Below are 72,089 nucleotides of genomic sequence, written 5' to 3'. Positions count from 1 at the left end.
CTACAATATGTCCAAAATCAAGAGTTTTCTTAAGTTAGCGGGATATTACCGTGGATTCATTAAGGGATTCGCCAAAATAGTGAAGCCCCTCACCTTATTATTTCAAAAAGGAAAAGAGTTCAAATGATACACCACATGCCATGATGTTTTGAAGAGCTAAAGAAGAGGTTAACTACTGCTCCGGTGCTAGTAACACCTAATATCCACAAAGAGTTATATGTCTACTATGATGCATTACATCTGAGTCTTGGATGTGTACTATGTAAGAAGGAAAAGTGGTAGCCTATGTTTCTAGACAGTTAAGAAAGCATTCGAAGAACTATCCCATGATTTGGAGTTAGCTGCCATTGTGCATGCATTGATAGTTTGGAGACACTATATGATCAGAAACAAGTGCCAAATATTCACTAACCATAAAAGTTTAAAGTATAGATTCACTCAAAAAGAATCTTAATCTAAGTCAACAAAAATGGCTAGAGTTGACCTAGGATTATGATTTGGATATTTGGTATCATCTGGACAAAGCCAACATTGTGGCAAACGCCCTTAGTCGAAAAGGTCAAGTCAATAATTATTTCTCATTTGATTCTGCAAGAGTTCCATTGGGAAATGAAACAACTCAACTTAGGAATTGGTGTCCATATAGAAGTAGTAGCAAATAGTTAAGTCTAGTCTATAACAAGAAATTAGGAAAGGACAAGAGCTAGATGCTAAGTTCAAAGAGATTAAAACCTTGATTGGTTTGCTAAAAGCCCCATATTTTACTAAAGATGATCAAGGACCTGTTTGGTTTAGAAAAAGGATTTGTGTACCTAACCTTGACCATCTCCGTGAGTTCATATTTAAGGAAGCACATGATTTAGCTTATTCTATTCATTCTAGAAGTACTAAGATGTACTAAGACTTGAAGTATTGGTGGTACGGATTGAAAAGAGATGTAGCCACTCATGTAACTCTATGTGATGTAAGCCAGAGAGTAATAGCTAAACACCAAAGGCCAACAGGTTTAAATTATACATTGAAAGTATCTAAGTGGAAATAGCAAGAGATCGGTATGCATTTCATTATAGGTTTATCTCACAAAGTGGCCCACTTCATACTAGTCAAAACCACCTATACTGGAGCTAATTTGGCAGAACTATATATGACAAGAATTGTATGTCTACAAGGTGTTCTAAAGAAGAAAGTGTCTGATCGAGGTACTCAATTCACATCATGTTTATAGCAAAAGATACACGAATGAATGGACACAAGACTCAATTTTAGTTTTGCTTGTCATCAACAAACAAACGGTCAAACAGAGAGGACTAATTAGATCCTAGAGGATACGGTAAGAGCTTGTGCCTTGAAACATGGAGGTAGTTCGGATAAAAGTTTGACGTATGCAAAATTCTCTTATAACAATAGTTACCAAGTCAGTCTTAAGATGTTCCCATTTGAAGCTCTATAGGGAGAAAATATAGAAGGGAACGTATCTAGTGCAAACCAACCCCTCCGTGCAACCGTGCAAACTTCTAATCTGAACCACATGATGTTGATCCAAGGAGACGTGTGGCGGAGTGGGAGGAGGATTTGAAAAAAGTGTGATTAGCAGCGGGCGGTTAAGTCTAAAATTATCCACGCCCATGCGTCCCATGGATCAACATCATGAGGTTCAGATTAGAAGTTTGCACGGTTGCACGGAGGAGTTGGTTTGCACCAGATACATTCCCAATATAGAACACCATCATACTAGAATCAGATAGGAGAAACTTAGGTGTTTGGATCAGAAACTCTTCAAGAATTTGAAAGGAAAGCCCAGATAATCCAAGACAATCTCAAAACTGCATAGTCAAGATTGAAAAGCTATACCAACAATCAGAGAAGGGAATTAATGTTTGAAGTTACAAACCATGTATATATCTCAAGGTATCACCTATCAGAGGTCTCCGAAGATTCAAAGTCAAAGGAAATTAATGTTGTCCCCACATCACATATATTGGTCCTTTTCAAATATTGGAAAGAATGGGTTAAGTGGCATATCAATTGGAGTTACTATCTGATTATCATATCTAGATGATGTGTTCCACATCTCTTAGTTAAAGAAGTGTACAAGGGTACCTGAAGAGCAATTACCTTTGTAAAAGCTCGATGTGAAAAATAATTTAACCTACTCAGAGTATCCAGTCAAAAATTTGGAAACAACTCGTAGAGTCACTCGGATGAAGGTACTTAAAATGTGCAAAGTGCAGTAGAGTAGTCACCACTTTGAGGACGAAGCAACATCGAAAAGGAAAGATGAGTTTATGGAAAAGTTTCCTTAGTTGTTCTCTTTATGGGGGAAGGTACTTAAAATATAATAAATGTTATTTGGTTTTATTTAAATTTATATTTTATTATGTTCAAAAATAAATAGAACAATAATAATAGTTTTTATAATTTATTTGGTTTTAAAAAATAATTACTATTTTCCTTATGAAGAAAAAGAAAAAAGTGAGGTGTTCCTCTTCCTCTAGCCATGCGAACAAGGAAGGGCAGTAGTGGCCGACTGTAGCCATACACACAGCCAGTTGGCCCACGACTCAAATAGCCAATGCAGGCCTGCGTGGATGTGACCCATGGTCAGGTGGTGACCGTTTCTGGCTGGCCATGGCGTGCGTTATGGCGGCTAGCAGTCGTAGTGGCACCGGTAGGAGCGGTTGGGTGGAAGCACTTGCGACTGATGGTGGGTGGTTGCAATCGACTTATCCCCTCCACCAACAATCTATGGGCTTGTTCATTAAAACTTTTTCTAAAAATCTTTTCTAAGAATCTGAATTTGTGGATAATCTAGCTATCAAGAGAATCTGAATACAGGGCTTATGTGCGGATGAAGATGAAGGGGTCCATAGGATTTAGGTTCTAGAAAGCAACACATTCCTCCCATCTTGCGACTCAACAGATTCTACATTCGCAGTTTGAGCGATGTTTACAGAAGTAATTCTCACAAAAGCGGACTAAGAAGCAAAGTGTTTGGCTGAAAATTTTGGATTCTGACAATCATCGATTTTAAGCTGGAACAAACACCCCCTATGGCGCCTACTCCCTTCCCCTCCCCATCATGGATGCAAAGATCGAGCACAACATGTTTGTTTCTCCCTCCCTATGTCTATAAAAGGGTAGACTCGTCTCTTCCTCCACACCAAGCCATTCTTTCTCTTGAAATTTGAGCTCGACTTTCTACCCAAATCGCAAACAAGGTAGCTAGAGGCGCTCCTCTCCCTTCCTGCTCGCTGCAGCATGCTCCGGCCAGCCATGGTCAAGGAAGGACAAGCTTTGGCTAGTTGTGGCAAGGCCACTACTGGCCGTAGACACAGTTGGTCATAGTCGTTGTCCGACTAGCCACTACCAATCATAAGCATTTTTAGAGCCAAACAACTTTCAATCATGTTTTCTATTATGTTTTTCGCTGAAGTACATATATTGTGTGAATGTTGATTGTTGTTTCCTCTTTATATGGTTGTGTGATCATGTAGAAGTCGACCCGTTAGTTAAAGCTCAATAGCAATAGTTCGAGGAGGAACCCTAACAATTTTGTGAATTCCTCCCCCCTATGCATATTCTTTTCCAACATGTAAAATAGCATAGTAATACACTTTACTTTATGATGCATTGCATAATATGATGGGTCCTACTAAGGTTTACCTAGTTGCACAATAATACCTTATCAACTTGAGTTTATGTTTTAAAATTGAGGAGATATGCTAGTTGTTGTAACTTAGTTCTTGGTGGGTAACAAACAATGGCAAACATGTTTTTGGTATGCCTTTGATAATCATAAGGTCATATATGTTAATTGGAACATGGAGAACTACCCGGGAAAATAGTGCAACCATTAGTGCCATGTGGCTCTGATTTTGGCTATTAACTTGATGAACTTAGTGCTCAACAATCTCACCTAAAAAGGAGAAGAGGGTGGCACTAATGCGGTATAGCTTGGTTCTCTTGGGTGGTACGCTTGGCTAAGGTATTGTACTCATTAGAGAGGGATATGCTCCACAGTGACATGAAACCTTAGCGGATTATTTTGTACCAAGTAATTCTTTGTGAAACGCTCAGTGAATTCCTAGTCATTCATCTCGACAATGTTTATAGGCTTTGCAAACCTAGACTAGAAGTGAGACATGACTTATGGTGAAAGTGTATAACCTCTACAAAGTGTAAGATATATATATCAAGTGTGCTTATGGTTAAGAGCGACTTGAACCCTCACATGATAATTGAACTTAAAGATGGAACTAAATTGTGTTTTCTTTGGTTTTGAGCTAATGTTGGTTAATTCCTTTATGCTTAAGTGGGTTGATATATAACTATATCTAGTAATTAGGTGCATGCTAATAAAATATGACCAACTAAAATGTCAACCGCAATAAACTTGCATTTTTTCCACTTGCCGAGTGCTAACCATAAGTGTACTTGCCCTTGCTTAATATGTTGTTCACATCTTTTAGTGGCGTGGAGTTCTTCGACGAGTTTCAAGAGTTCTAAGGCTTGTGTTCACCCGTGAAGTGCCTGTGGAAATTTTGACGCTAAGGTTTTCATTTAATTATGTTGAACGATTAAAGAAATTCAAGTCTATTTATCGAGGTGTAGTAAATATTATGTAACCTTTTGTTTATGTTTTGAATATTGTCTTTTGATATATATATATATATATATATATATATATATATATATATATATATATATATATGTGTGTGCACACACTAATGACGTCAACGTATACATGGAAACGGATCATCGTACATATATGCTATGAATTCGACTTTGTCCTTAAAATCGGTAACAGAAAGTAGGAAAATAGATGCATGTGGAAAATCGGTAACAAAAAGTACTTTATCCGTTCTTTTTTATTTATCATCATTTAATTCAAAAATAAACTATCAGGCGACAAATATTCAAGCACGTAGGTCGTAGTAATATTTTGATCCTCGTACAAATATTCAAGCACGTAGGTAGTAATAACACTGTGCACACATCTCCCGCACAGCACAAATAATAATGAAGAAACAAAGTGTGCTAGATGATCCTTGTCGTACCCAAAAATCTATTGATTCTCTCTACTCCCGAAATTTAAATCCGATTGGTAGTAGGGATGAAAACGGTCGGTAAACACAAAAACCATTACCGTTTTCATATTTTTATCAGAAACAAAATCGAAAACGGTAACTCCGGAAACGGAAACGATATCAGTATTTCGAAAACATCGGAAACAAAAGTTCGGTGCGGAAAATACACCGGTAACGGTCGAAATCTAAAATACGATCGGTAAACATATTAAACTTCACAATACAACAAAATTGACAAAATATCACAAAGACCACAAGTTCACAATTCATGATATAACAAGTTCACAATGATCACAAATTTATAATATAAAAAGTTTATAAAGATCACAAGTTCACAATATAACAAGTTTATAGTATAACGAGTTCATAAAGATCACAAGTTCACAGACTCAAAGTTCACAATTCACAATATTCACTCGATTTAGCTGACATAGCATGCTTACTAATAAAAAATTTTTCCTCACATAAAGAGTTTTTTCACAGCCTCACAGAAAAACCCTAAATTCTAGTGTGTGGAAAAGACATACTGTCGGCTCTCTATCATTATATATTATTAATACATAACATGTGCACAGAAAATAGTGGATTCGTTCGAGAGACCAAATCGTTAATCTCAACTGCCTTCCAACACCAACTATCCCCCAAAAAATCTTAAAACGTCCAAAAAATACAAAAATGAGTAATCCACGTATAGGCGATGCGAAAAAATCACATGCTGGAAAATTCCGAAAAAAATTCCGAGACATAATTCTGGAAAATTCCGAGACACAAATCCGATAATTTCCGACACCACGCCGATTCCGATTATCGATTCCGATAGAAAATTTCGAATACCGATTCCGTTTTCGAAAAAATCCGTTGCCGGTGAATCCGATCGAAAAATTTCGAAATCGGTTTCCGGAATTCCGAAAATTCCGAAATCGTTTTCATACCTAATTGGTAGTATCTCACCTGAACAGCCCTGCCACCGGATCAAAGGCCCTTTCGCAACCATAACGGAACAACGATGTGGGAGATAGATAGCGCAATCCATTGCGGCATGGCGCTGTGGACTTTTGGAACAACAGGGGATCATATTATTCCCCGGGCTTTTGGGCGTCGCCGGACACTCTCACTCACCGACGTGTCGGATCCTGGCGGTTGTCTTTACCTTGGCAGTTCAACCCCACTCCCTCGCAGCTCTACACGAATGTATCCGAGGAATCCCTTTCCACTGTTCCTTATCATCCCTGGACATGATATATAATATATTGCATGCAAGGAGCAGCAGTAAAAGTTTCAGTTCGTTTATCATCCTTATCCTCTGTTCCTTATCATCCCTGGACATGACATATTATTCATCCGTAGCTTTGCCTTTGCATCTATGTATATACACAATATATCTATGGCAACAGCCAGCCGAGTAGAACCACTGTGCGCCAAGGCGACAGATGATGGGTCGCTGCGAGATGGAGTAGGACCTGTTTATTTTGGCTTCGGATTTTGGCCTTTAGAATCGGATTTCTGACAGACAAAAGCTTCGTTTCAGTTCATCTACGTGAGAATCGTTTTTAACTTGGAAAACCCCCTCTAAAGCGAAAAGGGAAAAAACACGGGCGCCGGCCAGCAACAATATCACTATTTTTCGGACGGTTACAGATTGCAGGAGATTTACAATGAGGTGTCGATCTCCTGCGGATTACAAGTGTCACTACCGGAATCGAGCGCTTTGCCGAGTAGCCCAAGCCCCCGACGACGGGTCTCCGTTTCACTCGCCAACTTGACCGCTTTCTTCGGAATTTAGATCACAAACTCAACAAGCCGTGTAGAATTCTTCATCTTCCTCTACACATAAGTTTCTAGATACTAATGACAGCTAGATTATCCAAAAATCCATATACTCATAAAAGCCCTTTAAAAAAGTTGTACCAGCCATAGCTCCGTGCTTGAAATGAAATGAACATTTGAAAGACATGTTGTGATGCTGTACCCGGTCCATTGCATCTAGGAGTACTAGCTAGCAAAAGAACCACTGCAGGAAGGAACTCACAATAGCTCTAGCTATGTCGTCGACGGGTCTTCATCGTACCGTTACCGTACGGTGATCGCGACAAGCAAACCTGTTTGCCTGCATTGTCAAATTGCATGTCATCATCTTCTCCCATTTATTTATTGGCCTGTATATATACGGAGAGAGAGGTGCCAAGCAAACTTTTACCAAGAAACACTGCAGCCACGCGACCCCAACTTCAGCCGATCGTTGTACTTCCCAGTCAGGGTCTCCTCACTCATCAGCAGAAATTGATGACTATGACCACTCATGAGCTAGTAGAGATTCAATTCATGATTTATTTAATATTTGAAATTGACTTTTGTTATATATACAGTGAAAGAGCACTGCCGGTCTATTTTCTTTTGGTATAAGAAGATTGGTTCTGTAAAATGAAAACAGCATATTATTGAATAATTAAAAAAAATAAAATGAGCACATGTCCTGCCGGAGACATATTCTTTGCTGAGTACAAAATGTCGAGCACTCAGCAAAGATAAGGTTTGCTGAGTGCAGCCTTCAGCAAAACAAAACACTCGACAACGAGGTAATTTGCCGACATGCGAACACTCGTCATAGCCATACACTCGGCAAAAAATATTTTGTCAAGTGTCCAACCCTTGGATACGCAAAAAGCATGGGTACACGAATTAATGTATTTATTCTAACGCTCATTTATACATGATTTCTAGTCATCTTGTTTGTTTTCTCACGGTCGACGTCACATAGATTATTCACCCTGGTTTGTCCCAAGCCACTATGTGTCACTAGACCTTAGAGTACCCTATGGTCTGGTGGGCCTTGGGTCTCTTTGTGGCTCTTTACAAGACTTAGGGCCTGTTTGGTTCGTGGCTAACTATGTCACACTTTGACTAAGGTTAGTCGTTCGAATTGAAGAACTAACCTTAGGCAGAAAAGTTAGGCAAAGTGTGGTAAGTGAGGCTACGATCCAAACATGCCCTTAGTGCATAGCTTTATGTTCAAGGTGCCTTGATGTTAGGTTACCCAACATCAAGCACCTCCTCTAATTAGGGCCAGGAGATGTTCCTAGGGCAAAGGCAGGAGATGTTCCTAGGGCAAAGGACCATAGTGGTAGTGATCCTAGTAGGTGGGCCCGATAGTAGCTCTTATATTGGGATCTTTAAATGTGTCTTTGCGGCTGCCGGAGGTATGGCCTTTCCCAAGCGCTGATAGAGACCCCTCGGGTTCGCTACTGGAATGATCATGCAAGTGGTCCCATTTTAATTAATTGTTAGATGCCTAATGAAATAATTTCCTAGAATACCAAGCCGAGGACTTCACATCTCATTGTTCAGGAACCAGCAGGCTTCGTGACAACTAGGTGTATAGATTGACCATGGGGAGGATCTAAGGCTAGAGAAGGATGACCCATCATGGCAGAGTAAATTCATACCATGATTTAGCTGTTCCTTGGATTTCTTCTCCGGGCTTACAGACGTCGTGCCATGTGGGGCTATTTGTAGTCATCACCAACCTCAACTTGGAATCCAAAGCATTGGTAGCATCCATGCTTCGTGTCTGCACCCTTTTAACAAGATGTGGTAGTGCTTGGGCCTAGTACCCAATCATTAGACATATGAATTTAAACTACCATTGGTTTTTTGGTGGGGCAATTTATCTGATAATCCTCATAGATTTTGAGTGAGGTGCCAAGCAATCTTTTACCAAGAAACACTGCAGCCACGCGCGACCCCAACTTCAGCCGATCGTTGTACTTCCCAGTCAGGGTCTCCTCACTCATCAGCAGAAATTAATTGATGACTATGACCACTAATGAGCTAGCAGAGATTCAGTTCATGATTTATTTAATATTTGAAATTGACTTCTGTTATATATATAGAGAGAGAAAGAGCATACTGCCGGTCCATTTTCTTTTGCTACAAGAAGATTATAATTAAAAATCATGGTTCTGTAAAATGAAAGTAGCATATTATTCAATTGAATAAATAAATAAAAATGAGCTCATGTCAATGCCGGAGACTCGTTCTTTGCCGAGTGCTAAAACGTTTGCCGAGTGCAAAGTGTCAGGCACTCGGGGAAGATAAGGTCTGCCGAGTGCAGCCCTCGGCAAAACAAAACACTCGGCAATGACGTAATTTGCCGACATGCGAGCACTCGTCATAGCTATACACTCAGCACAAAATATTTTGTCAAGTTTCTAGCCAGAAGCATGGGTACACAAATTCATTTATTTATTCTATTTATTTATTCTAACGCTCAATTATGCATGATGTCTTATCATCTTGTTGGTTTTCTCGCAGTCGGCGTCACATGGTGGCTAGTCTTGCACCATCTTCGCAGCATATGCTATGTTCCATAAGGGCAAGGCGATGTCAGCTACAACTCGAAGGACAGGCTCGAGGCGTACAACAACGCATCCATAGCTACCTCAGTGAGTACACCTCAATGGCAAGGGAGGTCCATGAGCCAGAATACAATCTGAGGACTTTGACAGAGAAGTCCTCATGAGGATCGAAGCAGGCAAGAGGCATGAGCAGTACTAGATTGGTGACTCCGCAATCGACTCGTCCTCTACTCCTACTCTATCAAGTTCGATCAAGAAGCACGAGCGGGAGCCCGGCCATAAGACCTCGGCAGGACACGTCACATCAGTAACTCTAAGTTATTCTTTCTTTATTCATCATTTATTGATTATTATATACCTTTTCTTTGCATTATCGTAACATTGGGGTCGTAAATTACCGGCCCAGCTGTAAGAAGAGAGGAGGAAATGTATAGAGAATGAAACGAGTATGAGGGTCGAGCGGGAGGTCGAGCGATAGAGGATGGCAGATATTCTTCAGTGCATGTAGTCTCTTAGTGCCACAACGGGTGCAGCTCTGCCACTCTACCTCAGTTTTCTACACTTGTGAGTATGGAAGTTTTAGTCATGTATAATATATATTTATCTTGTCTCACACATGCAATCTCCTATCCTTTGTGCAGAATCAATCAGTGGCATCGGATGATCCTCATATTTCATCAAATCGGTCTAATTGGCCAGGTTACTGATGGTACTTGTGACTTTTGTGATGTTTCAGAACGTCGGTGAAATAATTTGATACATGTGACTTTTGTGAACCTACTTATGAGTTTTGTGAACTAATTTGTGAGATATGGGACTTTTGTGATGTTTGTGAACCTACTTGTGAGATGTGTGATGTTTGTGAAATATATGTGGTATTGGTGATATATGTGATGTTTGTGAGATCTCTGTGATGTATATGTGATGCTGGCGATATATGTGACTTTTGTTTGTTTGAATGGAATCCAAAAAACAAATTAAAAACATTGTTTCTCGTAACTTTGCCAAGTGTTGCACTCGGCAAAAGACCCTTTACCGAGTATCGTGACCAAAGCACATGGTAAAGAATTTGTCGAGTGGGCCACCTAGATGCCAGCTTTGCCGAGTGCTGGAGCCATAGCACTCGGCAAAGACGAATCTGTCGAGTGGATCACCTGGATGCCAGCTTTGCTGAGTGTCACAGCCATAGCACTCTGCAAAGCCGCCACCTTTGCCGAATGTCGCACGCAAGCACTCGGCAAAGACTTTGTCACCATGACATATGTCGTCACAGTCCCTTTTCTTTGCCGAGTGTGGATTCAGCACTTGGCAAAGAGTCCTATGTCGAAGATTTTTTTATCGAGAGCTCCATGTCGAGTGTAACACTCGACAAAGCGATTGTCGAATGCAAACAGTGCTCGACAAAGAGCACGTCTCTAGTAGTATTTTATTTTGCTACACTAATTATAAAAAACCATGGTCCCACAAATATGAAAATTGTATATCATTAAACAAATAAAAAATGAGCTCTTGCATCGTTGAGGTTTGAGCCACATGTGAGATATCACACATCTATGGCAAAATTAACGAGGGCATCTTCAATGCATGCTAGCTTATGAGAGATAAAAACTATATAGCTCTTAGTCTCATGCGCACATTATAAGATTACATGAGGATGTCATCTTGGTTATTTATAGTATTGGAAAAATGTTTTAGAGTAGTAACTAGCTCATATACTGTCGAGAGTACCCTGATATACTACATCCATCTTAAAATAAGTGTAAATGTAATATTTCAAGGAATCAATCAATCTCATATTTGACCAAATATATAAATACACACACCAATACACATTTATAATACTAACACTACCGGAATCCTGCTCTTTGCCGAGTGTTCGGCGCTTTGCCGAGTGCTTTTTGTCGGGCACTCGGCAAAGTCCTACTCTCGGTAACGACCATGTTTACCGAGAGCAGGACACTCGGCACTGGAAGACACTCGGCAAAGACCGCTTTGCCGAGTGCCAAACACACGGCGAACAGCGACGCTCCGCAAAGGGCCGTCAGCAGCCGTCTATAGCTGACGGTCGTTACCTTTACCGAGAACCGGGCTTTGGCACTCAGGAAAGAAGCTAGTTTGTCGGGTGTCTCAAGCCCGACACTCGGAAACTATGCTTTGCCGAGTGTCTATCTTGGACACAGACACTCGGCAAAGTATTTTTTTCCCAGCCAAACTTTTTGTCGTTTGTTCCTACACTATGTCGACTTACATGTTCCATTTTGGCACAATTATAAAAGTGTTTGCTATAACTATTAGATTTTGTTCGTTTAATTGAATTTTCTCGGATAATTCAGATTTGAACTGCAAGTCACTCGAAAAATATAAAACCGTGAATGTAAAAATGATATCCATGTAATTTAGCACAAGTTACGGTCGATTTAAGGAACAGACCGAAATTTTCGAGCACCCCTCACTAAACATGACCGTGAACTTTCCATCCAAATGTTCAAAAATTGTATAAAACACAAACAAAGTCAAAAAATCATGAAACTTGTCCAAATGCCATGATATCATATGTAGAGGCTGTGATAAAAATCTGAGAATGTTTCGAGAAAGTTATCACACATTATATGTAGAATCCTAGCCGGTCTACATTAAAACTCTATGATTTCATGTGTAGGACACTTAGGTTTCGTGGTCAATCCTGAAGGTGGTTTTGTGGGATATGGTGAGCAGCATATGTGGACACATAAGTCGAGCTTGACTCGGCTCCCCTATTATGACGACTTGCTCCTTCCACACAACATTGACGTGATGCACACTGAAAAGAATGTCACTGAGGCACTTTGGGCAACAATTATGGACATTTCTGATAAGTCAAAGGATAACGTAAAGGCAAGAGTGGATCTGGCAGCGTTATGTGATAGACCAAACCAAGAGATGAAGCCGCCTAGTGGTGGAAAGACATGGAGAAGGCCTAAGACCGATTTCATCCTCAGCAGGGCCCAAAGGAAGGAAGTACTGCAGTGGATCAAGATGTTGATGTTCCCTAATGGGTATGCAACTAACTTGAGTAGGGGGTGAACTTATCTACTCTGCGAGTCATAGGGATGAAGAGTCATGACTTCCACATATGGATTGAACGGATTCTTCCAGCGATGGTTCGAGGCTATGTTCGTGAGCATGTCTGGCTAGCGCTTATAGAGTTGAGTTATTTCTTCCGCCAGCTTTGTGCAAAAGAGTTATCTCAAATCGTGTTTGCAGACTTGGAAAGATTGACACCCGTGTTACTGTGTAAGCTTGAGAAGATATTTCCACCCGGCTTCTTCAATCCAATGCAGCATTTGATTCTTCATCACCCGTATGAGGCACGAATGGGGGCCCGTGCAGGGACGTTGGTGCTATCCAATCGAGAGATGTCTAAAACTATTCGAAAGAAATGTAGAAATAAATGCAAAATCGAGGCTTCCATTGCAGAGGCATACATTCTAGAGGAGGTGTCAAACTTCACAACAACTTACTATGGTGATAAATTGTCGAGCGTGCATAATCCACCCCCTCGTTACAATGACGGCGGCAATGAATCGAACCTCAGCATATTTCGAGGCCAACTCGAGCGCGCAAGTGGTTCAACCACCAAGACCTTGAGACAAATATCATGCTATATGTATTGACCAACCTTGAAGAGGTGATGCCATACATGGAAAAAGTTCTTCATAAATTCTGGCGTCGATCAAGGTACCCAACTCCATAGAAATATGATACCCTTCTTAGAATGGGTGCGGGAAATAGATTGCCTGATTTTATTTCCTGGTTCAAACATAAGGTACGTGCTTAGTTTGTCAAAGAGATCCATTTATGAACTCAATTTAGCGTCTTTTAACTTGCGAATACTTGCAGGGCCAAAGGGATCCGTCTATGAGAGTCGAGTTGAGACAAATAGCCAATGGATTTGCTTATAGGGTCAGGAAATATTTTGGGTATGACGTCAATGGATACCGTTTTCGCACAACAAGCTACGACCAAAGTTGGCCCAATCGAAAAACAACGTGTTCTGGAGTCTTTACGCCTGGCCTTGACGAGGTCGAGTATTTTGGACGAATCGAAGAAATATATGAACTCAATTTTCATGGTTCCAAACCTCTTACTCCAGTGATATTCAAATGTCATTGGTTTGACCCTGAAGTGACGAGACGGACACATTCTATTCTTGGTATAGTCGAAATTCGATAGGATTCCACCTTACCAGGACACGATGTCTATATCGTGGCCCAACAGGCCACACAAGTGCATTATCTCCCATATGCGTGCCAAACAAAAGAACATCTTAAGGGTTGAAATGTTGTGTATAAGGTATCACCGCACGGTAAATTGTCTGTTCCAAACGATGAAGATTATAACTTAGACCCTGACACATATGACGGAGAGGTCTTCCAAGAAAATGGGCTAGAAGGGCGATTTGAGATAGACTTAACCGAAGCTATCAGAATGGAAGTAGATATTGAAATGGTTGTTGATGAGGAGGATGATGAGGTGCAAAATGAGAATGACTTAGAAATACTTGAAGGCAATGACATTAATGGTGAACTTGCGCCTTCAGATGGTGTTGATTATGAAATGGTTGATAGTGATGATGAGATTTATGATCCGGCTAACCCCGACACGTATGAAGATTATTTTTAATCGATGTAATGATATATTTTTTATTTCGCGCCTGTTTCTAAATACATCTTTTTTTATATGTGATTATTTGCTTACTCTTAATTGTAGGTTGTTGGACAAAGATGGTGGGTGAAAGGGAATTAGGCTTACACCTATTTTCCTAATTGATTTTGGTGGTTGAATTGCCCAACACAAATAATTGGACTAACTAGTTTTGCTCTAGTGTATAAGTTATACAGGTGCCAAAAGGTTCACACTTAGCCAATAAAAAGACCAAGAATTGGGTTCAACAAAAAGAGCAAGGGATAACCGAAGGCAGCCCTGGTCTGGCGCACCGGACTGTCCGGTGCACCACCGGACAGTGTCCGGTGCACCAGGGGACTTCACGCTGAACTCCTCACCTTCGGGAAAATCCAGAGGCGCTCCGCAATAATTCACCGGACTGTCCGGTGTACACCGGACAGTGTCCGGTGCCCCAGAGGAAAGCGACTCTGGAACTCGCCATCTTCGGGAATTCGCTCCGCTATAATTCACATGCCATGTCCGGTGTGCACCGGACTGTCCGGTGAGCCAGCGGAGCAACGGCTACTACGCGCCAACGGTCACCTGCAGAAGCATTAAATGCGCGCCAGAGCGCGCAGAAGTCAGGCACGCGCGAAGTGGAGCACCGGACACTCTACAGTGCATGTCCGGTGCGCCACCGGACATCCAGGCGGCCCAGCAGTCAGAGCTCCAACGGTCGGAACCCAACGGCATGGTGACGTGGCTGGCGCACCGGACACTGTCCGGTGTGCACCGAACTGTCCGGTGTACCATGCGACAGCAGCCTCCACCAAACGGCTAGTTTGGTGGTTGGGGTTATAAATACCCCCAACCACCCCACATTCAAGTCATCCAAGTTTTCCTACTTCAACCACTTACAAGAGCTCTAGCATTCAATTCTAGACACACCGAAGTGATCAAATCCTCTCCAAATTCCGCACAACGCCTTAGTGATTAGTAAGAGAGATTTGCTTGTGTTCTTTCGAGCTCTTGCGCTTGGATTGCTTTCTTCTTTGATTCTTTCTTGCGATCAACTCAATTGTAACCAAGGCAAGAGGCACCAATTGTGTGGTGGCCCTTGCGGGGAAGCTTTGTTCCCGTTTGATTGAGAAGAAGAAGCTCACTCGGTCCGAGGGACCGTTTGAGAGAGGGAAAGGGTTGAAAGAGACCCAGTCTTTGTGACCACCTCAACAGGGAGTAGGTTTGCGAGAATCGAACCTCGGTAAAACAAATCCGCGTGTCACACTCCTTATTCGCTTGCGATTTGTTTTGCACCCTCTCTCGCGGACTCGATTATATTTATAACGCTAACCCGGCTTGTAGTTGTGATTAACTTTGTAAATTTCAGTTTTGCCCTATTCACCCCCCCTAGGCGACTTTCAATTGGTATCAGAGCTCGGTGCTTCATTAGAGCCTAACCGCTCGAAGTGATGTCGGGAGAACACGCCAAGAAGGAGATGGAGACCGGCGACAAGCCCACTACAAGCCATAGGAAGGCTACATCGGAAGAGTCCCGCAACAAGGGGAAGGGGAAGGAGAAGAAAGCTTCTTCCCACAAGTCGCATCGGAGTGGCGACAAGAAAAAGAAAATGAGGAAGGTGGTCTACTACGAGACCGATACTTCATCACCTTCCACATCCGGCTCCGACGCACCCTCCATAACTTCTAAGCGCCATGAGCGCAAGAAGTTTAGTAAGATCCCCTTACACTACCCTCGCACCTCTAGACATACTCCATTACTTTTTGTTCCATTAGGAAAATCGCCAACCTTTGACGGTGAAGATTATGCTAGATGGAGTGATTTAATGAAATTTCATCTAACCTCACTTCACAAAAGTATATGGAATGTTGTTGAGTTTGGAGCACAGGTATCATCCATAGGGGATGAGGATTACGATGAGGACGAGGTAGCCTAAATCGAGCACTTCAACTCCCAAGCCACAACCATACTCCTCGCCTCTCTAAGTAGGGAGGAGTACAACAAGGTGCAAGGATTAAAGAGCGCCAAGGAAGTTTGGGACGTGCTCAAAACCGCGCACGAGGGTGATGAACTCACCAAGATCACCAAGCGGGAAACGATCGAGGGGGAGCTCGGTCGCTTCCGTCTTCGCCAAGGGGAGGAGCCACAAGACATGTACAATCGGCTCAAAACCTTGGTGAATCAAGTGTGCAACCTCGGGAGCAAGAAATGGGATGACCACGAGGTGGTTAAGGTTATTTTAAGATCACTTATTTTCCTTAACCCTACTTAAGTACAATTAATTCGTGGTAATCCAAGATATACACTAATGACTCCCGAGGAAGTAATCGGGAATTTTGTGAGCTTTGAGTTTATGATCAAGGGCTCACGGAAGATCAACGAGCTTGACGGTCCCTCCACGTCTGAAGCACAACCGGTCGCATTTAAGGCGACGGAGGAGAAGAAGGAGGAGTCTACACCAAGTAGACAACCAATCGATGCCTCAAAGCTCGACAACGAGGAAATGGCGCTCGTCATCAAGAGCTTCCGCCAAATCCTCAAACAAAGGAGGGGGAAGGACTACAAACCCCGCTCCAAGAAAGTGTGTTACAAATGTGGTAAGCCCGGTCATTTTATTGCAAAATGTCCTATTTCTAGTGACAATGACAGGGGCGACGATAAGAAGGGGAGAAGAAAGGAGAAAAAGAGGTACTACAAGAAGAAGGGCGGCGATGCCCATGTTTGTCGCGAGTGGGATTCCGACGAAAGCTCTAGCGACTCCTCCGACGACGAGGACGCCGCCAACATCGCCGTCACCAAAGGACTTCTCTTCCCCAACGTCGGCCACAAGTGCCTCATGGCAAAGGATGGCAAAAAGAAGAAGGTTAAATCTAAATCCTCCACTAGATATGAATCCTCTAGCGATGATAATGCTAGTGATGAGGAAGATAATTTGCGTACTCTCTTTGCCAACTTAAACATGCAACAAAAAGAGAAATTAAATGAATTAATTAGTGCCATCCATGAGAAGGATGATCTCTTGGACACCCAAGAGGACTTCCTAATCAAGGAAAACAAAAAGCATGTTAAAGTTAAAAATGCTTATGCTCTAGAAGTTGAAAAATGTGAAAAATTATCTAGTGAGCTTAGCACTTGCCATGAGACTATAGACAACCTTAGAAATGAGAATGCCAATTTGTTAGCTAAGGTTGATTCTATTGCTTGTAATGTTTCAATTCCCAATCTTAGAAATGATAATGATGATTTGCTTGCTAGGATTGAAGAATTGAACATATCTCTTGCTAGCCTTAGAGATGAAAATGAAAAATTGCTTGCTAAGACTAAAGATTTTGATGTTTGCAATGCTACCATTTCCGACCTTAGAAGTACAAATGATATATTACATGCTAAGGTTGTAGAATTAAAATCTTGCAAACCATCTACATCTACCGTTGAGCACACTACTATTTGCACTAGATGTAGAGATGTTGATATTAATGCTATACATGATCATATGGCTTTAATTAAACAACAAAATGATCATATAGCTAAACTAGATGCAAAAATTGCCGAGCATGAAATTGAAAATGAAAAATTTAAATTTGCTCGTAGTATGCTTTATAGTGGGAGACGCCCTGGCATTAAGGATGGCATTGGCTTCCAACAGGGAGGCAATGTCAAACTTAATGCCCCTCCTAAGAAATTGTCTAATTTTGTTAAGGGCAAGGCTCACATGCCTCAGGATAACGAGGGTTACATTTTGTACCCTGCTGGTTATCCCGAGAGCAAAATTAGGAGAATTCACTCTAGGAAGTCTCACTCTGGCCCTAATCATGCTTTTATGTATAAGGGTGAGACATCTAGTTCTAGGCAACCAACCCGTGCTAAGTTGCCTAAAAGGAAAACTCCTAGTGCATCAAATGATCATAACATTTCATTCAAAACTTTTGATGCATCCTATGGTTTAACTAACAAATCCGGCAAGGTAGTTGCCAAGTATGTTGGGGGCAAGCACAAGGGGTCAAAGACTTGTGTTTGGGTACCCAAAGTTCTTGTATCTAATGCCAAAGGACCCAAAACCATTTGGGTACCTAAAGTCAAGAACTAAACATGTTTTGTAGGTTTATGCATCCGGGGGCTCAAGTTGGATCATCGACAGCGGGTGCACAAACCACATGACAGGGGAGAAGAAGATGTTCTCCTCCTATGAGAAAAACCAAGATCCCCAATGAGCTATCACATTCGGGGATGGAAATCAAGGTTTGGTCAAAGGATTGGGTAAAATTGCTATATCACCTGACCATTCTATTTCCAATGTTTTTCTTGTAGATTCATTAGATTACAATTTGCTTTCCGTTTCTCAATTATGCAAAATGGGCTACAACTGTCTATTTACTGATGTAGGTGTCACTATCTTTAGAAGAAGTGATGATTCAATAGCATTTAAGGGAGTGTTAGAGGGTCAGCTATACTTGGTAGATTTTGATAGAGCTGAACTCGACACTTGCTTAATTGCTAAGACTAACATGGGTCGGCTATGGCACCGCCGACTAGCCCATGTTGGGATGAAGAATCTTCACAAGCTTCTAAAGGGAGAGCACATTTTAGGATTAACAAATGTTCATTTTGAGAAAGACAGGATTTGTAGCGCATGTCAAGCGGGGAAGCAAGTTGGTGCTCACCATCCACACAAGAACATCATGACGACCGACAGGCCACTGGAGCTCCTACACATGGATCTATTCGGCCCGATCGCTTACATAAGCATCGGCGGGAGTAAGTATTGTCTAGTTATTGTGGATGATTATTCTCGCTTCACTTGGGTGTTCTTTTTGCAGGAAAAATCTCATACCCAAGAAACCTTAAAGGGATTCTTGAGACGGGCTCAAAATGAGTTCAGCTTAAGGATCAAGAAAATAAGAAGCGACAACGAGACGGAGTTCAAGAACTCACAAATAGAAGGCTTCCTTGAGGAGGAGGGCATCAAGCATGAGTTCTCTTCTCCCTACACCCCACAACAAAATGGTGTAGTGGAGAGGAAGAATCGAACTCTATTGGACATGGCAAGAACCATGCTTGATGAGTACAAGACATCGGATCGGTTTTGGGCCGAGGCGGTCAACACCGCTTGCTACGCCATCAACCGGTTATATATACACCGAATCCTCAAGAAGACATCATATGAACTCCTTACCGGTAAAAAGCCCAACATTTCATATTTTAGAATCTTTGGTAGCAAATGCTTTATTCTTGTTAAAAGAGGTAGAAAATCTAAATTTGCTCCTAAGACTGTAGAAGGCTTTTTACTAGGATATGATTCAAACACAAGGGCATATAGAGTCTTTAACAAGTCCTCCGGACAAGTTGAAGTTTCTTGTGACGTTGTGTTTAATGAGACTAACGGCTCTCAAAGTAGAGCAAGTTGATCTTGATGAGATAGGTGATGAAGAGGCTCCATGCATCGCGCTAAGGAACATGTCCATTGGGGATGTGTGTCCTAAGGAATCCGAAGAGCCTCCAAATGCACAAGATCAACCATCCTCCTCCACGCAAGCATCTCCACCAACTCAAAATGAGGATGAGGCTCAAGTTGATGAAGGAGAAGATCAAGCAAATGAGCTACCTCAAGATGACGGCAATGATCAAGGGGGAGATGCAAATGATCAAGACAAGGAGGATGAGGAACCAAGGCCGCCACACCCAAGAGTCCACCAAGCAATCCAACGAGATCACCCCGTCGACACCATCCTCGGCGACATTCATAAGGGGGTAACAACTAGATCTCGTGTTGCACATTTTTGTGAGAATTACTCTTTTGTTTCCTCTATTGAGCCACACAGGGTAGAGGAAGCACTACAAGATTCGGATTGGGTGGTGGCAATGCAAGAGGAGCTCAACAACTTCACTAGGAATGAGGTATGGCATTTAGTTCCACGTCCTAATCAAAATGTTGTAGGAACCAAATGGGTCTTCCGCAACAAGCAAGACGAGCATGGTGTGGTGACAAGGAACAAAGCTCGACTTGTGGCCAAAGGATACTCCCAAGTCGAAGGTTTGGATTTTGGTGAAACCTATGCACCCGTAGCTAGGCTTGAGTGAATTCGTATATTATTGGCCTATGCTACTTACCATGGCTTCAAGCTTTATCAAATGGACGTGAAGAGTGCCTTCCTCAATGGACCAATCAAGGAAGAGGTCTATGTTGAGCAACCTCCCGGCTTTGAAGATATTGAGTACCCTAACCATGTTTATAAACTCTCTAAGGCGCTTTATGGGCTCAAGCAAGCCCCAAGAGCATGGTATGAAATGCCTTAGAGATTTCCTTATAGATAATGGCTTCAAAGTCGGAAAGGTCGATCCTACTTTATTCACTAAAACTCTTGAAAATGACTTGTTTGTATGCCAAATTTATGTTGATGATATTATATTTGGGTCTACTAACGAGTCTACATGTGAAGAATTTAGTAGGATCATGACACAAAAATTCGAGATGTCAATGATGGGGGAGTTGAAGTACTTCTTAGGATTCCAAGTGAAGCAACTCCAAGAAGGCACCTTCCTAAGCCAAACAAAGTATACTCAAGATATTCTAAGCAAGTTTGGGATGAAGGATGCCAAACCCATCAAGACACCCATGGGAACCAATGGGCATCTCGACCTCGACGAAGGAGGTAAGTCCGTGGATCAAAAGGTATACCGGTCGATGATAGGTTCATTACTCTATTTATGTGCATCCCGACCGGATATTATGCTTTCCGTATGCATGTGTGCAAGATTCCAAGCCGACCCTAAGGAAGCTCACCTTACGGTCGTAAAACGAATATTGAGATATTTAGTTTATACTCCTAAGTTTGGGCTTTGGTATCCTAGGGGATCCACTTTTGATTTGACTGGTTATTCGGATGCCGATTGGGCGGGGTGTAAAATTAATAGAAAGAGCACATCGGGGACTTGCCAGTTCTTGGGAAGATCCTTGATGTCTTGGGCTTCAAAGAAGCAAAATTCGGTAGCTCTTTCTACCGCTGAAGTCGAGTACATTGCCGCAGGCCATTGTTGCGCGCAACTACTTTGGATCAGGCAAACCCTTAGGGACTATGGTTACAAATTAACCAAAGTTCCTCTTCTATGTGATAATGAGAGTGCAATCCGCATGGCAGATAATCCCGTTGAGCATAGCCGCACTAAACACATAGCCATTCGGTATCATTTTCTAAGGGATCACCAACAAAAGGGAGATATCGAGATTTCATATATTAACACTAAAGATCAATTAGTCGATATCTTTACCAAGCCTCTTGATGAACAAACCTTTAACAAACTTAGGCATGAGCTAAATATTCTTGATTCTAGGAACTTCTTTTGTTGATTTGCACACATAGCTCATTAATATACCGTTGTTCATGTCTCTTTTATGTACTATGACTAATGTGTTTTCAAGTCTATTTCAAACCAAGTCATAGGTATATTGAAAGGGAATTGGAGTCTTCGGCAAAGACAAAGGCTTCCACTATGTAACTCATCCTTCGCCGTCGCTCCAAGCAACTCTCCATCTTTAGGGAGAGAGAGCGTAAGTCCAAAGCAAAAGGACTCCGTCTTTGGTATAATCTTCACTCATGTTTTAATTGCCAAAGGGGAGAAAGTAGTTAGAAAAGGGCTCTAATGACTCCGTTTTTGGCGATTCATGCCAAAGGGGGAGAGAGTATTAGCCCAAAGCAAAAGGATCGCACCACCACCTATTTTTTAAAATGATTTTCAATTGAAAATTTCAAATTGGTATCTTATTATGTTCAAAAGGGGGAGAAAGTAGTATTTCAAAATTGATATATCAAAACCCTCTTGAACACTAAGAGGAGAATTTCATTGAGGGGGAGTTTTGTTAAGTCAAAGGAAAAGCATTTGAAATAGGGGGAGAAAATTTCAAATCTTGAAAATGCTTCGCAAAATCTCATTCATCTACCTTTGACTATTTGCAAAAGGACTTTGAAAAGGATTTACAAAAGAATTTGCAAAAACAAAACATGTGGTGCAAGCGTGGTCCAAAATGTCAAAAATTAAAGAAACAATCCATGCATATCCTAAGTATTTACTGGCTCAATTCCAAGCAATCTTTGCACTTACATTATGCAAGCTAGTTCAATTATGCACTTCTATATTTGCTTTGGTTTGTGTTGGCATCAATCACCAAAAAGGGGGAGATTGAAAGGGAATTAGGCTTACACCTATTTTCCTAATTGATTTTGGTGGTTGAATTGCCCAACACAAATAATTGGACTAACTAGTTTTGCTCTAGTGTATAAGTTATACAGGTGCCAAAAGGTTCACACTTAGCCAATAAAAAGACCAAGAATTGGGTTCAACAAAAAGAGCAAGGGATAACCGAAGGCAGCCCTGGTCTGGCGCACCGGACTGTCCGGTGTGCCACCGGACAATGTCCGGTGCACTAGGGGACTTCACGCTGAACTCCTCACCTTCGGGAAAATTCAGAGGCTCTCCGCTATAATTCATCGGATTGTCCGGTGTACACCGGACAGTGTCCGGTGCCCCAGAGGAAAGCGACTCTGGAACTCGCCAGCTTCGGGAATTCGCTCCGCTATAATTCACCGGACATGTCCGGTGTGCACCGGACTGTCCGGTGATCCAGCGGAGCAACGGCTACTACGCGCCAACGGTCACCTGCAGAAGCATTAAATGCGCGCCAGAGCGCGCAGAAGTCAGGCACGCGCGAAATGGAGCACCGGACACTCTACAGTGCATGTCCGGTGCGCCACCGGACATCCAGGCGGGCCCAGCAGTCAGAGCTCCAACGGTCGGAACCCAACGGCCTGGTGACGTGGCTGGCGCACCGGACACTGTCCGGTGTGCACCGGACTGTCCGGTGCACCATGCCACAGCAGCCTCCACCAAACGGCTAGTTTGGTGGTTGGGGTTATAAATACCCCCAACCACCCCACATTCAAGTCATCCAAGTTTTCCTACTTCAACCACTTACAAGAGCTCTAGCATTCAATTCTAGACACACCGAAGTGATCAAATCCTCTCCAAATTCCGCACAACGCCTTAGTGATTAGTAAGAGAGATATGCTTGTGTTCTTTCGAGCTCTTGCGCTTGGATTGCTTTCTTCTTTGAATGTTTCTTGCGATCAACTCAATTGTAACCAAGGCAAGAGGCACCAATTGTGTGGTGGCCCTTGCGGGGAAGCTTTGTTCCCGTTTGATTGAGAAGAAGAAGCTCACTCGGTCCGAGGGACCGTTTGAGAGAGGGAAAGTGTTGAAAGAGACCTGGTCTTTGTGACCACCTCAACGGGGAGTAGGTTTGCGAGAACCGAACCTCGGTAAAACAAATCCGCGTGTCACACTCCTTATTCGCTTGCGATTTGTTTTGCACCCTCTCTCGCGGACTCGATTATATTTCTAACGCTAACCCGGCTTGTAGTTGTGATTAACTTTGTAAATTTCAGTTTTGCCCTATTCACCCCCCCCCTCTAGGCGACTTTCAGTGGGCGGTGGGATGAGTACAAGGAGGGGGAGGAGGAGTGTAGGACGGCGGAGGAGGCACAACAGGACGACGACATCCAGCAACAGGTGGAGCAGCAAGCCGCTGTCGATGCGACGCAGTAGGACGACGACGACGCTCAGCATGACGCCTCAGGTTCTGGCGCCTCATGTTCGAGAAACGTCTACTTGCGACGTCCCGCGAGTCTCCCTCAACGTTCAATACTTTGTGACAGGCGACCGCTGATTCGACCCGATAGGGAGAGGCACGTAACTTTAGATGTTCTTGTTGCTTGTTCATATTATATTTTCAAATTCATAATATAAATTAATACTTTTTATTTATCACTTGGACAGGACTTGGAAGGTTGTGGAGAATGCAGGGGGTCACGGCCGCAACCCCAATGGCATCCTCGGCCTTTTGTGCTATCTGAGTGTTATCCTATTTTAAAGGAAGAGTTCATTCTCATGCTATCAGAGTATCAGATACGAAGGGTAAGCAGTAGCCTGTTTTGCCTTGGCGATAGCCAAGGGCAGAGCTTGACGATGGTTGATAGCCGCTACCCCGAATGTCATGGAGCTTGGGCTGTGGCCGATGAGTTGGGCCTTGGCATGGCCGTTGAAACCCACTGGTGCACGTGGTGGGCCCCCATGAGGGCCCCACGGCTAGTAGGCTGCCTTCATCGTAGTGAGGTTCACGAAGGCGTAGCCATTATTCGCCTCCTTCTTGAGATCCATTCGTAGGTGGAGGAATTCATATTGTGACTTTCCCATACTGTCGAATGGCAGAGGGAGGAAGGCCAACTATGGCGGACATGGCGAGCTGCGCAGATCTTGGCGCTGCTCTTAAATGCATCACCCTTGAACTTAGTAGGCCCTCATGGCCCCCACAACCGACAAGCCGCCTCTAGCAAGATGAGGTTGTCGAAGGTGGAGCCCTTGTTGGCCTCCCCCTTGAAACCCATTAGTAGGTAGGGGGAGTTATAATGCGACTTTCCCCTACCGCTAGATGCTGGAGAAGAGGGAGAGACAACTCTGACCAGGAGGTGGATGGTATCCGCCAGATGCCCACTGATTGTTGAAGCTTGAACTCCATCGACCGGCTAGGAGAATCATGTAGGAGATTCCCCCTACCTGGCGCACCAAATGTCGGTCCAAGAACAGGGTCGATGGCCTAGTGTTTGTGGATTAGCTTGTTGATGAAGGGGAATTCCCTACTACGTTTCAGAGTGTAGAAAGGGAGCTTGATAAAGCCTATGAATTCAGTGTGTTTGTCCGTCCACGATTCCCTGAATGGGGAGCTCGAGTCTGATCGTCCCAGGGGTGTGATTGTGGCGTGTGTCCCTGGGCCCTCTTTCAAGTCGCATGTGTGCCCTTCCTTTTATAGCCAAGGGAGGGCACGTACATGGCACTGAGGAGCCCCGACAAGTGGGCCTCAGTTCTATAACAAAAGGAGTGTGGAGCTATTAACCCAGCGGTCTAAGGTCTTTACTTGGTCATCGTGTGGATTCCCTACCAAGCCACGCCTTCGTCCTGTCTCGTCGGCATGTGTGCGAAGGCGTCGGTGTAGGTTGCGGCATAGACTGACATGTCGTCTGCGTACGGGAGTAGGTGGACAATGTCGTCTTGTCCCCTCTGCCTGTCTCTTCACCTGGCCTTGTGGTGGGAATAACAAGAGTCATGATGGGTGTTACCCCCACACAACGCGGTGGGTCAATGGTCTTTGCCTCGGTAACACGTGGGTTACTAACGCGTCCAAGGCCTTGCGGACTACACACACCACCTATATTTATTTAATGCAGGTGGCCCCTATGTCAGAGGTTCGCGTTAAGCGATGCTGGCAGCTTCCGCAACATGCCTTGGGCCACATGGCTCCACCACACCCCCTTCGGCCTAAGGTCTGGATGGCACACGTGTGGGTCCGAGACCACCCCTGGGGCCCGATCTCAGGCTGTAGAGTAACGAGTAGTCCCACTGCTGGGACCTAGGGTGGCACCGGTCCGGAGGCTTGCGATCCTACTGGACGGGTGTAGGCCCCAAGTCGGTTAGACCACTCGTCCTCCCATGGCTACAAATAAACATAGGGGTTCCGTCTTGACCCAGCAGAAGTGTGTATTCCATATCTGATGTACCGATACACCATATTTGGCACCTAGGCATGGCCGGACGGTCCGCGTGATAACTCGAACGGTCCACAGTTAGATAAATTCGGGCGAGAGTACTTATCCCACGTGTGGTTATCCTAACTCATCTGTGGTAATCTGTTTGATCTCGCCTAGAAACAGGTATAGACCCCCTATAAATATAAAGGAGTGCAACCGATTGAGAACATCAAACACAATATAAAATCGAATCAAAATATAAAACAATTTGGAATTGGACACAAATTACTCGGTTCCCGCAGCGATACAGACATTCCCAAAACTATATTTTTTGCTTTACGATGAGGAGAGGTTTTCGCTTCAAAAAAATGCAAATAGTCGGCAGCCCATCGTACGCAGAGCTGCCATCTGATGCAGATTTCTACGTCGACCTGGGGTGGTGCTCCTGGCGCGCCCCGGCCGGGCTGGTCCCGTCTCGTGGCAAGCCTTTACATGTGCTGATTTCGTACTCGGCCCGTCGGTCGGCCTGGCCAGTGGGCACATGGATGGTGGACGATTCATGCTTGGGCCTGCTGTATTTTGCGTTATGCCGAAACCCTGTTCCTTTGTGCTGATTAATCTAGAGCTCAGTATCCATTTTCATGCAAATGTCTTATGCCGAAACCTTGTTCCTTTGTGAAGAAGCTGATGGAAACTGCAGGCCCAAGCATGAATCGTCCAAACATACAGGATATACTCATGCGAGGTTGAAGACCGAAACATATGCAAACCGTATTCCAAACTGACCTAGCCAAATGGACCTCAAAAAAAAAACAAGGGCTGAATGTTCTCAATACAATGACAAAAGCAGCAGCACTTGTTTCGTTTCCATTGTCTTTTCGCAAGATTGTCCTTTGTTTGGACTACTCCCTTATGTCAATACCATAAGAGGACTAATTTTAAAAAAATTAGTGACATTTTTGCTTTCCACAACCCTTGGTGCCATAGTATCGTTATAAAGAGTAACCAATTTCAGACATGCTCTCAACTTTTCTCCCACTAACGACCTCCTTCCTACAGGATATATTTAGGGCATGTTTGAATCAGGAACTAAAACAAAAGTGTCTAAAGTTTAGTCACTTTAGAAGCTAAAGATCTAAACATGAAGAGTTAAAATTGACTAAAATAATGAAAATGTATTTTTAGTCACTTTTAGTTTCTAAGGAGGAACTAAACTTTAGTCGGATATGCCCTTAGTGGTTAAGTACATAGTGCCTGCCATGTTCTTTTTTCTTTACTATTATAAAATACAAGTTTCGACGGTCGTCCTGCGTTACAACTTTACAAAAAAAGTCCCTTGATTTTTATTCAACCAACCTCGTAGTCCTCCATAGTCCTCCGATCTCCTCCCCACGCCTCCATCTCTCTCGCCTTCTCTCCTCCATCAACTGCCCGTAAAACCCTAACCCGATCCGGATACGCCTCGCCTCCCACCTCCTCACTCCACTCTCCGCTCCATTGGTTCAGGGACTCGAGCCTAGCACAGATGTCACAGGCGCGACGGAGCACGCTGACAATGTCGGCGTTGACGTGGCCACGGTGCGAGCGGAGGGCGTCTGCCTGGTGTAGTGACTTTCCCTCCTCGTTGCGGCGTGTAGACAATCAAGCGTGTCGCGGATGGCCATCATCTCCTCTTAGCAGAATCCACGCAGGCGCTCGTCCATGACGCCATCGATGCCTGACTCTGGAACTTGATCCCCCCCTTCACCGCCTCCAGGTCCTTCATCGACGCCTTCTTTAGGTCAACATAGCTCATGAAGGACTTGCTCATCATGTCGTTCATGGCGTTGATCTCTGGATTCCTTTCGTGGTGATGGAACGAATCGGTGGGAAGAGGAAGAATGATCTGGATCCCAGGGGTGAGGGGTGAGAGGAAGGGCAAGGTCCAGCTCCTTATAATATATCAGGTGGGGGACACACTCCCGTGTCGAAAATCAAAAAAATCTTAGTTTCATATAAGAATTGTTCTTCTTTCTTTATTCAGACAGAACAATGCAATTCTTGTTTCTTATGTTTTGGTTATCGGTGGTAGTGACAGCGTGGCCCAGTTGCCGAAGAGAGCGCCCGTGTCGGCAGAGCTAGCACACGTGGGGGAGGAGGCAACACAGGAAGCTCTCCAGAGGCAGTGGACCCTACGAGAGCGGGCGTCCTGGCGGACGAGATGACGATGCACACAATCAAGAGACCAGTTCTTGTCCTCCACCTATCTATGTTCTTTTTTCACAGATTTATTGCAAAATTTAAGGTATAAAAAACTTTGTATAAAAATGGTAATACCAATTTCAAATATATTTGTTTGCACAAAATGCACATCCTTTACAAGTAGCATGTCTGTATGGATCTCCTTTAGCTTTCATAATTTGTTACCTTCTGATTTACAATGTAGGACATGTATTATCCCATTTAAATAAGGTTTACATGTATGATATATAGAAATCGTAGTAATGCACGGGCTTATTTAACTAGTATTTATTATGCTTCATTGTCCATCCATGTATCTTTCTAAAATCTTTTCTATTTACCGCTATTAACCTTAAACCTTCCTCTTTTAAAATTGTTCTTTAACCTCTATGAGGCTCGATCAAAATTGTGAATCCCCTGATTGTTTCTTCTCTTCTAGTACCATCTTATTATTTAAATATTTTCTCTTGATCACACTCTGCCATAGTCCATCTTCATTCAAGAGCTTATAGAACCATTTGCTAAGGCCCCGTTTGTTTCAGATTATAATCTCTCTAGATTATATAATTCAGCGCAAATAATCTAGTAGGTAAACAAACATCTAGATTATGGGTTCAGATTATATAACCTAAACCCCAGATTATGATAATCTCATAATCTCCTCAAGAGTAGCTTATTTGAGATTATTTTGGCAAAAGACTCACTACCCATGGTTATGTAAATAGAAATTACAATATATATCATCCTTTTTTTCTCACCTCAAATAAATAAATAAGGGTATTGTTGTCTTGTGAATAATCTACATTTATATAATCTAAACTACCAAACAACTACATGTAGATTATAATATATCTAGATTATAATCTAGATTATATCCAGATTATATAATCTATAAGCCAAAACAAACAGACCCTATGAAGACAATAATTTTCCACTTCAAGGTTTAGATCGTGTCTAAAAGTTCATCCATATGGTCACTTAAAACACATGTTTATGCCAAGTTAAATCCAACAGAACACTCCCTGTGCAAGCTGGTCTGTGGACCATAGCAACGTCGACACGTCCTCCGGTGAGTGCTGGATGGACGGTTCCCCGTCGGGTTGTCAGGCTTATGTTTGGTTACAATTGTGGAAGAGAACAGCCGACCAGAGTGATGTGATCTTCATCTAGGAAGTGTGGGTGTGTCAAATAGCTCTGGACTCTGGGCTATATATGTGGGGAAAAGCACGGCCGTGATGCTTCTTGCCTGTGCTGCTGTGTAGCAGAGAAAACAAGGGCTACTGATTCAGGCACTCTATGATACAGTTTGTTTCTCTATTTCTGTTCCCTCTGTTGTGGTTCCAACTGGAAGTGGTGCCCAGCAGTGAGCCGATTGGATGGTTCTACGGTTCTACCATGCGAAATTTAGACATTTTAGTGCTAGTTTGATAACCCGGATTTCTATTTTTTAAAGAAAATTAGTTTATTTTTTCTTAGAAAAAATAGAAATTTATTGAGAAAATGGAGTTGTCAAACTAGTCCTCAATGCACTAGTAAACTCATTTTTTTTACTTGGCAGAGAGATGCTTGGGACCGGTAACTGGTGATGGTTGGTCTCTTCTTCTGACTAATGGGCATGTCAACGGAGTAACATGCTTATGTTGGAGATTTAAGGTATGTTTGGTTCGCTAGCTAATTTACTACACTTTGATTAACTTTTCTATCTAAAGTTAGTTCTTCAATTCGAACGACTAAACTTAGAAAAAGTGTGGTGCAGCTAGCCACAAACCAATTCGAACGACTAGACTAAACTTAGTGTTCCGTGATTCTGTCCCTATAAACTACTGCATTGTCACGTAGTCTCATGGAGCCTGAATGCCACTTGTACAAGTCTAAGAGGCTATTTCAAGTGAACACTTAGCCTTCTGAATTGTCAGGCCTGATGATTGTCAGTTCCATTCCTTTGTGGCTGAGCAATTTGATATTTTTGCACTGCACTTATTAGACACCACCCTACGCTGTACTCGAGTTTTTCATGCAAAAAGACGGTAGCACCATGCATGCTTTAGATTGGCACATCCTCATGGAGCATGCAGCAGAAAGCTCTACTTGTCCTAAAGATCCCAGGGAAGAAGAAGCTCACTCCTTAAGCACCACTGCCTGTCATACAGCAGACACACCCAACTACGTATATATACCACACTAGCTGATCTAGCTATATCCCTCCAGAAGGGAGCAGAGCAGCATATGTCTCGATCATTACATTAGGCATGCAATGCAACTCCAGTATGCATTAGCTAAAACAACTAAGCAGGCGGCGTTCTTGACTTGACATGCGTCCAGAATTGGCGGCAAACCGGTAAAGATAACTACAAGGCAGCTTTTGACTAACTAATGAAGCCGCGCGTCAGTTGGCGACCGCCTTCTTCGGCTTGTTGGGCGACGCCGCCGCCGCCGCCTTCTCGTGGCCGGCTGCACGCGGGCCCGGAGCGGCGGCATTGAGGTCCGGGATCGGCGCGCGGTGGCCTGCTGCCGCCGCCGCATTCCCGTTGGCGCTGTGGTTGGGCGGCGCCGCCGTTTTGGTTTTGGCGATGCGCCGCTGCTTGAGCTCGGTGAGCAGGGCCTGGTTCTCCTGGTTGAGCAGCAGCGCCTTCTTGCGCAGCCGCTCGTTCTCCTTCATGATGAAGCAGTTCTGCAGGTACAGCTTCGCGTTCAGTCTGTCCATGCTCGCTCGCGCTTTGCCTTTGCCTTTGCCTGCCCATGTTCCAGAGTATCATCAGACCAAATCGTTAAGGCCATGCAAAATGGAACAGGGTGCATTGCATGCTAGCAGAGCAGCAGTAGATATATATACTGAAACTTCTATTGAATAAATAAATAAATAAATAAATAAAAAGGTTGGTTGCCACTTGCCAAGGCATATATATATTCAAAATATATCGAAGGCATTGGGGGGCAGCAGATTGTGTAAAGCAGAAACGAACAAAAAGGGGGAGGGGAAGCACTAGGCGTTCTACATGTACATGTACACGCATGGATGGAGCCATGATTGTGCATGCATGCAGGAACCAATTGAGCGCATGCATGCATCACCATGGAAAAAAAGCGACGAGACCGAGAGGATCACCTCCGCCGTTGGAAGCCGCGGTCGGTCACTCGACTAGCAGAAGGAGAAGGGGGGCCGGCAGCGGAGATTGCTGGTGGGGGCAGGCAGCTGGGAGGATCGATGGCCAAGTCCACTGCTCTGCTTTTTTCTTGGCCAAGTCCACTGCTCTGCTTTTTTCTTGGGTGCGTGCTGCGTGGTGGGGCTTATTTATAGGCGCGACCGCGATCGATCTCCCTCGCCTCGGCGGCGACGCGCGGGGGCGGTTGCGGACCCGCTCGGCAATGGCATGGCGCGCCGCACGTACGAGAAGGTGGGGGGGACGGGGACGCTAGTCTGCCACTCCTCATGACCCCCTTTGAACTTGAGCCAGAGGGACAGAGGGGATGCTATGATGCTTGGTCGTATAAGGAGGGGGGGCAGGGCAGGGCAGGGCAGGGCGGCGTAAATGGTGGCTAATCATGAGGCCTGGGTGTGCCAAGGTGGGCTGCCTGGCCTGCCCTCACGTGACGCTGCTGCTGGCTGCCCCAGCCGCGCGCGTCTACACTTCTTCTTCCTCCTCCTCTCCTTGTGCGCGCCACCGCACGCTGAAAGTATGCCGGAATTGTTGTCCCGTTCCTTGTGAAATTCAAGCCATCAAGATCTCGAGAGGCCCCCGACGTGCGCTGCTTCTCGCCGGCGACTGTACTCCATCCTTCCACCGCACGCACACACACACGTCCACTTTCTAGAGCGGGGGGAGGTAGTCTAGCTAGTCGACAACTTTTTATCAAGTGGTTTGACACTGGTGGCCGGCCGAGCCAGAATGGTTAGTGAGAAAGAGGTCGAGCTGGGTACGGCTAGGGGGGCTTCAAATGATGATGATGATGGGCCTCAGCCGGCCCAAGATTCGTAATGATGGCTCGGCTCCGGGTCCTCCCTCGCTCATCATCACGCGCCACACCTCTTCACCCCTTTTTTCTTCTTCTTCACTCTCTCTTTATTTTTACAGTCTCTCCTCTCTCTCTCTCTCTCTATTTCTATATCTCTTTTTACAATGCAGGGGGTGGTGATGATTACCGTCGCTTTACTGCGCCACCCGCGTCTACACCACCGTCGGGCGATCATGGTCTCCTCTCCCGGCAATTGAATGCCTCACGATTGAAGGAAGGCCCTTTTTTTTCTACCTCCCCTGTTTGTTTGTTTTTTTTTTTACTGCACGCCTGCCAATCTCGTATCTGCCTTGCTCGTCGTGCTTCTTTACCCCTTTTTCCTTTTTGTTTTGGCTTGGTTTCACCTCTTGCCTCTGCGATGCACCTCCTGGCTTACTGCGAGCAGCAGTCCCTAAAGCAAATCCATGTGGCGGCACACTAGTGGCGCTAGCGTAGCCGTAGCCCGTAGAGAATGTGATTGAGAAAACAAAAGGAGCCAGTGATGTTAGACAATCTACACAACATGCAACTCTACGGATCCATGTAAACAAAAAGTTTCGAATTGCGTCACTTGGATATTACTTAAAACAGCAAAATAAATAAAAAGTAGATTTTCCACATTCAGAGGCCTGGGCGATGGCGCTCGGGAGACAGCGTGGCTGTTTGTTTCGGCTTCTGGCAGCTTCTGGCCACCAGAAGCTGCTGCGGACTGCCAAACGCTCAGTTTTTCAGCCAGCTTCTATAAAATTCGTTGGGACAAAAACCATTCAAAATCAACATAAACACATAATCGGTTGAGTCGTTATAATAGTAGGAATCCGTCACTTTCTATATCCTGAGCCCTATGAACAACTTTATCTTTCTCCACACGTAATCGTAATGATACTCAGATTCTCTCCACAGCCAAATTTTCTTCACAGCCAGATTTTCAGAAAAGCTGGTCAAAAAAAACTGAACCAAACAAGCCCAGCATCATGCGGAGCGAGCTCCACTGGGAAGACGATTTTGCATTGAATTCTTCAAATCAGAATACATCGTAGGGAATATCAAGTCCCTTGGAGCTGCTCTATGTTATACTCCAAATCTAAACGAAGTATATTATATTTTGTCCTAAATCAAACCATTCTATGCCTGACAAAAATTTGTAGTAAACAGTAGGTGATATCAAATTTGTATGGCACCAGGTAGACGCACCATAAAAGTATATATTTCAGTCGATATATTTGGTAATATAGATATTGATTTGTTTTAATAATTTTGGCTACACTCAACAACGGATTGACTTTGAATACTCAACAATGGATTGACTTTGAATACAATGAAATGACTCCTTTACATATATATATGGAGGGACGCCTCAACTTCTAGATTTATGATGGTGATGAATCTATATATATATATATATATATATATATATATATATATATATATATATATATATATCGGTGTTTCGACCCGGGGGGTCCCTAGACCGACGAGTAAATTATCGCTGCGTGTCCCAGCCCAGATGGGTCGGCGCGAGATGGGACACAAAGGGGGGAGAACAGCGAGGGGAAACCGCGGCCTTCGTGTTGTCCTGCGCCCAGGGCGGCTGGATGCGCTTGCAGTAGAGGGTTACAAGCGTTCGCGCGGGAGTGGGAGAGAGAGAGCGAGGGCCTTACGCGTCGGCCCGTTCTCCCGCGCGGCCAACCTCTCCGTACGAGAGCCCTGGACCTTCCTTTTATAGGCGTAAGGAGAGGATCCAGGTATACAATGGGGGTGTAGCAGTGTGCTAACGTGTCTAGCAGAGAGGAGCTAGAGCCCTAAGTACATGCCGTCGTGGCGGTCGGAGAGGTTGTGGCACCTTGTTCATGTGATGTCGTGGCCGTCGGAGGAGCGCTCGGGCCCTGTGGAAGTACAGCTGTCGGGGCTGTCGAATCCTTGTTGACGTCTCCTTGCTTCCGTAAGGGGCTGAGAGCCGCCGTCGTCATGGAACACGTGGGGCGTCATCATTACTTGTTTACTGGGGCGAGCCAGATGAGACGCCGGTCTTGTTCCCCGTAGCCTGAGCTAGCTAGGGGTAGGGTAATGATGGCCCCCCTGGCGACATGGCCAGTCCGGACCCGAGTTTGGGCGAGGTGGCGATTCCTCCAAGGTCGAGGTTGAGTCCGAGCCCTGGGGTCGGGCGAGGCGGAGTCCATCGTCTTCCGGAGCCGAGGCCGAGTCCGAGCCCTGGGGTCGGGCGAGGCGGAGTTCGTCGTCTTTCGGAGCCGAGGCTGAGTCCGAGCCCTGGGGTCGGGCGAGGCGGAGTTCGTCGTCTTTCGGAGTCGAGGTTGAGTCCGAGCCCTGGGGTCGAGCGAGGCGGAGTTCATCTTCCGAGGCCGAGACGGGGGCCGAGCCCTGGGGTCGGGCGAGGCGGAGCTTCCTATGTCGCCCGAGGCTGGACTTAGCCGCTGTCGACCTCACTCTAGCGAGTGGCACGACAGTCGGAGCAGGGCAGGCGGTGCTGTATTCCTGTCAGGTCGATCAGTGGAGCGGCGAAGTGACTGCGGTCACTTCGGCCTTGTCGACTGGAGTGCGCGTCAGGATAAGATGTCAGGCGATCCTTGCATTAAATGCTCCTGCGATACGGTCGGTTGGCGTGGCGATCTGGCCAAGGTTGCTTCTCTGCGAAGACTGGGCCTCGGGCGAGCCGAAGGTGTGTCCGTTGCTTGAGGGGACCCTCGGGCGAGACGTGAATCCTCCGGGGTCGGCTGCCTTTGCCCGAGGCTGGGCTCGGGCGAGGCGAGATCGTGTCCCTTGAGTGGACTGAGCCTTGACCTTAATCGCGTCCATCAGGCCTTCGCAGCTTTGTGCTGATGGGGTTTACCAGCTGAGATTAGGAGTCTTGGGGGTACCCCTAATTATGGTCCCTGACAGTAGCCCCCGAGCCTCGAAGGGAGTGTTAATACTCGCTTGGAGTCTTTTGTTCACACTTTTTTGCAAGGGGACCGGCCTTTCTCGGTTGCATTTTGTTCTAGTGGGTGCACGCGAGCGCACCCGCCGGGTGTAGCCCCCGAGGCCTCGGAGGAGTGGTTTGACTCCTTCGAGGTCTTAATGCCTTTCGCGATGGCTCGGCCGGTCTAGTTGTTCCCTCATGCGAACTGGCTGTAGCCCGGGTGCATAGTCGAGTCCCAAGTTCTCGGGCTGGTATGTTGACGCTATCAACGGTTTGGCCGGAGCCGGGTTTGCGAGAGCATCCCCCGAGCCTCCGCACAGAGCGAGAGGACGGTCAAGGATAGACTCGGCTTTTTTCATACGCCCCTGCGTTGCCTTTCCGCAAGGAGGAGGGGGAAAGCGCCATGTTGCCCTTGGAGGGCGTCGAACATGGTGTCTCCAGTGAGTTGCTAGCGGGTAATCCGAGTGGACGCCCGTGCCCCATTCGTTAGGGGTCGGCTAGTGGCCCGGAGGCGCGCTCCAAAAGTACCTGCGGGTGATTCGCCGGACCCGGTCCCCTTTTGATGGGGTCCGAGGGCTCGATGCCTCCCTCTGGTGGGATTTCGTTACGAAAATCGCTCTTGCTGGTCTCGGAAATGTCCTAGGGTACCTCGGGAGCGTAGCCCGAGCCTTGGTTATGTATCGAACGTACCCAGGGTCATCCCTCGCTCTGCTTGCTCTGAGGCGGCTGTCGAACCCTTCGGGGGCCAGCCTACGAACCCCTGATCAGTAGTGGGCGCGGAGCCCGAGTGGCCTGAGGCGGCTGTTGAACCCTTCCGAGGGGCCAGCCTTCGAACCTCTGATCAGTAGTGAGCGTGGAGCCCGAGTGGCCTGAGGCGGCTGTTGAACCCTTCCGAGGGGCCAGCCTTCGAACCTCTGATCAGTAGTGGGCACGGAGCCCGAGTGCTCTGAGGCGGCTGTCGAACCCTTCCGAGGGGCCAGCCTTCGAACCTCTGATCAGTAAGGGGGCTCGGGGCCCGTTTCCTTCGTGAAGAAGGATCCCTTTCGGAGTATCCCCTTTCCCGGTCCCTGTGGCAAGAGAGAGAAAGAGGAAGTGGAAAAGGATACGAAATCGAACGTCGTGGCATACCTTTTTGACGCGGTCATTATGGCGAAGGTGAAGCGTCGCCTGCTTCGCCTGCCAAAGGTGCCGCCTGCCCTGCCACAGAGTTAATGCGACGGGACGAGTGGTTCGCAGGGCAGCCGTTGTGCGTGCGCGAGCCGTTCGAGGAACGGAACACGGGCGCGTCGTCTTCACGCCGTGGGAGAGGGCTCTCTTGCTGTCCCAGGAGGGGACGTGAGCCTGCAGACGACTTGACTGCTGCTTCCGCCCGCCTGCCATCGCCATTACAGCCGGCCCATTTTTGAAAGTATCGACCATTGCCCCTTCTCCCGCGGCTGACTGGCCCATGACCGACGTTCCTGGTTGGCACTACTGAGCCGCACGCAAGGTTGCCTCGAGTTGCGGCACCGGTTCCACAGTCGAGGAGGCGCGGGACTGGCGCGAGTGGCGGTGCAGTTTCTCGCACGTAGTAACCGGCGCGCCGGTTACATGACGTGTGGGCCTGGGCCTCCAAGCTGGACGCGGCGAAGTCGAAAGGGTGCGCCCCCTTGGTGCGGTTGCATGCCGCCTGCATGGCGGTCCGCCCTTTCACCCGCTGGTCCGGGCGATAGTGGAGGAACGCTTGTAACCGTTGGGCCGTTGTGCGCTCCGCGCGTGGCGGTTTGGCTCCTTCTGTCCTGGGCCAGCTTGCATGACGTGTGGGACCCAGCCCCCGCGTCGTAGGGGGAGGACCTTGGAGCGTGTTGGAGAAGACTCAGTCCACGACGGCTGAGGACGCAAGTGGGGAGAGTCGCCTTTAAAAGGAGGGTGACCCCCTTGGACGGCAACCATGTCTTCGCACTTTCCTCATGCGTCGCGTCCTTCCACCTCCCGGGCCCCCGGATGGGGAGTGCTTGCGTCGCTTTCGTCTTGCTGTTGTTGGAGGAACGCAACTTCGTGGAAGTTGGTACCTTTCAGCCATCGCTCGGCTTCAAGGATTTTCATCAGGCAGCCCGGCTGCATCCCCTCACCGGTGGTCACCCAAGACGGTGACCACCAGTTCGATGGTGGGGAGAAGCGAGCCGGGCTGCGGCCTCTGCCCCTCCCTCAGCTTCAAGGATGTTCATCATCAATGATGGGGAGGGGAGTGCGCCGAGTTGGGGCCTATCTCCGCGCGGGTTGCGGCCCGCTCCTTCCCTCAGTGATCGGGGGAAGGGCGTTCGCCGTTCATGGCGCTGGCAACTGCCGCGTGCCCGGCTCCCCGGCCTGAGCGGCTCCGGTGCTACTTCTAGTGCCACCTCCCACCGAGGCAGCCGGAAGAGGTTTCTCTGCCGACGGGATAGTCGGTGCCACCCGCGGACTGACCTCCGACTCTACGGCCTTCTGCTTGTCCTCGCCCCTCGAGTGGGGGCGTGGGCGAGGAGCTCGTCGCAGCAACGTCCGCCCTGAGGTCATCGCTGCTGCTATTTGGCCACTTTGGAGCGGGGTCGTTGTCGCTGCTACCGGAGCGGGCGTCGGTGAGCCACCAGGGGTTTTGTCGCCCCGCAGGCCCTCCAATGTGGGGGGTTGTTCGTATCTGCGGGGGTGGAACCGGAGTTCCGTTTGTAATGGCACCTTGAGTGCCGGTGTTTGTTCATTGTGGCTGTCGAGGCCTGCACATGTAGGTACTTTTGGGCGTAATACCATGTTTTTTCCCTCATTTTCGAGCACTGGGACTCGCCTGTCGGCTAGCCGAACCGTTTAACCAAATGTGAGTTGCTCTGTGCGGAAGGTGACGAGTGAGGTATCCGTATCCCGGAGGCGTAGGAATCCCTCGGCTCGGTCGGCCTTGCCGCCCGAGGCTTCACTTGTTTAGTCAAAGAAACCCTTGGCCGCTCTGCGATGAGCCAGAGCCGGAGGTAGCGGTGTCAGCACGGACAGAGGCGAAGTTGGCTCGAAAAATGGAGCTTCGTCGGTCGGAGCCTGGCCGGGCCGTCCACTGGCAGGACCGGCACCGGAGTCGGGTTGCCGAGGCCATGAGCCGGGCTGGTGTCCTCGGGGGACAGCTGGCTGAGGCTTCGGGGCGGCCGGCCGAGGCGTCTGCTCGGGCCGGGTTCTTGGAGGAGACCCTAGCGGCGATGGCCCGGGCGTGGTGCTGACGTCGTTCTTCGGTGTAGCCCCCTAGGCCTCGGAGATCCTTCGCCCGTGTTGCCGTCCGAGGCTCGGTCGGACTTCGCCGAAGGTGGAGTTGACGCCGAGGGTGCTGCTGCTTCCTCCCCATCGACACTTGAGCCTGCAGGATCGGTTCGCCTGTAGTATGCATGTGTTTTTTGCGGCTGCCGAGGCCCAAACATACTGTCGTCGTGTTGTAAAGCTGCTTTTCTTTTTCCCCTTATTTCGAGTATCAAGACTTGCTTGTCGGTGGCAGAATCGTTCATCCGAGCGTGAGTTACTTCTCGCGGAAGGTGATGAGTGAGGTATCCGTATCCCGGAGGCGTAGGAGTCCCTCGGCTCGGACGGCCTTGCCGCTTACGTGTACTCTTACTCGTTCGTAGGATTCTTTTGTCGACACGGTCGAGATGGCACGAAAAATTGTTTCGGCAGAAGAGTCTTCGAGCGTTAAGACTTGTTCGGTCAGCGGAACCGTTTATCCGAGCGCGAGTTACTTATCGCAGAAGGTGATGAGTGAGGTATCCGTATCCCGGAGGCGTAGGAGTCCCTCGGCTCGGTCAGCCTTGCCTGCTTACGTGTACTCCGTCGTTTTCAGGATCCCACCATCGAAGTAGTCAAAAAACGCGAAAAATGTTTTGGCCGAAAGACTTTTTTTGAGGAAAATTTTGATGCAGAGGGGGTTCGCCCCTTCTAGCCCCCGAGGGAGGGTCGGGCTTTGCCGAGGCAAGGCTGACCCTTCCTTGATGGTTAGACTTCATATGCGAACGAGATATATGAACAGCTTGAAAACATCTTAAGGGTAGAAACGACGTAGATGTCGGATGTTCCAAGCGTTGCTGTAGACCTCGCCTTGACTATTGGCCAGCTTGTATGTCCCGGGCTTCAAAACCTTGGCGATGATGAATGGCCCTTCCCAAGGAGGCGTGAGCTTGTGCCGCCCTTGGGCGTCTTGTCATAGTTGAAGCACCAAGTCGCCCACCTGGAGGTCTCGGGACTGAACCCCTCGGGCGGGGTAGCGTCGCAGGGACTGCTGATACCGCGCCGAGTGTAGTAAGGTCATGTCCCGAGCCTCTTCCAGCTGGTCCAGTGAGTCTTCTCGGTTGGTCTGGTTGCGTCGGTCGTCATAGGCCCTCGTCCTTGGGGAACCGTATTCTAAGTCTATGGGCAAGATGGCCTCGGCCCCATAGACTAGAAGGAACGGTGTGAAACCCGTGGCTCGACTTGGCGTCGTCCTCAGGCTCCAGACCACTAAAGGGAGTTCCTTCATCCATCGCCTGCCGAACTTGTGGAGGTCGTTGTAGATCCTCGGCTTGAGTCCTTGCAGAATCATGTCGTTGGCATGCTCTACCTGCCCATTCGTCATGGGGTGAGCCACGGCGGCCCAGTCCACCCGGATGTGGTGATCCTCGCAGAAGTTTAGGAACTTTCTACCGGTGAACTAGGTGCCGTTGTCGGTGATGATGGAGTTCGGGACCCCAAAGCGATGGATGATGTTGGTGAAGAATGCCACCGCCTGTTCGGACCTGATGCTGTTTAGGGGTCGGACTTCGATCCACTTGGAGAATTTGTCGATGACGACCAGCAGGTGCGTATAGCCCCCGGGCGCCTTCTGCAAGGGACCGATGAGGTCCAAACCCCACACAGCAAACGGCCAAGTGATGGGTATTGTTTGTAGAGCCTGAGCGGGTAGGTGCGTCCGCCTTGCGTAGAACTGACACCCTTGGCAGGTGCGGACAATTCTAGTGGCGTCGGCCACCGCGGTCGGCCAGTAGAAACCTTGTCGGAAAGCGTTTCCAACAAGGGCTCGAGGCGCTACGTGGTGACCGCAAGCCCCCGAGTGTATTTCCTGTAAGAGCTCCTGGCCTTCGGCGATGGATATGCATCGCTGGAGGATGCCGGAGGGGCTGCAGTGGTAGAGCTCCTTCCCGTCACCCAGCAAGACGAATGACTTGGCGCGCCACGCCAGTCGCCGAGCTTCGGCTCGGTCGAGGGGCAGCTCTCCTCGGTGGAGATATTGTAGGTACAGGGTCTGCCAGTTCCGATTAGGCGTGACCCCATTCCGCTCTCCCTCGACGCGCAGTGCCTCACCCTCGGGGGCCAAGGGTGCCTCGGGTTGAGCCGAGGGCGCCTCAGGCTGAACCGAGGGTGCCTCAGGCTCGGTCGTGTCGCAGGTCTTGACCGAGTGTTGATGTAGGTCTCGGGAGAAGACGTCCGGGGGAACCGCTGTTCGCCTCGAAGCTATCTTCGCCAGCTCGTCCGCAGTCTCGTTGTACCGCCGGGCAACGTGGTTGACCTCGAGCCCATAGAACTTGTCTTCCAGGCGCCGAACCTCGTCATAGTAGGCTTCCATCTTTGGGTCGCGGCAGTGGGAGTTCTTCATGACTTGGTCGATGACAAGCTGCGAGTCACTGCGAGTGTCGAGGCATCGGACCCCTAGCTCGAGGGCGATGCGCAACCCGTTGACCAGAGCCTCGTACTCAGCCACGTTGTTGGACGCCAGGAAATGGAGGCGCAGTACGTAGCGGAGGTGCTTCCCGAGGGGCGAGATGAAGAGCAGGCCCGCGCCCGCCCCTATTTTCATCAGCGACCCATCGAAAAACATGGTCCAGAGTTCCGGTTGGATCAGAGCTGCCGGGAGCTGGGTGTCGGCCCATTCAGCCACAAAGTCCGCCAAGGCTTGGGACTTGATGGCCTTCCGAGGGGCGAACGAGATTGTCTCGCCCATGATTTCCACCGCCCACTTCGCAATCCTACCCGAGGCCTCTCGGCACTGGATGATCTCCCCCAGGGGGAAGGATGACACCACAGTCAACGGATGAGACTCAAAGTAGTGTCGCAACTTTCGCCGCGTCAGAATTACCGCGTACAGTAGTTTCTGAATTTGTGGGTAGCGGATCTTGGTCTCGGACAGTACCTCACTGATGAAGTAGACCGGCCTCTAGACGGGCAACACATGCCCTTCTTCTTGTCTCACGACCACGATCGCGGCGCTGACCACCTGAGTGGTAGCGGCGATGTAGATCAAGAGGGCTTCTCTGGCAGCGGGGGGCACCAAGATGGGTGCGTTCGTAAGGAGCGCCTTTAGGTTCCCAAGGGCTTCCTCGGCCTCGGGGGTCCAAGTGAAGCACTCGGTCTTTCTTAAGAGGCGGTACAGAGGTAGGCCTCTTTTGCCGAGGCGCAAGATGAAGCGGCTCAGGGCCGCAAGGCATCCCATGACCCTCTGTACGCCTTTCAAGTCCTTGATGAGCCCCATGTTGGTGATGGCCGTGATTTTTCCGGGTTGGCCTCGATGCCCCGCTCGGAGACGATGAACCCCAAGAGCATACCTCGAGGGACTCCGAAGATGCACTTCTCGGGGTTGAGTTTTACGCCTTTCGCCTTGAGACACTTGAATGTCGTTTCAAGGTCAGAGAGGAGGTCAGAGGCTTTCCTCGTCTTGACTACGATGTCATCGACGTAAGCCTCGACGGTTCGACCAATGTGCTCTCCGAACACGTGGTTCATGCACCTTTGGTACGTCGCACCCGCATTCCTCAAACCAAATGGCATAGTGACGTAGCAGTACATGCCAAAAGGTATGATGAAAAAAGTCGTGAGCTGGTCGGACTCTTTCATCCTGATTTGGTGATACCCTGAGTAGGCATCGAGGAACGACAGGGTTTCGCACCTAGCGTGGAATCCACGATTTGGTCGATGCGAGGCAAAGGGTAGGGAACCTTTGGACATGCTTTGTTTAGACCAGTGTAGTCTACACACATCCGCCATTTCCCTCCTTTTTTTCTCACAAGCACAGGGTTGGCAAGCCATTCGGGATGGAATACCTCTTTGATGAACCCTGCGGCCATCAGCTTGTGGATCTCCTCGCCTATGGCTCTGTGCTTTTCTTCGTCGAATTGGTGCAGAGGCTGCTTCACGGGTCGGGCTCCAGCTCGGATATCCAGTGAGTGCTCGGCGACTTCCCTCGGTATGCCCGGCATGTCCGAGGGACTCCACGCAAAAACCTCGGCGTTTGCGCGGAGAAAGTCGATGAGCACTGCTTCCTATTTGGGGTCGAGCTCGGAGCCGATCCGGATCTGCTTGGAGGTGTCGTTGTCGGGGTCGAGACGGACGGATTTAACCGCCTCTGCTAGTTCGAAGTTGCCGGCATGGCGCTTCGCATCTGGAACCTCCTTGGGGAGGCTTTCCATGTCGGCGATGAGGGCCTCAGATTCGGCGAGGGCCTCGGCGTACTCCACGCAGTCCACGTCGCATTCGTACACGTGTCGGTACGTGGGGCCGACGGTGATGACCCCGTTGGTGCCCGGCATCTTGAGCTTGAGGTAGGTGTAGTTGGGGACGGCCATGAACTTGGCGTAGCATGGTCTCCCCAGCACTGCGTGGTAGGTTCCTCGGAACCCGACCACATTGAACGTGAGGGTTTCCCTTCGGAAGTTGGAGGGAGTCCCGAAGCAGACGGGCAGATCGAGTTGTCCGAGGGGTTGGACGCGTTTCCCGAGGATGATCCCGTGAAAAGGTGCCGTGCCTGCCCGGATCGAGGACAGATCGATCTGCAGGAGCCCGAGGGTCTCGGCGTAGATGATGTTGAGGCTGCTGCCCCCATCCATGAGGACCTTGGTGAGCCTGATGTTGCCGATGACGGGGTCGACAACGAGCGGATATTTCCCCGGGCTCGGCACGCGGTCGGGGTGGTCGCCCTGGTCGAAGGTGATGGGCTTGTTGGACCAGTCTAGGTAGACTGGCGTCGCCACCTTTACCGAGCAGACCTCCCGACGCTCTTGCTTGCGGTGCCGAGCCGAGGCGTTCGCCACTTGCCCACCGTAGATCATGAAGTAGTCGTGGACCTCAGGAAACTCCTCTGCCTTATGGTCCTCCTTCTTGTCGTTGTTGTGGGCCCTGCCACCTTCCGCCGGTGGCCCGGCCTTATGAAAGTGGCGCCGAAGCATGACGCACTCCTCAAGGGTGTGCTTGACGGGCCCCTGATGATAGGGGCACGGCTCCTTGAGCATCTTGTCGAAGAGATTGGCACCTCCAGGAGGTTTCTGAGGGTTCTTGTACTCAGCGGCGACAACAAGGTCTGCGTCAGTGGCGTCGCGTTTCACTTGCGACTTCTTCTTGTTCTTCTTCTTGGTGTCGCGCCGAGCGGATGGCTCGGGGACGTCTTTCGGCTGGCGGCCCTGGGGCTGCTTGTCCTTCCGGAAGATGGCCTCAACCGCCTCCTGGCCAGAGGCGAACTTGGTGGCGATGTCCATCAGCTCGCTTGCCCTGGTGGGGGTCTTGCGACCCAGCTTGCTCACCAGGTCGCGGTAGGTGGTGCCGGCGAGGAACGTGCCGATGACGTCGAAATCGGTGATGTTGGGCAGCTCGGTGCGCTGCTTCGAGAATCGCCGGATGTAGTCCTGGAGAGACTCTCCCGGCTACTGGCGGCAGCTTCGGAGATCCTAGGAGTTCCCAGGGCACACGTACGTGCCCTGGAAGTTACCGGCGAAGGCTTGGACCAGTTCGTCCCAGTTGGAGATCTGCCCCGGAGGCAGATGCTCCAGCCAGGCTCGAGCGGTGTCGGAGAGGAACAGGGGGAGGTTGCGGATGATGAGGTTGTCATCGTCCGTTCCACCCAGCTGGCAGGCCAGTCGGTAGTCCGCGAGCCACAGTTCCGGCCTCGTCTCCCCTGAGTACTTTGTGATGGTAGTCGGGGTTCGGAACCAGGTCGGGAACGGCGCCCGTCGTATGGCCCGGCTGAAAGCCTGCGGACCGGGTGGTTCGGGTGAGGGGCTCCGATCCTCCCCGCTGTCGTAGCGTCCCCCACGCCTGGGGTGGTAGCTTCGGCGCACCCTTTCGTCGAGGTGGGCTCGACGGTTGTGGTGGTGGTGCTCGTTGCCGAGGCGACCCGGGGCCGCAGGCGCCGTGTTGCGCGTGCGCTCGGTGTGGACCGAGGCTTCTCGCACGAATCCGGAAGTCGCGGCGTGATGCTCCGGGGGGTACCCCTGCCTTCGGGAAGCAGAGCTTTCGGCCCGTCGGACCGCGGCATCTTCTAGGAGGTTCTTGAGCTCTCCCTGGATACGCCGCCCCTCGGTGGTGGAGGGTTCCGGCATTGCTCGGAGTAGTATCGCAGCTGCAACCAGGTTCTGGCCGACCCCACTGGAAGCCGGGGGCAGCCTTGGCCTGGTATCGTCGGTGATGCGGTGCTGGACGTCCTGGGCCAGATGACACGCTTCTCCGGCCGGAGCTCGGCCTGCCCACTCCTGTCCGAGGTTCAGCCGAGGCTGCGCAAGTGTTCCTGCCTCCTCGTCGAGCCTGGCCTGCATCTCGCGGATTTGCTCGAGCTGTGCGTCCTGACCCCCCGCAGGGACTAGGACCACAGCTAGCTCTCGAAGGATGTCAACGTGAGGCGCAGGCCTAGGGGGATCGCCGTTTTCCGGCATACCAAGGTGGTTGCCTTCGCCGGGACCCCCTAGATCGACGTGGAAACATTCACGACTTGGGCCACAGTCCTCGTCGCCGAGGCTGTGGCTACCATCGGAACAATCAGAGAGGTAGTAGTCACATGCGGTCATGAAGTCCCGCATGGCACTAGGGTTACCATGCCCGGAGAAATCCCAACAGGAGTCGGGCTCGTCATCTTCCTCGGAACCCGAGGGCCCGTAGGTCGAGACGGCCGTCAGTCTGTCCCAGGGTGACTGCACATGGTACCCCGGAGGGTTTGGACATGCCTTTGCAAAAGCCTCCACCGAAGCGGGGTCGCTTGGTGGATCGAAGCTGAATCTGAAAGGCATGGGATGGGAAACGGACGGTACCTCTTGATTGACGGGTGGTGACGAAGTCGCGTTAGGGGCGGACTGCACCGTTGTCTCAGGTACGAGGGCGACGCCCAGCAAGCCCTTCGCGAGCGTGCTGGCGTCATCTGTCAACTCGATGTTGGCGTGTTGTGGGGAAACGGCGTCATGTCCCCCGCTGGGGCACTGGCGCCATCGACTCGCTTGACAGCCAACGAGGTGTCGCCTCCTGCTTGGCCATGCCTGCCCCGCTGTGAGACCCTGTTTGGTTTTGGTAATTGATTGACAACTTATATGGACTAATAAGTGTTTATGTTGAGATACACAGGTGATTAGTCCACAGGTACACTAGTGTGAGTTATTTTAGCCATGGTGGTGATGTGGCTTGGTGATATGGAGATGCTCAACTAGTGTGATAAAGGAGCTCATTGCATATGAAGACATGACATGGTGTCATGTGGCTATATGGAGAAGATCAAGAGATATGGCTTGGTTTCGATGGACCGAGTGGCTAGTGTGAAGGGCAAGTCAAAGGCTCATGTGTGAGGGACCGCGTGGCGGTGAAGCAAGAGCAAGGACTTAGCACCGATGGACATAAAGCAACGGTGAAGAGCAAGCTATGTTGAGATTGATGAACCAAGAAGGCTATGTGATAACATGGAGTGGATCATATCATTATAGAACTATCAAGCCATGTGTTGATCTGGGATATTGATCAAGTGGCTTGATGATGATGGTTGAGGAACTTCATGCTATGGACAAATGGTAAAAGGTATCATGGTTGGCTACACTTATGGATGCCCATTGTTCATCATTTAAGGAGATGGAATTGAATGCTCAAGGCAAAGGTATAACAATAGGTTTTTGTTTTACCGGTCAAAAGGTGCTTAGAGGTTGATAATTGACCGGGTTAGTAGGCTAGATAGCCGTACTATCAAGAGGGGTCAATTATCTTACTTGACATGTCTTTAGTGCCTCATTGCTCATATAGTTGGTGCATTTGCATGAGGGCTAACAACGCTTTGGTTCGTGTAATAAAACTTATTCAAAAGCGATTTCTTGAATGTGGGCTGAATTGAGGTACCGCGGACCGTCCGGGCCAGCATGGCGGACCGTCCGCAGGTCTAACTTGAGATGATGGACAGAAACACGGAGTTTCTGTGTTTCGTGAAGTTTTTGTACTGCGGACCGTCTGGTCCCAGGTGGCGGACCGTCCGTAGTTGAAGGATTGATGTTTGGACAGAACTCGAGTAGCTCTGTGTTGGTTTTATTTTTTGAACTGCGGACCGTCCGGGGCCTGAGTGCGGACCGTCCACAGTACAAATATTTTGTATTGCGGACCGTCCAGGGTCCAGGTGCGGATCGTCCACAGTACAAAGATTTTGTATTGCGGACCGTCCGGGGTCCAGGTGCGGACCGTCCGCAGTACAAATTTCAGCAAATGCGCAGAGTCAGCAAAACTTTGTTTTGGCTCAGTTTTATGTATCGCGGACCGTCCGACCTTGAGGGGCAGACCGTCCGCAAGTCATTTTTGAATGCTTTGACATTTTTATAACCGTTTATAGCCGTTGGGATTCTTGTGCGGACAGTCCGGGCTTGTATTGCAGACCGTCCGCATGTGCGCAGAAAAGGGGCAATTGACCCATAACGGCTAGTTTTGGAGAGGGGGCTATATATCCTTGTGTTGCCCGGGTTGAAAGGGTGAAGGAGGCTAGTTGGAACACTTGTGAGCATATTGGAGCCTTTCCTCTCCCTCTCTCTCACTCATATTGGTTGGGATTGCATTCTAGTGAGATTGAGAGCCATCTAGTGCATTACATCAAGTTGTTGATCTTTGAGGCACTAGGGAGATCATCAAGTGAGGTCATTGGCTTGTTACTCTTGGAGGTTGCCGCCTCCTAGACGGCTTGGTGGTGGTTCCCCGTGAGCTCTTCAAAGGAGACTGTGAAGAGGCCGCGATGGTGATTGTGAGAGGCGTTGTGCTTGCCTCGCCGGAGCGGTGAAAAGCAACTCTAGTGGAATCGAGGTTTGAGGGTTCATTGACCAATCCGGCTCAAGAGATCAAGTGGAGACTTGATAGAGGAGCGGTTGGGAGCTTTGAATCTACCTCAACGTGGACTAGGGGTGACCGGCAAGTCATCGACACCACGGGAAAAAATCATTGTGCCACGTGTCATCATCTTCCCGTTGGTTTGCAACTTTCCTCACTAGCTTGTATTTACTTGTTCATATACTTATGCTAGTGAGTATTTGTTGCTCGTATATGCTCTTGTATATCTAGTCATATCTATAATAAAATAGTTGCTCACTTGTTGTTAGCTTGTGTAGCTAATCTGTTTTACTTAGCTTGTGTAGCTAAGTAGTTGTTTCTCTCTAGTAGTGCTTGTGCTTTGTGCTCTTTGCTTACTAGTATGTTTAGGAGCTATCGGTGTGCTTAGAATTACATTTGCATAATTTGTATGTCGTTGCTAACTAGATTTGTATGGGAGAGCACTTTCACTATCTTGGCACCTTAGTTGCTTCAATTAGAATCTTTTGTCAGGTGTTTGTTATAGTTAGAGGAGTGTAGTCTTGGCTAAACCAAAATAGTTTTAATTCCGTATTTATTTGTGTTAGCCATTGTAATTAGTTTTAGAAAGGACTATTCACCCCCCCTCTAGTCCGCCATCTCGACCCTACAAGTGGTATCAAAGCCTGGTTCTCTCATTTGGTGGTCTTAACCGACCCGAGAGTAAGCTGGATGGCGACTAAAGGGCTAGAGGTTACTTGTGAACCACATATTTTTGATGGCACACATTTTGCACAGTGGAAAACTTGCATGAGCCATTATTTTCATACAATTGATGTAAAATTGTGGTGGATCATATGTGTAGGCTTTTATGAACCTTTTGATGAGAACACGAAAGATCTCACCCAAGCCAAAAAGAAATGCTTACATCTTGAACACTGAGCTACTAACATTTTATATCAATGGATAAGTGATAAGGTGTTTAAGGAAATTATGTATATGGAGACCGCTCATGATATTTGGACATATCTTGATGACATATATGGGAGGATCTCTAGCGAGGATGTTGAGCACATCCACAACACGGTGGTTGTGAAAGATTGCTCCACCTCATGGTCAAGTGATGATGATGAAAGACACACCACAAGTTCACTTGATAATGATGATTGTGTTGGCTCTAACTCAAGTGATGCAAATGATGTTTCTATCTCAAGCATACTTGATGATTATGGTGATTGTTCATGCTCGGACAATGATATCGCTACTACAAACCCATCCATTACATCACATTGCTTCATGTCACAAGGTAATACGAAGGTATATAATGCTAATATGACTAATCATTCATATTCATATGATGAGCTTGTTGGTATACTTGCTAGCATGGACATTGCTTTAGAAATTGAGAAAGATAAAACAAGAAACTTGGAAAATGAAAACTCATTTCTAAAGTATTCATGTGAACAACAAAAGCATCTACTTTATGTTGTTACTTGTTCACACGAGGAGCTAAAATTGAGTCATGAGGAACTTAGTGTTGCTCATGAAAATTTGATACAAGAGCATGCTTTTCTCACTAACAAATTTTCTAGTAAAGAAAATAAAACTAGTGAGATTTCATCTCATGAATTATATGATCAATTGAAAAATGTTGCTAATCCATGTGATGAAGACAAGAAGCATGTATCCACCTCTTGTGATGATTTATTAGCTATGTCATGTTCTTCAACTATAGATTATTATTATTCTCCCTTGTCTTGTGGGACTAACCTTTTGAAGGAAAATAATAAGCTCAAAAACAAAGTGAAGAATTTAAGCAACATGTTTGAGAGGTGGTATAAATCAAAAGTCACTCATGATCTTATATTGAAAAATCAAAGAAGACAACATGACAAGAGTTGCTTTGGTTTCAACAAGAGCAATATCAAAGGCAGGCAATTGAAGGTAAAAGGAAATAAGATATCTCACTTCATGTGCTATAAATGCCATGAGATGGGTCATCTTGCAAAGGCATGCCTTAATAAAAGGAAGCTCAAGTTGAAGAAGGAAGAAAGGAGGCTAAAGCATGACAAGTGCTTCAAGTGCCACACTTGGGGTCACCTCACCTCAATGTGCCCAACCAAGAAATTAGTGAAGCCACAAGTGAAGCCTCAACCAAAGCCACGACTTGAGCAAAAGAATAATCCCCAAAAGCAAATCAAGATTGACCATGAATATAATGGTGATGTGGGGAAGAAAAAGAAAACAAGAAGAGAAAGAAGAAGGCATTCAATATATAATCAAGATGACATGATGAGCACAAATCAAAAGAAGGATGATTTGGCTCAAATCAAGTGCTACATGTGTGATGATATGGGTCACTTTGCCTCGAGGTGTCCCAACAATCTTGAGAAGAAGGCTCAAGCAAGTGAGAAGAGGCAAGACAATGTGAAGAAAAATTTGAGAAAGGAAGAGAAGGCTCAAACAAAGAGAACTTGCTACACATGTCGGGAAAGGGGACACATGGCAAATTCATGTCCCTTAGGTAACAATTCTAAGCCTATTTTAATTCATAAGAATATTATGCTTAGAAAGGATGGCAATGGTACCTCATTTGTTGCAATTGCAAAACATCCCGCTATTCATACTAAGGCAATGCCCAAGTATGTTGCTCCTAACTTAAGAGGACCCAACTTAGTTTGGGTACCATCAAAACGTGGATGATCATGAACAGGTACCTTGGGCATTGGAGGCTTGATTCAATAATATTCATTTAATCATCATCTATTGAATTAAGTGTTGAAGACTAATAAAATTCTATTCCAATGCCAAGTCAATAATAAGTGAAGTCCAAATTCTACCAAATACAAGTGCTTTATTCAAGTTGGTTAAATTATGAATGGATTGCAAATAAGTTAAGTTCAAACTTGCTATTGGATGATCATGAGGTATATAAAGTATAATATTTGTTGATCAAATTCATTTGAATGCATATGAGTTGATTGAATTGGATATATATGCATATGTTGCTTGCTATAAGATGATTGAATGGACAATTTGCTAAATAATCAAGTTTAGATTGATTTATGTTGAATAAATTCAAGAGACTTCATTTAGTAAGTGGTTTGAATGGATATTTGTCTTTTGAAAGTAGTTCATTTCAGATTTGATTCAACTTGAAGAAGAGTAACTCAATTTACTGAAATCTGGCCAACATTGAAAATCTGACAAGGCTGTGCTCATAACCATGTTTGAGTGATCAAATCTATTTAGATTGGCTTGAAATTCAGTTTACTTGCTCTATACATATGATAGCAAAGTCTGTGCAAATTTCATAATCATTGGATAAGTGAAAGTTCTTGATTAAGTCAATCTTGTCAGCACAAACACAGCAGTTTTCAGCATGTACCTACTGTGGGAGATATTATGACTGGCAGCACATATGAAGTCAAATGAGTCTCAACTTTTTACAGCTGTTAGCAGACTTATTAAAGCACATCTCCACCAATTTTCGTGGTCATAGGATCTGTACATCAAAATTTATGAATGTTTCTTTAGAGTGTACAGAATCTGTCATAAGTGACAAATATTGGAAATATTGAAAGTCACTTTGATTGGAAGGCTCTCATATAGGATAAATCACATAAGTTGTTTGAGAGACCATAGTTTGGTTTTTAATTGATTTATAATCATGGAAAGTGAAGGGGTACAAGGATATTTGTTGAGAAATATTTTGGCACTTATCTTGGTACTCCAAGTTGAAGATCAAGACCAAAGATGATCAAAATTGAGGTTATCATATAACAGATTGCATAATCTTTTTTCTTACATATGGCAATCCAAATGCTTAAATTGGTTGTGATCTATGTAGTTTCACAACATGAGAATGAGTTTCTCAAATGGACTATGCAATTAAACGTATAAAGAAGAACAATCCAAAACTATGTGATGTATTCTCTCTTGTACATTTGGATTTATTTCTTCTACATTAAATACTCACCGTGATATGATTTAAAATTAGCCTTTGAACTTAATCAATTTATCATGCATGTTTAATTTGTTAAAATTAAGCATTGAAGATTAAGAGAAATTTAGTTCATATAATAAGATTTCCTTGTTTTAGTAACTGCCAACTTTATATATTCAAAGTGCTATAAAAGGGAAATTGGTGCTTGTATTATTAACGTCATCTCTTTTGAGCTTGTTCATGAAATTCAGTAAAAAGAGATTCCACGTGTTCAAATTGGTTACTCCTCACCAAAAAGTAAGAAAAGAATTGCTAGAGGCAAAATGGTACTTAATTGGAGCAATCAACAGATTGATCGAGAAAGAGAGCAAGCATCACATTCAAAGGCAAATCAAGCAAATATGATTGATGTTTCAAACATGGATTGATTTTGAGTATTTTCCAAGTATTTTTGGGTTGACATCAATTCATGATCACTTATACTCAAATCATGTACATTCATGCAAATTATTTATATATGGTTGAATACTAATGCTTGGTGCAGTCATAAAGTTCATAAATGAGCAATGATCCTATTTTAAAATTCAACTATTGAGAATTTAACAGTCAGCTCAATGGAGTGCAAGTTCCAGGTCTTGGACCGTCCGATCCTAGGCCACAGACAGTCCGAGAGATCAGGCCACGGACCGTCCGAGCTCCCACTGCGGACCGTCCGTGAGTAGCAGTCTTGCATAAACAAAGGAATTTTCTGGACCAATATCTCAACAAGTGGTATCATCCTTACAAGTGATATTCCTATATTCCGTGCAAATTCATAATTCTCTCACATACAAGTGGTATTGAAGGAACAAATGCATGTGAACTACAACATTCATATTGTGCACTTGATCTTAAATGGGTTCTCAAATTCATACTGATGAAGAATGGATTTCTTATTGATAATTGGTCTTCACCAAGCTATTCAATTGGACTTCACATTGCTATTGGAGAGCTAAATCAAAAGAATCTTGACTATCCTCTACTCCAACAAAGCAAAGGTATCATTGTGATGTGCATGATCATATCATCCCCTACTAGTATGTGGTTAGTGCACATAGTACATACTTAATAGTATCATGCATATTAAATAAAAGATGTAAATTCATGTTCTACCACTATTGGTTATTTTCGTTGATTGAAACTAGTGGTAGCATATGAGTTTGTTTTTGAGCAAAGTGAACCCATGTACTTAATTTATTTTGGATTGCAACAAGCTACAAGAACAACCTCGATAAGATAACCGCTTAATGTGTGTGAAGAAGCTTAAAGAGGGTTCAACCCGAACTTGGAAGCTTAAGCAAATCTATTTGGTTAAGTCACATATTGAGCTGCTCATGAGGATGACTTATGAAGAAGATACCAATGCAAATGAATATCAAAACCTTCAAGTGGCATCAATATCTACAGAGAAATGTCCAGGCCAATATTATTCCTTCAATTGGTATTCACTAAGTGGTTTCTAGATCAATCATACAATTGATATCCTTTGAGTGGTACAAGACTTCAAGTGATCCACAACCTTAAGTGATCATCAACTCAAGAGATCAACTCTCTCCTAAAATAAGTTCATGCAAGTGATGTCAAGGATTTTTATCATCCATATGGTGTCCATCAAAAACTTATTGAGTACTTTCAAGTTGATATAATATTCACAAGTACATTTTCCCAGAGCCTTAGAACAACCCTTTTTATGGTAATTAATGACAAAGGGGGAGAGGTTGGAACAAAGATATGTAAATGTACAAGTTGGAACAAAGATATGGAAATATGCACAAGAGAAAATTGGACATGAACTCAGGGGGAGCTTTTGGTCAATTGAGTTAGAATGAATATAAATGGATCAAGAGCAAAGTATAATGGTATGATATTTTATTGAACAAGAGATGCACACAAGTAGGGGGAGCAAGCTCGTCAATATATGTTTGATGCATTTGTTTGCACTACATTTCTTGCTTGCATCACATTTGTCTTATATTCCTACATACTTGTGTGTAAGTGTTTGCTAGAACTAAGACTTGGATGATGATTGATTTAGTGATATTTATAAGACTAGTCTTAGTGTGAAAGGAGTAACTAGAATCCTATTTATTATGATCTCATGTGGTATCTAGTTTCACTTGTTTCTAGCAAGATGATGCTAAGGATGAAATGAAAAGTAGTAAACACGCTACAAAGGTACATTTCTATTTTGTATACTTTAGCATCATGTGGTAGTGATAATGTCCCCTCAATTTTCATATCTTTGCATGTGTGTAATCTTGAAACCAAACCATCCAAGCACACATGTAGGCGAGGATATCACTACCAAACCATTTTTATGGTGCTTATCCAAATCTTAACAAATGAGCTTAAAGTTGGATAAGGAACATAAGAACTTTGCCAAACTAGCAATTTACACTTGTGTGAAAAGCTAGCTTGGAAAAGAACAAAACCGACAAATCTTTGTAGAGTTGTCATCAATTACCAAAAAGGGGGAGATTGTGAGACCCTGTTTGGTTTTGGTAATTGATTGACAACTTATATGGACTAATAAGTGTTTATGTTGAGATACACAGGTGATTAGTCCACAGGTACACTAGTGTGAGTTATTTTAGCCATGGTGGTGATGTGGCTTGGTGATATGGAGATGCTCAACTAGTGTGATAAAGGAGCTCATTGCATATGAAGACATGACATGGTGTCATGTGGCTATATGGAGAAGATCAAGAGATATGGCTTGGTTTCGATGGACCGAGTGGCTAGTGTGAAGGGCAAGTCAAAGGCTCATGTGTGAGGGACCGCGTGGCGGTGAAGCAAGAGCAAGGACTTAGCACCGATGGACATAAAGCAACGGTGAAGAGCAAGTTATGTTGAGATTGATGAACCAAGAAGGCTATGTGATAACATGGAGTGGATCATATCATTATAGAACTATCAAGCCATGTGTTGATCTCGGATATTGATCAAGTGGCTTGATGATGATGGTGGAGGAACTTCATGCTATGGACAAATGGTAAAAGGTATCATGGTTGGCTACACTTATGGATGCCCATTGTTCATCATTTAAGGAGATGGAATTGAATGCTCAAGGCAAAGGTATAACAATAGGTTTTTGTTTTACCGGTCAAAAGGTGCTTAGAGGTTGATAATTGACCGGGTTAGTAGGCTAGATAGCCGTACTATCAAGAGGGGTCAATTATCTTACTTGACATGTCTTTAGTGCCTCATTGCTCATATAGTTGGTGCATTTGCATGAGGGCTAACAACGCTTTGGTTCGTGTAATAAAACTTATTCAAAAGCGATTTCTTGAATGTGGGTTGAATTGAGGTACCGCGGACCGTCCGGGCCAGCATGGCGGACCGTCCGCAGGTCTAACTTGAGATGATGGATAGAAACACAGAGTTTCTGTGTTTCGTGAAGTTTTTGTACTGTGGACCGTCTGGTCCCAGGTGGTGGACCGTCCGTAGTTGAAGGATTGATGTTTGGACAGAACTCGAGTAGTTCTGTGTTGGTTTTATTTTTTGAACTGCGGACCGTCCGGGGCCTGAGTGCGGACCATCCACATTACAAATATTTTGTATTGTGGACCGTCCAGGGTCCAGGTGCGGACCGTCCACAGTACAAAGATTTTGTATTGCGGACCGTCCGGGGTCCAGGTGCGGACCGTCCGCAGTACAAATTTCAGCAAATGCGCAGAGTCAGCAAAACTTTGTTTTGGCTCAGTTTTATGTATCGCGGACCGTCCGACCTTGAGGGGCAGACCGTCCGCAGTCATTTTTGAATGCTTTGACATTTTTATAATCGTTTATAGCCGTTGGGATTCTTGTGCGGATAGTCCGGGCTTGTATTGCAGACCGTCCGCATGTGCGCAGAAAAGGGGAAATTGACCCATAACGGCTAGTTTTGGAGAGGGGGCTATATATCCTTGTGTTGCCCGGGTTGAAAGGGTGAAGGAGGCTAGTTGGAACACTTGTGAGCATATTGGAGCCTTTCCTCTCCCTCTCTCTCACTCATATTGGTTGGGATTGCATTCTAGTGAGATTGAGAGCCATCTAGTGCATTACATCAAGTTGTTGATCTTTGAGGCACTAGGGAGATCATCAAGTGAGGTCGTTGGCTTGTTACTCTTGGAGGTTGCCGCCTCCTAGACGGCTTGGTGGTGGTTCCCCGTGAGCTCTTCAAAGGAGACTGTGAAGAGGCCGCGGTGGTGATTGTGAGAGGCGTTGTGCTTGCCTCGCCGGAGCGGTGAAAAGCAACTCTAGTGGAATCGAGGTTTGAGGGTTCATTGACCAATCCGGCTCAAGAGATCAAGTGGAGACTTGATAGAGGAGCGGTTGGGAGCTTTGAATCTACCTCAACGTGGACTAGGGGTGACCGGCAAGTCATCGACACCACGGGAAAAAATCATTGTGCCACGTGTCATCATCTTCCCGTTGGTTTGCAACTTTCCTCACTAGCTTGTATTTACTTGTTCATATACTTATGCTAGTGAGTATTTGTTGCTCGTATATGCTCTTGTATATCTAGTCATATCTATAATAAAATAGTTTCTCACTTGTTGTTAGCTTGTGTAGCTAATCTGTTTTACTTAGCTTGTGTAGCTAAGTAGTTGTTTCTCTCTAGTAGTGCTTGTGCTTTGTGCTCTTTGCTTACTAGTATGTTTAGGAGCTATCGGTGTGCTTAGAATTACATTTGCATAATTTGTATGTCGTTGCTAACTAGATTTGTATGGGAGAGCACTTTCACTATCTTAGCACCTTAGTTGCTTCAATTAGAATCTTTTGTCAGGTGTTTGTTATAGTTAGAGGAGTGTAGTCTTGGCTAAACCAAAATAGTTTTAATTCCGTATTTATTTGTGTTAGCCATTGTAATTAGTTTTAGAAAGGACTATTCACCCCCCCCTCTAGTCCGCCATCTCGACCCTACACCCGCCTCCTCCTCCGTTGGCGGGGGAGGCGACGGGACAGAACTCAATGTTGCTCTTCCGCCACGTGGGGAAGACGTCGTCGATTCCGCCACCGGCGGGCGGGCTGACGGCCGCCATTGTCGTCGTCGCGTGGCGGAAGAAGGAGTATCATGCCGTAGCTGTCGTCGAGAGACATGAACTCGAGACTCCCGAAACGGAGCATCGTCCCGGGTTGGAAAGGTTGCTGGGGACTACCCATCTGGAGCTTGACGGGAAGCTGTTCGTCAACACGCAGCAGGCCCCTACCTGGCGCGCCAACTGTCGGCGTTTCGACCCCGGGGGGTCCCTGGACCGACGAGTAAATTGTCGCTGCGTGCCCCAGCCCAGATGGGTCGGCGTGAGACGGGACACAAAGGGGGGGAGAACAGCGAGGGGAAACCGCGGCCTTCGTGTTGTCCTGCGCCCAGGGCGGCTGGATGCACTTGCAATAGGGGGTTACAAGCGTTCGCGCGGGAGTGGGAGAGAGAGAGCGAGGGCCTTACGCGCCGGCCCGTTCTCCCGCGCGGCCAACCTCTCTGTACGAGAGCCCTGAACCTTCCTTTTATAGGCGTAAGGAGAGGATCCAGTGTACAATGGGGGGTGTAGTAGTGTGCTAACGTGTCTAGCAGAGAGGAGCTAGAGCCCTAAGTACATGCCGTCGTGGCGGTCGGAGAGGTTGTGGCACCCTGTTCATGTGATGTCGTGGCCGTCGGAGGAGCGCTCAGGCCCTGTGGAAGTACAGCTGTCGGGGCTGTCGAATCCTTGCTGACGTCTCCTTGCTTCCGTAAGGGGCTGAGAGCCGTCGTCGTCATGGAACACGTGGGGCGTCATCATTACTTGTTTACCGGGGCGAGCCAGATGGGACGCCGGTCTTGTTCCCCGTAGCCTGAGCTAGCTAGGGGTAGGGTAATGATGGCCCCCCTGGCGACGTGGCCAGTCCGGACCCGAGTTTGGGCGAGGTGGCGATTCCTTCGAGGTTGAGGTTGGGTCCGAGCCCTGGGGTCGGGCGAGGCGGAGTCCATCGTCTTCCGGAGCCGAGGCCGAGTCCGAGCCCTGGGGTCGGGCGAGGCGGAGTTCGTCGTCTTCTGGAGCCGAGGCTGAGTCCGAGCCCTGGGGTCGGGCGAGGCGGAGTTCGTTGTCTTTCGGAGTCGAGGTTGAGTCTGAGCCCTGGGGTCGGGCGAGGCGGAGCTTCCTATGTCGCCCGAGGCTGGACTTAGCCGCTGTCGACCTCACTCTGGCGAGTGGCACGGCAGTCGGAGCAGGGCAGGCGGTGCTGTATTCCTGTCAGGTCGGTCAGTGGAGCGGCGAAGTGACTGCGGTCACTTCGGCCTTGTCGACTGGAACGCGCGTCAGGATAAGATGTCAGGCGATCCTTGTATTAAATGCTCCTGCGATACGGTCGGTTGGCGTGGCGATCTGGCCAAGGTTGCTTCTCTGTGAAGACTGGGCCTCGGGCGAGCCGAAGGTGTGTCCGTTGCTTGAGGGGACCCTCGGGCGAGACGTGAATCCTCCGGGGTCGGCTGCCTTTGCCCGAGGCTGGGCTCGGGCGAGGCGAGATCGTGTCCCTTGAATGGACTGTGCCTTGACCTTAATCGCGCCCATCAGGCCTTCGCAGCTTTGTGCTGATGGGGCTTACCAGCTGAGATTATGAGTCTTGGGGGTACCCCTAATTATGGTCCCTGACAATATATAAAGCACATACAACCAATTATTGTATGGATTTATTTTTTACCTAAAATAAATTATTAATTTAGGACAGATGGAGAAGAAAGAGCATAATTGTATGTTATGTGAAGTTAGTATCGCTAGATACACGAAATGTATTTTAATGATCAACCTATTTGTGTCATTCTTCACTATAATATTAGTCAAAGTCAAAATAGTTTCATTTAGATTGCTTTTCGGAGTTGATCTATGTTGGGGGCCTTCGGCTTACGAAGGTACTCAAAAACAGGATTTGACAGTATTTCTGGAGTATAATGTGTGAACAGGTATCTTCGGACTCAAGTCGGTATCACAGCAGACCAGAATAATACGAAGGTTGATACAGCGCCGAAGGTGTGAGCAGGAAAGCTTCGGCGTGATAGCAAAAAATGAATCCGACTTAAAGATGAAAAGGCTATTCAGACCTCGATAGATTACTATAGAATTATTATCAAATGTAAAGGGCATAAATGTAATTTTGTATGGGCTGTGTCCTGTGCCTATAAATAGGTGAACAGTACCCCCGTATTGTTCACGCTGATCTGGCATTTGCTGTTGCGTCACACCTGTACTTTCATATACTTCCAAGCTGAAGGTACATTTGTAATTCAATGTTATTACTGTTTCCTCACAATAATAATATATAATTGTCTATGTTATCATTTATATTCCTTATAATCCATTCTTCATCATCGTTTGCCATGTTTATGAAGGTATGTCCTTCATAACCTTCGTTCAAAAGTCATTATATCCTAAGGGAAATAATGTTCCGAAGAACGAAGGACATTATAAATTAACATTTTCTGTGTTGCCTTGTTCTTAACTCATAGCATTTGAGAACAAGTCCCCAACATTGGCGCCCACCTCCGGTGAACTCACTTCCACTCTTTGAGTTTTTGAACACCTTCGGCGATCATAAACCTTCGCTATGGCTCCGAAGAAAGCTTCAGCAGCTGGCACTGCAGCCCTCCAACCGCTGGACCACAATCAGGAGACTGTCTCTCTTCGGGAGGCCCGAAGCCAGAAAAGGAAGGTTGTTAGTCTGACATCGCCAGAGGATGAGATAGACCAAGAAATCAGAGACATGGAGATCCTTCATCAACAGGTGCAAAGGAAGAAGGAAAAGATGGCCAGGCTAGCTGAACTGCAAAGGCAGATAGACGAAGCCTCTGAAGAAGTTCGTCATCTTACCCAGGAGGAGCAACACCGAAGGCCTCAGCACCAAGACCTTCATCAGGAGGGTTTCCTCAATGAAGATGACTGGTATGACAATTTCCATCATGGGAATTTTGTTTTTGATGATGCTTCTCCTCTGTCCGCTGAGCTGCAGGCTACACCTTGGCCTCCGTCCTACAAGCCGCCTCAGCTTCCCGTATTTGATGGTCACTCAGACCCGAAGCAGTTTTTGATGAGCTACGAAGCAACAGTATCTTCATATGGTGGCAATGCTGCGGTCATGGCAAAATCTTTTGTTATGGCTGTCAGGAGTGTTGCTCAAACCTGGTACTCTTCCCTTCGACCAGGAACGATCACTTCGTGGCAAAAGCTGAAGGACTTGTTGTTAACCAGCTTCCAAGGGTTCCAGACGAAGCCGGTCACGGCTCAAGCCCTATTCCAGTGCACCCAGGATCACAAAGAGTACCTTCAGGCGTACGTCCGGAGGTTCTTGCGTTTGAGGGCACAGGCACCAACAGTGCCCAACGAAATTGTCATTGAGGCCATGATCAAGGGGCTTCGGCCAGGACCGTCAGCTCAGTACTTCGCTAGGAAGCCTCCTCAAACTTTGGAGAAGCTGCTCCAGAAGATGGACGAGTACATTCGGGCCGATAATGATTTTCGCCAAAGAAGGGAGGAGGCTTTCAGGTTTTCTGAAATGACCAGGGGCTTCGGAGGGAGGTTCTATCCGAGGCACGTTAGATCAATTCATAACTCTACCCAAAATGATGATAGAGGGAGCCAACAGCAAAGGCCACAGTGTTCCTCACAGGCTTCGGGGCAACAGCAAGGCTCCTTCCGACCACCAGCTCCGAGGGGCAGAGGTGCCAGGGGCTTCGGCGGAAGATTTGGCGATCAGCCAAGAAGAATTTTTTGCTTGTTCTGTGGTGAGAACAAAGGCCATACCACCAGGATGTGCCATGTTACCATTCAGAAGCAAAAGGAAATAGCCGAAGCTGCAGCACAACAGGCTCAGCCGAAGCAGGTCATGCACACTGCTTCGTATCATTCGCCTTACATCCCAGAGTATGTAGGCAATCACCCTGCAGCTTCTGTTGCTTCGGCAAGCCAACCTCAAGCTTCCTGGCAGCAGCCTCCGCCTCCACCACCGTTGCAACAAGGCCAGCAGCCAGAAGGGAGCCAATATGCTCCACACCAAAGGGACTTCAGAGAACAGTCCGAAGCTCGCACAGTCAACAGCACTGTGCCAGAGTCAAAGCACATCTATTGACAAATATCCTACCTTAATAGCAGTCTTTTTCATTTCAGTTTTATTTTCTGTAATAAAGGACATTGTTTAGGTTTCATGTAAATAGTTTCGTTGATTCTCACAAGGAAAATATATTTTCTTCACAGGCTTAAGTTGTTGAAGTTTAAAGATTTGTGATAACAAAGAGGACCTTCGAATTATCGAAAATTCTTCGAAACAACAAAAAGTCGTTCTAAGGAACGCAGAGTAAGTTTGCCGAAGTCACAAAAAGCCGTTCCAAAGGGAGCGCAGTGTAAGTTTTCTGCTCCAAAGTCGTTCCAAAGGGAATGCAGAGCATACAGCGAAAAGTCAACGCTGATACCGCCTAAGTAAAAGGCGAAGCGCGAAAAGTCAACGCGAATACCGCTGAAAGTAAAAGGCGAAGAAGCTCCTAAGGGAGGCTTACAGCGAAAAATAAACGCTGATTCCGCTGAAGTAAAAAGCGAAGAAGCTCCTAAGGGAGGCTTATAAGACAACGCTGAGACTATGTGTTTTATCGCAGGAATGTGTGTGTATCTTCGAAATAAACACCATCTTACACAACATAACATCATCGCATCATTTCGCATAGCATAAGCATCATACATCATGCTGCATATGGCACAAGAAGGGGACATGACATCGATCTTCGGAAAAATGTTTTGAAAGGGGAAAATCATGCTAATTTGCAAGCAGATACACTATTGATCTTCGGAAGTATAGCTTCGGAGAACATCTTCACGAAGCTTGGATATTATTCATCAGAACACTACGAATATTGTTGTGACAAATGAAAATCATTCTTCACGAAGCATGAAAAGAAGGGAAGGTGTTTTTTCGTCAAAGACGCAAAAACGGTACGTATGTAAAATTTCATGCATCGTAAAGAATTAAACAATAAAAGCAGGTATATTACATTCAGGACTACAAGATGTCACATTTTACATTTCAGAAGTTTTTTACAATAGTATTTAATCTTCTCTCAGAACAACTTCTGCAGCCTCATTCAGGAGCCGATTGACAACTTCGTCCATAATAGCTTCAGCCATCTTTTTAATTTCGTCGCCTCCTTTCGGCTGAGAGCCCGGAGACGCTTTAGCAGGATCTGAAGGAGGACATGATACGACTACATTGCTATTACAAACTGAAAATGAAGTTTAAAACCCAAAAATTACAACACAATAAAAACCATTAGTTAATACCTAGTTGCCCTTCGGGCTCTGCGCTCTTCTCAGCAGCCTCAGCTACTTCTCTAGCATCGTGAATGCCCTTTTCGCTTTTGCGAATAATTTCTCGAGCCATTTTCCGGCCACCATTATCCCAGACGTCGGTGAAAAATTTTCCACCAACCATGCTAGCTTCAGCCGATGGATCTCTTGCATCTTCGAAGGACAAGCTAGCTTCGGATTGTGCTAAAATCTTTACATGATTGCAGCCCTTCTTCTCCAAAATAGTGGCAATCCCCCTGGCCCCCGAGAAAGCACATATGTCTCCGCGGCTATTTAAAATTTCTTCGAAGGCTTCAGCTTCCTGATTAATCCATTCAAGGGGACCTTCGGGGTTCCTCTTGTAAAGTTTTCTTCGTTCGAAAATGCGCCGACGCTGGCGAAGCTAGCTTTCAACTTCTTGACACATTCTATAGATTTGTTATAACATCTTTTCTTAGATGAACGAAGCTCTTCAACAGTTCCCTCTAAATGATTTGCCCATTGGTCGCTGAGTTCTCGCTTCGTTTCTTCAAGCATGCGTTCCTCTTTGGCTCTAGCCAGTTGTTTTCGAAGATCTTCAATTTCGCGCTTCTGAGCTTCAGCTTGACCTTTAAAAGTAGCTTTATCTTCCTTTATTCTATTTATTAATGAATGTAATATCTTATCTTTTTCGAGACCTTCGTTCCTCAGTTCAATTACTTCGGAACGAAGGTTGCTCAGGGCTATGGCACACCCTTCGTCTTCAGCATCTTTTTGGGCCCTGAGGGCATTGCTAAGTATCAGGCCCTGCAAAGAAGAATAAGTGTATGTCATTAGATTTAAGCAAACGAAAAATTTTGGTCTCAGCAAAAAATACAAAGATCCCATTTGTTGCACCTTTAAGCTATTATATGCCAGGCTGTCGGCCAGATCATTCTTCGACAGCACCGAGAGCCCGTCTTCTAATGTTGGGAATCCGAAGCTCTTGCTCATCTCCCGACAGACAGAAATCTCCTTGCTGTCAGGGAGACAATACAAAAAGTCTTCTTCTCCACTGCCATTGAATATTAGCGCCCCCTTTGGATAATTCAGTTTTTGGGCGTAGCGTTGGGCCTCTTGCTTTTCTTTTTCTGATAATTTTTTCCCCGAAGCATGACGAACAATATAATCAGAGTCTTTAGGGGATGCTTCGGGGGCAATGATACTGATTTCTTCAACAAAAGTTGGCTTTGTTATTTTTTCTTCCTCGGTTTCCAAGGATTTAATCTTCGTAGGCTCTAAGGACCCAGCTCCGGCTTCAGTTTCTTGCTCGGGAACTTTAATATCAGAATTTTCAGTTTTCGCTTCGGGAATGGCAATAGTTTTCTTCGGAGGTGAGCTTGAAGATTTAATTGTTTCCAGAACATCTAGCACATTAGCCATTCTCTTTCTCTTCGGAGTCACTGCTGGCACCTTTTGATTTTTTACTGTCTCAACATTTGCTGCAGGACTCAAAACTTCTGATGTTTTTTCCTCAGTTGGTTTTTTCACTTCTTCCATTTTTTCTGTGGATGGCGCTTCGGCCATCTCTTTTGTTTCTGGTAACAAAATCTTCGGTTCTTCTAATTCTATCCTTGTTGGCGTTTCGGCCATTTCTGCGGCTTCTGGCAGCAAGGTCAGTTTGGTTGGCTTTTCAGCTTCGGTGGCCGAAGAAGTTTCTCCGGTGAACTCAGGCACCGAAGCTGGTTCAATATAGCGCGGCCGATGTGTAAGGACCTTTATCCTCTTTCTTTTCGGCTCGGGCTCGCTAGGAGCAGTTGCAGCTTCTTCTTTCGCAGAGGTTGTGTTTTTTCTTTTCTGCCCTCGAATGGGATAACGATAGTCAGGGTAGACGAACCCGATTGCATCAAACACCCGATTCAGCCTCTTCTTTTTTCGGCCTCCGAAGGCTGCTGACAGTGCAATATCTTCGGCCTTCGAATAAGCCCCAAGCAGTTCATCACTTAAATTTTCAATACTTTTTAACCAGTCGTCATCTGGCTCAACGAATTTATCTCCAAACTTAAAAGTATATTTCAGCCTCATAAGTCCACCTTCGTCGGTTTCTTTTATGGTTTCTTGCGGCATTTCCCATTTCTCCGCGAGCGGCCATACCCTGAAGGCAATATGCTCTTGTACTAAATCTCTCGTCCCAATAAAAGAACAGATAACGCCGAAGGCTCTCTGGCATTCTTCGGCAGCTTCATTCATTTCAACCTTCGGCCTCCGAAGGCCGAAGCTTTGCCAAATAGGGCGCATAATTATACCTTTGATATCTTCTCGTACTGTCAGGTCATTCTTCACATAAAACCATTCTGTCATCCAGTCGCCGGGCCATCTCTTCCGAAAGGTTGGCACGGGGCAACTTGACCCGGATCGAGAAACGAAACTGTAGCAGCCAAAATTATTATGGTACTGTTCTTTACCCCAAGGTTTTGTTTCGTATGATAATTCGTGTATATTGCAGAAACTTTTTGCATCAGGCTTCAGACCTTGGCTTCTCACGGCCCACACGAAGATATTCAGCCTTATGATTGCCTCGGGGGTAAGTTGGTGAAGATAGACTTCGAATATTTTCAGCACCTCTACAACAAACTCGCTCAGGGGAAATCGTAGTCCAGCTTTCAAAAAGCTTCGGTACACTACGACTTCATTCTCTTCAGGGTGTGGACAAGTTTTTTCCCCTTCGTCGGCCCTCACAATGGACAAATCCCGGAAATACCTTCCTCTCATGTTAACAAGATGATTTTCTTTGATAGTTGATTTGCCGAAAACCGCATGGCTTGGTCGCCAAGGGCGATCTTCGGAGTCTTCACCACCACTGTCCACATCATAACTGTCGCTGTCACCAGTATCTTCAGACAAACCTTCCAGAATCTCCTTGGTGATTTTTTCTGTATTCGTCTTCGACATCGCTATAAGAAACCCCAAGTTCTTCTCTTCGTCGAGACTCAGCTTCATCTCAGCAGCAGCTTTCTTCTCTTCAGACATCTTCGAAAACGCTAAAAAACTGTTTTCAAAGCCGAAGCTTTAAAACTAAACGCTCAGCAAATTTTAGTGCGCAAGAGCTAAAAATTGAGTGAGCGGGAGCAGATGGCAAGAGAGCGTGCCAAATGAGTTTGTGGTATGACTGTATTTATACGCCCAGTGCGTTGAAAATTGAAAGACCCCGCTTGTCAGAGAATGTTGCTATTCTAGCAAAGGGAAGGTGTTTTTTCGGACCTTCGGCGTAAAGCCTTCGTCCATGTCGCAATCTAAATTTATTATTTTAAACAAATTAATATTGCGAGGGGCTACTGTTGGGGGCCTTCGGCTTACGAAGGTCCTCAAAAACAGGATTTGACGGTATTTCTGGAGTATAATGTGTGAACAGGTATCTTCGGACTCAAGTCGGTATCACAGCAGACCAGAATAATACGAAGGTTGATACAGCGCCGAAGGTGTGAGCAGGAAAGCTTCGGCGTGATAGCAAAAAATGAAACCGACTTAAAGATGAAAAGGCTATTCAGACCTCGATAGATTACTATAGAATTATTATCAAATGTAAAGGGCATAAATGTAATTTTGTATGGGCTGTGTCCTGTGCCTATAAATAGGTGAACAGTACCCCCGTACTGTTCACGCTGATCTGGCATTTGCTTTTGCGTCACACCTGTACTTTCATATACTTCCAAGCTGAAGGTACATTTGTAATTTAATGTTATTACTGTTTCCTCACAATAATAATATATAATTGTCTATGTTATCATTTATATTCCTTATAATCCATTCTTCATCATCGTTTGCCATGTTTATGAAGGTATGTCCTTCATAACCTTCGTTCAAAAGTCATTATATCCTAAGGGAAATAATGTTCCGAAGAACGAAGGACATTATAAATTAACATTTTCTGTGTTGCCTTGTTCTTAACTCATAGCATTTGAGAACAAGTCCCCAACAATCTATTTTAGGAGGAAAGGAAGTGTGATTCTGAAAATTAGTATCGTTAATCATGAAATACATTGCAGGTGTTAGTCAAACATGGCATGGATGATACCACCAAAAAGCACATGCTAAGGCTATTTTTAGCAGCTTACCCATCCTCATATCCATATTTAAACTCCATTATGTGAACAGTGTATTTCACAATACAAAACAATGCAAAACAGTATTTTGGGTAACTATATGGGTAAACTGGTGCACACGATCTAATTAGATTGAGTGCGGTTACGCAATAGATAGACTATAGTGCCACACGATGCATCCACGTTGTTAGGAAATAAAATAGACATAAATATTTATGTGAAAAATCCCCTCCAATATGGAGGAGCAAACAACCACGAGGAAATGTATTCACTATCAACCGTAGAGTACAAGTTATAGGGAGGGTCTATATATATAGGCGTACAGGAAAGCATATTCCAAGGCATATTCCAAATATATAAAAGAAATTAGAGGCATATTCGAACAAATCTCCCCTTAACTCTAAATCCATAGAACTGTTTCCCAAACACCACTAGGATGCTAAATTTGAATATCAACCAAGTCTAAAAAATCATTAGACTTAGAACTGGAGCACAGCTTTGTATCATCAAAATAACCTCTCTTCTGGACGCAATAGAAACAACTTCAGTATCAACTGTTGAACATTGCAAGTAATAGAGATTATTCAAATGGTTGCCCTCAAGATAATACGATTGTCACGAGAAACCTTAAGAACACCATCAATAGCAGCAAAATTGAATCCCATTGCTTCTAAAAGTGCTCAAAGAAATAAGATTTCTCTTCAATTTTGGAACAAAACGGACATTGATAAGTTTCATAATACTGCCATCATAACCTTAGATATAAATAGAGTCGATTCTAATAATCCCACATGTGGATCCATCTCCAATAACAACCTCACAGCATGAGACTGAACATAGTCAGAAAATCAATCTCTATGCGAACAAATATGAAAAGTGCAAGCAGAATCGAGAACCCAAGAAGAGCACTTTTCAACAGAGGCAACAAACAGAGCTTCTCCACTATCTAAAGTTTTAACAAAGCTGGCTTTAGCAGAAGAATTATCTAATTATTTTTTCTTTCTCTCCTCTTTATTTCTTACTTTGGGGCACTGAGAAATATTATGAGTATTTTTTCTGCAATAATGACAATAAATGTTGGATTTATGATCTTCAGATCCCCGAACAATTAAATCTTCACCTTTGGGTTTAGAACGAGAATCATTAAGATGTGACTGCATAGATGTACCTTCTGACACACGAATAGTGTAAAGACGCTCCTTGAGATGTAGCTTGTTTGCAAGACTCTTATCATATACATGTCCTCTAATTTCTTCCACAATGTTGCTGCAGATTTTTCATGCATTACTTCACGCAGAACATCAAAAAAATGAGTTATATGGTAGACAAAGCTCTCTAATCAATATCTTGCCACTTATCATCAGTCATGTCAGCAGGTCGCGTCTGCAACGCCTTTTGAACAACCAACTAGGTAAAAACAACCTTCGTCTGAATCTGTCAAATAGCAAAATTAATTTTGCCATCAAACTTCGGAATATCAAATTTAGTCGACATAATACGATGAACGAGGGCTCGACACTAATGAGCCTCGGGAAGAATCCAGCGACGACATAGGTCCGGACACGGATCACAGCGGCGCGACACAAACTGATTTTTGGAAGTACGGAGCGGCGGCTACTGTAGATCGACGAAGGCAAAACCCGACGATGGTCACAATGTGGATAAAAACAATGTGCCTGACCCTAGCTCTGATACCACTTGTTAGGAAATAAAATAGACACAAATATTTACATGGAAAATTTCCCTCCAATATGGAAAAGCAAACAACCACTAGGAAACATATCCACTATCAACTGCAGAGTACAAGTTATAGGGAGGGCATATATTTATAGGCGTACATAAAAGCATATTTCAAGGCATATTCCAAATATATAAAAGGAATTAGAGGCATATTTCAACACACGTAAAAGAAAAAATAAAGGAAAATGTAACCAAATATTGTCCAAGGCACTAGGAGAGTTATTATTGAACTTAGAAATATAAATGGTACAAATATTATCCGTCTCCATTCGAATTTGATCTGTTTAAGAGGGCTAATAACCGATCTATATCCGAGTACGGTATTCATTATTCGATCTATAGCTGTACCGGTATAATCGAAGCTAGATATTTAAGATATTGATATCTATTTAGATCTTATCCGGCACAACTTGATAATATTTGTATTTGAAGTTGGGTATTCAAGTTGCTGATATACATTCAAATCTTGTTCGATACAATTCGATAATTTGATCCAAATCTGAATGAATATATGAAAATAAATATGGAGCGGATAATATCCCTCTGTATGCGATCAAATAACATCAGTAATTGAACTTCCATGCAGCCATGCAGGAATGCTATTACTGGACACACAGGAGCAATAATGTTCATGCGACGTTTCATCATAATAAAAAAAGAGAGTGTAGTCGTCGCGCGCGGTCCAATCCTTACTGCAACGGCGCAACCATGGAGCTGCATCGGGTTCCTGCTCGCTCGTACGCAGGTATCGGCCGGTGCTGGCCATGGAGACAGACAGGCAATTGAAGATGCAGTGCAAGTGCACGGCCACGGGCCATGATAGCCAATTGAAAGCAAATCCATCATTTGGATTTCCCCTTCTCTCTCACTCTCACCCCACCACCACACCCTCTCGGTCTCGGCCCCCCTCTCAAGCAAGTTATTGCACACACACTCGAAAGCTTCATTTATCGATGCTCTATCCATCGGCCGGGGCTGACACTACTTCCACCCGCCAATGGCTGCAACTGCAAGCAGGAACAGGTTACTGGGGTGAAGAAGGTTTCCTGTTTGTTTTCTCAGCCAATGGCCAAAGCGACCCATCCTTTCTGCGCCAGGAAGAAGCTGCGGCTGCGGTTCTGCCTGTGCCTGATCATCTCAGACCAGGTTGGCCAAATAGTATACTGTTTTGTGATTAGCTGCTGCAAGGTTTCTAGAAAGGCATGATGGGAGAAGGCAAGGCAGGCAGACGGAAGGATACTGATGCGATGCAGTGAAGGCGCGAAGCAGAGGACCAAAGTAAAGTCTGGATACGTGCATGAACACAATCATCAATGGGGTTCGGCCAAAAGGGCTGCTCCTGTGCCTGCGCGGCAGTGCACTGCAGTCTGCAGGTATAGCCAGCCAGGGTCAACGCGTCGCATCGATTCGCCCCGCGGCAAACTTTTTTTTTTTTTGGCTCACTTCCCCCGACCCATACCGCGCGAAGGAGATAATAAACACCTTATCTTGTTCGGTTATTTTCGTTTCACGTGGATTAGAGGGGATTAGGATATATTATGGTAGATTTTAATTTACTATAAATTTAAATCGACTCAATACCACTAAATCCAAATGGATTAGCATCAAACCGAACAAGTACTAAAGTAACATTTAGGACTAATTTGTAAACTCCATTTTTCTCACATATATTATTTAGTGTGTTGGCGCTGATCCAGACGTCAATCACTAGTACTGGCAGAGGTGTTATCTATGGAGACGCGGACGGTCTACGGTTTAACGCGGAAGTTGGGATTCCTGTCTGATGAGCCGGACGATGAAAAATTATAGCCTATGATGATTTACATACGAACGATCCAGTTTGTACATAATTAATCTTATTCTATAATAATGCATAGTACACCGAAGTTTTCGACATCTTATCGAGTAGGGGAGGGGGGTTTTTTTTTGTTAGAAGAGGATTCCTCGATCTTTTCTAATCCTATTCTAACCAAACAAGCACTCTTTGATAATTCCGGCCAGTGAGTGGTCACGTACGTGTGAGAGCACTCTCTTGTCATTGGACGCGCTGCCGCTGCGATCCAGCTCTGCCCCTCTCCGGCTGTTGTGCTACATCATGCATGTATTGACGTACACGTACGTGTGCCACCTGTGCCAGCGCCACCGTAATAATGGGCCAGCAGCGTTCGCCCACCCACGTACTCGCAGCGTGCAGCATGCATGCATGAACCTACTCTTGAATGGTCTCTGCAAAGTTGCGAACCATGCGTGCGCGAACTGCTGCTGCTGCTGCTGGCTATTTGGGGGTGGTGTGTGTGTGGGCAGAAAGGAATCGTCGGAGTACGTAGACGACACAAACAGCGTTCCAAACCAAACCTTGAATTTGAGTCGTGATATTGGCAAGACCATCGATCAGCTGAAAAAGCGAACGCCCCCATCTATTCCAGCCCGTCGTCGTTGAAGAGCATCCTGTCTGTTCCTGGGTCGCGCGCGGCTGCCTTTTTTTCGCATTGTCTGCATGCACCAAACCGCTGCCAGGAAAAAGGCTGTCGACCTGCAGCTAGCTGATCCCCTCCCCTCGTCAGTCAACCGGTGTGAATCGAGTGGCACGAGCTGATAAGCCGGCAGCAGCCCAGTCCAGCCCTCGTGGCACGGCCGAATGTGCGCGCGCGTGCACGGTTCAAGGCTCGACTTGTCCTACGCATGACATGATGCGTCCGAGGAAACCAAGCAAAAGCGTCGTCGTTTAAACATTGGGCGTTTGGGTTGACTGGCCTGGCCCCGCTGATGATGGCGCCGTTTGATTCTCGTGGCCGGATCAGTCGACAAAAGGGAGCGCCCGGCCCGGCCCGGGGATCTCCATGGGTCGGACGGCCGGGCATCCAAGGATCGCTCGCGCGCTAGCTTGGCTTAATCGCTGCGTAACTAGCGTCGCAGCCTTTATAGCTGCTTTAGGGTCAGGTTTCCGTTCCGGCTGCCCGAGCGCATCGCTATGAAAAAGGCTGCATGCATGCCTTTTGGCACACAAGAGAAGAAATGATGGGAGAGGAGACCAAAAACACAAATAAACTATAATACCTAATTTGTAAATCATAAGAAAAGAGTTATTTCCCTTATATATTTTTGACCTCTATTGATTATAACATGTGAACAACCACGTTTAAAGTGATTAAGTAGCTAATGACACCTAAATAATATATGCATCATGTTGAGATTTATTTGTGTGTGCATTTAATAATAATAGTAATCATATTGATAGAAATAAATTAATATCCAAATTGGGATTTAAGACCTAATTTGAAAATTTAGAAATGGGAAATAACAAAGACAAGAGGAAGAGAAAGAAAATGATATATAAAGAAAATAAATATATTCTTCTTATACTAGAATTTGAATTTGTGCATTTAGCCTAAATATGAAACTCACAACAAGATTTGAATTCAAATTTAAAATCTACAAATAAAAAGGAAAAGAAAACAGAAAATGAAAAGGAAAAAAGAAAGAATATGTACATGTGGGCTGAATTCTCTGGAACCGGCCCATTTTTCTCCCCTCCACCGCAGCCCAACCGGGCCTGGTGCGCCGACACCTAGCCCCCCCCCCTTGTCAGTCTGGCGCACCGAGCCGCTACGTATGGGACTCACGCGTCGGCCGCTATCTCTGCCGAGTTCCCGTTGCCTCTATCCATTGGGACCGGGCGGTCAGTCGTCGTCCTCACAACTGAACGCGACATTGGCGAGCGATGGTGGTTGGGCGTGGGGAGGGAGCTCCGAGATTCTTGCCGTGGCTTGGGTTTTCCCCTGCATAAGTATCGGCACATCCTTGCCCTCTCACCCCCTATTGAGCCTGCGACCCTACAACCCTCACACCCTCCCCACCGACGCAAAAGACCAAGTCGTGCCACCGTTGTAGATTCACTCTTCCACCGTCGTTCCGGGGTCAGCAAGGAGTCTTGGCAACTCGCTTGGTTGCGCGGATCGCGACCGTGGCAGATTAAGGTCGGGGAAGCCAGGGGAGTTGGGTGAATTTCTCGCCAGAGTTGGGCTCGGTCCCGGATCCGCGGTTCACCGTCGACCGGCCTCGTCACCGCCTCAAATCCCAGTATGACCCCCTAGGACGACTCGCCGAACCCTGCTCTCCATATTTTTCGATTAGTCACGTACTGGCAACCTAGAGCTAGCGTTCGGCCACCGACCGGCCATGGCATCGGCGCATCGCTGCCGCGGCAGCTCTGTTGGTCGCCAGAGTTCGGCCGGGTTGGGAAGACACGCGTCGGCGGTCAAAATCCAGATGTGCGGTGGAGATTAAATACGTCGTACCATTTCGGACGAGGGTGTGATGACTGTAGATCCTTGATCGGAGAGTGAGGAGCTCGAGTAGTTGCCAAGTCTATTAGGACCGTCGGATCAGGATATGAGCGTCTAGGGCGCGCATCAATTCATCTGCGGAGTAGATCTTATCTGGGTCGCTAGCGTCTGATCGAACGTCCGATCTTACCCCGTACCACTTTCGTCGCATCTTCTTTGCAAAAGAACCCCTAGAGTTTTAGAAAATGAACCCACGGTCCATTGCTTATACAAAATAATTACACTCGTGCCCTGCAGGTTTGTAAGCGGACCCCTGGACTCTCTGAAATTCACGCGTGCAGTACAGAAAGCTGGAAAATAGGGTAAGGAATTATAGAAAATGATTTTTAATGTTTAAATAATTTCAGAAACTTATTTAATTCATAGAAAATTCATTTTTACTCGTTTTTAATCCATTCCATTTACAATAATTTGGTATTAATATTGTTCATCACTTGGTAACTATGTTTTAGCATGAAACTTAGATTATAATTACTCATTTAATTATTTTTGTACCAAACACATAAAACTTTCGGAAAATCATAACTTGAAATCCGTAACTCCGAATTTAGTGATTCTTGTTCTTACGATCTCGTTGCGATACGTAGATTATTATTATGTATTATGTACTCATGTTTGGTGTGATGTTAATTTATCCTATGCCATATTTGTTTGTATTGCTTCGAGTAGACGAACCAGTGACCGAGGATCAAGGTGTTCAGCACGTGGAAATTGTTGAGCAGGAGCTCATTGAACGCAAGTTGTGTCCTTGACCACTTTTATTTACCTAATAATGTTTTCTATAATCATTTTGGCATGCATAGGCTTAATTTTGATGGGACCCAATAGGTCACCCTAGTTTGGTCATCTTTACACCTTGT

General features: G+C 46.2%; 1 protein-coding gene across 1 annotated transcript; it reads right to left on the bottom strand.

Moving 5' to 3' along the window:
- Positions 1-30,026: 30,026 nt before the first annotated feature.
- LOC100276735 (uncharacterized) lies at positions 30,027-31,147 on the bottom strand. Its single transcript, NM_001150452.2, has 2 exons — positions 31,005-31,147; positions 30,027-30,631 (listed from the first exon to the last, which is right to left on the bottom strand). The coding sequence occupies exon 2, from the start codon at positions 30,600-30,602 to the stop codon at positions 30,285-30,287; it is 318 nt and encodes a 105-aa protein (NP_001143924.2). The 5' UTR covers positions 30,603-30,631; positions 31,005-31,147; the 3' UTR covers positions 30,027-30,284.
- Between the last annotated feature and the right edge of the window lie 40,942 nt (positions 31,148-72,089).

Source organism: Zea mays, chromosome 10, assembly GCF_902167145.1.
Source record: "Zea mays cultivar B73 chromosome 10, Zm-B73-REFERENCE-NAM-5.0, whole genome shotgun sequence".
In the NCBI taxonomy this organism is placed as follows: Eukaryota; Viridiplantae; Streptophyta; class Magnoliopsida; order Poales; family Poaceae; genus Zea; species Zea mays.
The sequence above is the reverse complement of the archived record's forward strand: the minus strand, read 5'-3'. Positions and strand labels throughout refer to the sequence as shown.

Coding starts and splice junctions, on each gene's coding strand:
- LOC100276735 (NM_001150452.2), bottom strand. CDS start 30,602: ATGGACAGACTGAACGCGAAGCTGTACCTGCAGAACTGCTTCATCATG.